The sequence below is a fragment of the Macrotis lagotis genome, chromosome 3, assembly GCF_037893015.1.
Source record: "Macrotis lagotis isolate mMagLag1 chromosome 3, bilby.v1.9.chrom.fasta, whole genome shotgun sequence".
Classification (NCBI taxonomy): domain Eukaryota; kingdom Metazoa; phylum Chordata; class Mammalia; order Peramelemorphia; family Peramelidae; genus Macrotis; species Macrotis lagotis.
This window is the reverse complement of record NC_133660.1, coordinates 126,010,804-126,082,892: the sequence shown is the minus strand read 5'-3', so window position 1 is coordinate 126,082,892 and position 72,089 is coordinate 126,010,804. Positions and strand designations below refer to the sequence as shown.

Sequence of the window (72,089 nt, the reverse complement as noted above, 5' to 3'; positions counted from 1 at the left end):
CCCCCCCAGAGAAGTCTGTTGTGTTGTAGAACCTGGAATAAATTACCTTGTTTCCTTGTTACTAAAATGTTTTCTTTTGGTATCAGAGACTTTTTTTGTTTTAGTGTATATAAGCAAGAAAAATCTTACTCTGAAAAAAAGGTGGAAGATAATGCATACCATGCACACCATTAATAAGGGAAAGTTTATTTATTTATAACATCATATAACTTGCTGCATGTCAAACTGTCTTTCAAATAGAAAGGAAACCTTGACAAAACAATGGTGTCCCTTTCTTCCCTTACTATGTAAACAAGAGTGACCCAAAAGAATTCTATATTAAACAATCAATCTAAGAGGATAGAACATATGAAACTTACTTCAAATAAGAGTAACCTTATTTTTCTCAATGTTGTCTCTCTCATGTTCTGGTAAGTGATCCCTTGGAGTTAGGATAACTTGCTAGAAAACTCCATTGGAAAAAGAGAACTGGCAATAGAAGCAGCTGTTGTCATCCAGTGCCCCCTTGAGGAGAGTCTTCTTTTACATTATATCCCAAAGGCATTATGATTTGTAGTACTTTGATTTAGTCAAATTCTTTAAGGTATGACCTTTGATAGTATTCACTTTAATGAAATGCTGACTCATGGACATCCTGTTAAGGAAGTATAACCTACTGGCCTCTGCAATTAAGCATATTATAATTTCTGAAAAGGAAAGGATAAAATTTTCCTTTGCTTCAGAATGTGAAATCTATGGTTGTGTGGCCACCCGACATTAAAACTTCTTCAACAGATCAAAGATGTTTTTATTTGCAAGGCAATGGGGTTAAATGGCTTGCCCAAGGCCACACAGCTAGGTAATTATTAAGTGTCTGAGACCAGATTTGAACCCAGGTACTCCTGACTCCAGGGCTCGTGCCTTACCCACTACACCACCTAGCCACCCCTCAATGATGTTTTTTATGTAATCTTGCCCCCCCCAAAAAAAAACACATATATGCCTATCATGTGTCTTTTATTGAAAGTTAAAAGTATTCCATGGGGGTCGGCTAGGTGGCGTAGTGGATAAGGCACCAACCTTGGATTCAGGAGTACCTGGGTTCAAATCTGGTCTCAGACATTTAATAATTACCTAGCTGTGTGGCCTTGGGCAAGCCACTTAACCCCATTTGCCTTGCAAAAAACTAAAAAAAAAAGTATTCCATGAACCCTTCACTCTTATCAAGAATCTTGTAGTTTCCATTTGAGAACCACTACAATTTCAAAAGAATAAAATCCATTATACAGAGTAGCTAGGTGGTGCACTAGATAGAACACTACCCCACCTGAGTTCCAATCCAGTCTCAGACATTTGACACTTGCTAATTGTGAGACCTTGGACAAATCACTTACTCTCAATTGCCATGTCAAAAAGTAAAAATAAACAACAAAAAAAAAGATTCCTTAAGACTCTCCCCAAAATGTATGTATAATATTTTATTAGAATGATTATAATGCTAGAAACCAAGCTACCCAAGAGATGAAACAGCAGCCCTGATATGAAGAATAAGCAAGATGATATAAGAGGGAAGGATATTATATTATCTTATTTATTTATTTATTTGTTTAAAAAAAGATGGTTATCTTTTTTCTTCCAAGGTCCATGATCATTTTGTGAGGAGGGATTTTTAATTAGTTGTTTGATTTTCAGTGAGCAATATGAAAATCTAATCATGGTTGAAGCTTTTGTCAGGAAGCTTGGGAAATTAGTGGAAATGGATAAAAGAATGTAGACCTCAATTTGGCTAAACTCTGCTTTACAATGTACAATTTTGATTAATTTTTCTATTACAAGACACAGAATTTGCTTTCTATCTTATAGAGAATTTTTTCAAGGCATTATAACAATGACGCAGAAATGATATTTAATGTGTTACAGGCTTACAGAACCTCAACATCCTCTTAACCCCACATCCTTTCATTCATTACTACCCTTTCTTTTCCATTTCAGGTCACATACATATACATGTAGGTCTCTATGCATATATAAATGCATGTATATATACATATATAGGTATTATCAAGTAATTGTGTATATAGTTATATATATATATATAAATATATATATATATATATATATATATATTACATTCTATGGGAAGAAAAATATGTCCTATATATACATATGTACATGTATTTAGTTGAGGACTGTTTCCTTTTTTGTGTCTTTAGAAAGCACTTAATACTTGATTCACTTCTTCCCACATTTACCATTATAGACTTTCATTAGAAAATATAAATGTAAATATTTTACAAGATTAAAAAATAACAATTCAAAATGTATTTTTGGTTTTATTTTGGAAAAAACATAAATGTATAATATTTTATTGATACCATACAAATAAAACTTAAATCTCAGTACTAGGTAATAAAAAGACTTAAGAGCCATTCATCTGTCTACTCCATTTTATATATATATATATATATATATATATATATATATATATATATATATATATATACATACACACACACACACACACACACACACACACAGAGGTGCCATTCTAGGAATTGAGCTCAAAAATAAAAAAAAAAAAAATTCTGCTTTCAAACACTTGCTATTCCCCTCTCCTTATCCAGCATAGCTTTCATTTTCTTTCTGATAATTTAGTGTCCTTGATAGTCACACTACAAAATTTACCATTTCTTTTGTATTCCTTGAAACAAGAGTTCTTAACCTGAGATCTGTGATCATGAGTCCTAAAAAATAACTGCTTCAAAATAACTTTTTTAAAATAGAATGTAATTACTATCTTTTCCAATTATGCTGACCATAATTTCTTAAAGGAAAGGAACAAGTTTTCTTTTATTTCATCATATGAACTCTATTATCATGTGATCACAAAGCACTATCTTTACAATATCATGTATTTTATACATTTAAAAACTTTATTTGGAGGAATGTATAAGTTTTAGAAAGCCAACCTCTGCCCTCAAGTGATTTACATTGATAAGGAAGATTGAGTGTTTAATTGAGTCAAAAAAAATTTTTAAGTTTTGTATCCCCTTTATATTACTGTTCACTGGAGATATATATCATATATCATCAAATAATGTGGCATAAATGCCATGTCACTAAAAATGTGCATTTGTAAAAGGTGATATTAAAAATTATTCTTCCTTTCATTCCCCTCTTCATATTGTTCCCCAGGTGACTTCCCATTTTTCTAACCTCTAAATTCAACTCTGATACTCATATAATTGTACATTTCCTTAAAATGGGTTAATTTGAGCAATAAATTTCAGTAAAGGGAAAAGAAATTATTTAAAAGTACATTGCAACTGAAATTGATATGCATGTTGAATCTATTTTATAATTTTTTCCTTGAAGGATCAAAAAGTAAATGTTTGCTATTTTTTTTTTAAAAAAGAGTAAAAAATCTAAGTTTCTTAAAGGCCAAGACTATCTCCCTTTATTACCATCTAAACAACCTTGAATTAGAACATCTCACTGTCCTTTTATTGGTTCTGTCATCCCCAAATTCAATTTGAGACATTATTTTAATATTGTCTGAAAAGAAATATCAAGAGTAATTGGTTAGTTGCTTTTTCTACTCCACTATCTTAGCTCCAACCAGGGAAGTCTCATTCATTTTTTTTAAATGTAAGTAATGTAAAAAAATATATATTTTTGAAAAATTTAAATTGTCCTTCTTAAATGTCATTTCCTAATGAAAAAGAAATGGTCCTTATTTACTTACAGCCATTCATTTCTCAGACTAGGTTTATGCTGACACTTTAGGAAATCCATAGAATTGACAATAGCATTTTATGAATAGAATTCCAGTACAATCTAATTTTTATAGGAATATTGATCCATAAAAAAGATGAGATTTTTTCTTTTACATTTTTAGGTCATTGGGAAGGTCATCAGAAAAGTAAAGAAATAATATACAATAGACTCAAGTGAACATAGTATGAATAATGGAAAATGATAAGGAAACAAAACAATTCTAAATGCCTATGTCTTATACCTTAAATTCTTTATTTTTTTCTTTTGTTTTGATTTGCTTTCTATTCCAAATGATTTAAATGTGTTAAGAATATTAAAGACATATTTTAATGGAACCTATTCATTTTAATAAATGAGGAAATTAAGGCTCAAAAAATTAAGTGATAAGAAGTAGAATTTGAATCAAGTTCTTCTGATTTCAGAGCTAGTTTTCTTTCTGATACAGGCCTTATATAACAAGTGAGAAAATTTTGCAACTGATTCATAATATCACACTGTGATTTGAAGTCCTCTAGAAAGAAAAAGAAACTTGGGATTAGTAAAGATCTACTTCCATGGGAGGTACCACAGTATAGCAAATCAGGAGTTCCCCTAATCATCTTGTGTCACTTAAAAAACTGTCACTCAACTCCGATGCTCAAAGTGGGAAACTGATATTGCAAAACCATAGACATACCTAAATTATTCTTTAAAATCTTCAGTGACTTCTTATTGCCTCTAAGACTATATACAATCCTTCATTCATCATGTGCTTATAGTTCCAGTTAAACTAACTTTTGGGCTATTTTTTTTTCATAAACACATTCCATTTCCCATCTCTGTACCTTTGCATAAAGTGGTTCCCCCATGTCTGAACCCCACCATTTACCCACATCTAACGGAATCCTCAGCTTACTTTAAAGCATTGTTCAGTGCCATTTTCCCCCCTCATTTTGCCCCACTCTAGTCCTTTTTATTCCTCTCTCCTTCTTGTATGTTCTTTGTATCTATATTTTTATCTGTTATTTTCCTACCAGTAGAATGTAAACTTGTTGAGGTCAGGGACCTTTATATAGTATCTTTGTATAGTGCTAGGTTTTTAATAAATGGTTTGTTAAATTGAGTCAATCAATTATCAAGTAGTTATTAAGAATTTAGAGGTATCAGGAATTGTACTTCTAAATGTTGATGATGAAAATACTGTACTCGGTGGTGTGTTGGAAAATGGTAGGCATTATAAAACTTTGGAAGTGTACTTACCAAGACAAACCCAGGAACTATAAAAATGCAATTACAAAACATTTTTCACAAAATAAAGTCAATTCTAAACAACTGGAGGAATATTGCTAAGGGACAGGTCAAGCCAATTTAATAAAAATTATAATTCTGCCTAAATTAATTTACTTAGTACCATAATGATCAAGCTATTAAAATAATATTTCAGAGAACTACAAACAAATAATAAAAATCATCTGGAAGAATAAAAAGAGCAAGAATATCAAGAGAATCAATGAAAAAAGAATGTGGAGGAAGGTGACCTAGCAGTACCAGATCTCAAACAGTATTTCAAAGTAGTAATCATCAAAACAATCTGGTATGGGATAAGAAAAAAGTGGTGGATCAATGGAATAAATTAGAAAAGCAATCCACAAGAGTAAATAACCAAAATAATCTAGTGTTTGAGAAATACAAATATCAAGCTTTGGGGACAGGAACTCACTGACAAAATTTTCTGGGAAAAAAAGCAATTTGGTGGAAACTAGATGCAAATAGCTTTTGATTACATTAAACTGAAAAGGGTTTGCCCAAACAAATCAATGCAGACAAGATCAGAAGAAAAGGAAAAAAACTGTAGGAAAAGGGGAATTTTACAGTCTCTTGGGCCTCCTTTCTCAAATATATAGAGAATTGAATCAAAACTATAAGAATATCCAATTGATTAATGGTCAATGGATATAACAGGCAGTTTTCAGAAAAAAACCCTCTATATGATCAAATGAAAATGCTCTAAATCATTATTAAAGAAATGCAAATTAAAACAACCCTGAGGTTGTTTTGTCAGAAAAAGGAAAAAAGACAAAAATTGAAGTGATGTGAAAAATTGGAACACTAATTCACTGTTGATGGATTTGTGAACTGATCCAACCATTCTGGAAAACAATTTGGAACTATGCGCAAAGGGTTATTAAACTGCATACTCTTTGACCCAACAATAGTGTTACTGAACCTATATCCCAAAAAGATTTAAAAAAAAAAGAAAAGGAAAGGAAAAGGACCTATATCTACAAAAATATTTTTAGTAACTTTTCTGTGGTAGCTAGGAATTAGAAATGGAGGGGGATAGCTAAAAAAGTTATGGTAAATAATTACATAGGAATATGTAGATAAGAAATAATGAGCAGGATGAATTCAGAAAATCCTGACAACACATATACAAATTGATACAAAGTGAAGCAAGCAGATCCAGGACTTTGTACAAAGCATCAGCAATATTGTACTGATGATCAGCTGCAAATGACAGCTATTCTCAGCAATACAATTGAAGTAGAGTTGGGCTTCAGGGGAGGGTTCTCTGATTCAGGGGATGAGGAAAGGCTTATATTTTAAATCACAGGTTGCTGCAAAAGTTCACAAGCTAGGTTCTTTGGAGAGGCAGCAAGATCTTGAATTTCAGTGGAATAGTGGAGTTAAGCAAAGAAGAAAGAGCCACAATCTGGGCTGATGAGAATATTAAGGACAGTTAAGAGGGATGAGTGTGAGAGGTTATTATCTAGAGTGGGCTGCCTTCAGTGGAAGACAAACAAGCATGGTGCAGGTGGTAGCTCAAAGACTTAATCCTGTCAAGCTATAGGAGGGATCCATTGTTGGTGCTGTTGTTTTAAATAAGGCTTATTTTTAGCTTGGAGACAGGGATTTACCTGAAGTCCTTGCCAGGGAAGGGCAAGTTACTTGACTAAAAGTTCGTAATGTAAGGGCCATGGCCAAATGCAGAGGAAACCTAAATTATAGAACATATTTCTCTTAATATTTCCCCCTAACTTCACAATGATCCAAGACAATTCCTAAGAAGTTATGATGAAAAATACTATCTACTTCAGCAGAAAGAACTGATAGACTCTGAATTTAGACTGAAACATTTTATTTTATTTGGGTTTTTTGGGACTGTGAAAATGTTATACCTTCTTAAAAAGAGAGTATAAAGAGAATTTGAAACTCAAAATTTAAAAAAAATGTTAAGAATTGTTTTTGCATGTAATTGGGGGAAAAAATGAAATACATTGTTTTAACAAATCTATTGCCAGTTAGATCCAGTCTGGGTTTCAATCTTGCCTAATTGAGTCCAGTTGAGTATTTTTTCCTGAGGAAATGAATCTTAACTTCCATAGTGACTCTTAGTTCCTATGGAAACCCCAAACATCGCACAACCTTCATGAAGATCCCAAATAACTCTCAATCCCTATTGGAAACCCTATGGAGATCCCAAATAACTCTCAATCCCTAGGAAACACCCTGCTTCTTATATCATATACCCCATAAAAAATGTGCTCCACAATTACCCACGGCTGAGTCTGCTCAGATACAACCTGATGTTCTTTCCCTTAATAAACAGCTTTCATACACTTCCATTTATATTGCTGTTCTCGTTATACTGGGGTCCACCTTTTAACTGGGGAGAGGAAAAGCAAGGAATGCTGAAGTCAGTCAAGCAGAGAAGCAGTGAGCTGCAGTATCACTCTCAGGCTAACTCACTGATCGTGCCAGAAGGCACCCTTATAACCCCCTCCTAGTATTTAAGGACAGTGCTACACATCCTGGCTACTTTCTCTCTTTAAACCAAAATTAAATGACTCAGCAGGCAGGCCTCCCCGATTTGTGGGTCTTAGGTATAGCCTATGACTAAGGATCTTTACCTCTCACTGACCTGAACTTGTATCAGAAGTAAGGCAAATGGGGCAGCTAGGTGGCACAGTGGATATAGCACGGACCTTAGAGTCAGGAGTACCTGGGTTCAAATCCGGTCTCAGACACTTAATAATTACCTAGCTATGTGGCCTTGGGCAAACCACTTAACCCCATTGCCTTGCAAAAACTAAAAAAAAACAAAACAAACAAAAAAAGGAACTGGTAAAAATTTGCCACACAGGATTGAAACAAGGCCCACCTTGGCCCAATTTGATTTAGAAAGACAGGAGAAATGAACCTTGAACAGGTCAATAAATCAAAAACATCATCTTTCAATTAGAAAATATTTTCTCTCTCTGAAAAAAACCTCCTCCCTTTGAGAATACCTCTGCTCTGGCTGCCTCCTTTTCACTGCTCTACTTCAAGGGGATAGGAGTCATCCTTGACCAATGTGTTTTGATATCAGCAGGTAAAATTTAACTGGAAATTGCCTACTTGAAAGGGGATAGTCTACTCTCCCATTTCTTGTTCTAGTTTGGACCTCATTCTGGGAATTTTTCTATACTCAATTCTCTCTCTTTCCTTCTTAGGTTTTTTTCCCTCCAGAGGAAAAAAGTGCTAGCAAATCAATTCCCATGTAATCAAAGACTCACCCCATTCTGGGAATTATGCCAATAGAAATCTCTCATGAGTAAAGTCATGTATTATATAATATATATATATATACACAGCCTTTAGGACCAACATGTAAGGTTTAAAGTAAAGTTTTTAACCATTATGATTACAAATATGGACAAATTCTTTCATAAACTAGATCATTGGGAAATTAGGATTGCACTGATGAAAAATAGATGACTTTTGGAATACATAACATTTTTGAGTTAGAAAAGGATTTTTAGAAATATCTAGTCAATAGATCTTCATCAAAAGTTTTCATTTTGGGGTGGCTAGGTGGCGCAGTGGATAAAGCACCGGCCCTGTGGGTTCAAATCTGATCTCAGACACTTAATAATTACCTAGCTGTGTGGCCTTGGGCAAGCCACTTAACCCCATTTGCCTTGCAAAAAACCTCAAAAAAGAAAAAAAATTTTTCATTTTGGAGGTCTAATTTGACATTTTTTCCTAGTGATAAAGGTAAAGGAAAATGGACTTCATTGTTAACTTATCTGTTATATTGTTTAAAGACACTAAAGAAAAAAAAGAAAAATCAGTGGAGAAATGTTTTAAAATCAGCAATGCTATTTATCAGCCTTTTCTGTCTGGATTTTTCATAAGTAATCCCAACCTGGATTTTTTTATACCTTTGCATAAAGTTAAGAGGAAGTTATATCCACAACTCTTTGCTATTACTATTGAAAAAGTAAATTGTTTGAACTCATGATGTTGAAACCTAAAAGTCAAGGAGTATAAAGCCCATCACAGGATAGATAGGTGGGGAGCCACCTCCTTTCTCTGAGGTTTCTGTTAATTCAATATGGGCAAGATCATCTTGCCCTGGGAAATAAACCAACTTAAGTCATGCAGTTTTTAAACAGTAAACCTGACTTGTTGCAGACCTGCAAATTCCTAAAACAGAAATGATTTCTAATGATTGTGTCTTCACACCAGGACAAATCTAAACTTCAAAAAAAAGAAAATAAAAGCAAGTGACAAATTTTGAATGAAATTTCTTATGTGTTTTTGAACTGGTAAACTTTTATTGCCTATAGCAACCCAGAAATAAAAACAACTGAATCTAGCCTCAAGCTATAACTGATGTTTACTATTTGGGGTAAGAGATTTGGGGACTGTGATAAATTTTATTCTAAGAACTGACTTTAAGTAATGTCTGATGAATCATTAAGGCAGAAATCAATCATTTGGAAGAACTTCTTTAGGCTAAGATCACAAGCTACTCAGAGGATATGTGAACCTAAACTGAGATGAGAGTTATTCTACAATTAGAACAAATAGCCAATGAAAGACATTGGTGCATGGCAAAATGTGCCCTGGTACTGTGCAGTGTTCCCTTACATATTGATAAGACCCATACTGCCTGGATTGGGTAACTAACATGTGATATATGTAGATACTTTGATTCAACTACCTGAATCATGGAATACTATTTTGTCATTCCCACTTCTCTGTATTGTTATTGCTGTTTTCCCTTTCTGCTATTGCTGTATGCATATTATCATCTCCCAATAGGTTGGCCTCTGGACTGAGTATATCCTGGAAAAGGCCAAAAATTGAAGACCTTCACTTCAAAAGGAAATGCCAATCTTTGATGACCCCTTCTAAATAAAACCTGGTGCTTCTGTTTTTGTTTTTTGTCATCTATTTAGTTCTGCAAAACCATTGATACATGTGACTCTTGTGGATATCCCTTGGTTATGTATTCCTAATTACTCCTTGTTCTTCTTCCACTACACATACTCTTTTTTCTGGTTGCTAATGATACTGATCATTTTCTTAGCCTGACTTCCAGCTGGCTGTGCCCCAGGACTCTAATTCTGATTGTATAATTCCTATGGTGACAAATTGGGACTTCAAACACCACAGAAACAGGGCATCTCCCTTCTATGAAGGGAGGAACTAACTAAGCAGAAGTCACATTTCATGGTTCATCCTCACCACCATCCCCACCCCCACATCTGCATATTCAATACCCTCTGTTTCCAAACCTCTTCTTCCATGGATACTGATGTTGGAAACTTCACCTCTTCCTTCTTCATTTATCTCTTCCTTCTTAGACCAGAAAAGTCCCGACCTATCACTTGTCAACTCTCTGAGATCACCTGCATCTCTAGACCCATAGTCACCCTGTCCAAAGGTACTCCAGACCCTTTCACACAATAGTATTGCAAAATGACTATCTCAAATAAAAATTCTAACTGATGTTCCATATCCTGTTTCCTTAGTTTAAACTGTAGCCTCCTTCAAATCTCCAAGCTACCACTGACCTTTCTGCATGCTCTATATCATCCTTCTTCAGCAGGAAGCAATCACTGAAGATTGAGCTGTCATCCTGAAGGATACCCCATCCTTTACAACACCCCCATCTCTTTTGCAGTTAGAAACTACTCCCCACCACCATCACCACAGTGTATTGTTAGAAACAGTAATTAGAAACTCTCCAAGCATGATGTATGGTTAGCAACACTGATTTCTCATTGTCCAGAGATGACAATCTAATCAATCTTCCATAATCTTTGCAGGCAAGGGACTTTCCCTTAAGCAGTGCAAGTGTACTGGCTCTCCCACTTAACGGAACCTAATCCCAAAAAAACTGGAACAAAAAGGCTGGAATGTTGGATCCAGATCTAGGTTTCACTCTTGCCCAATTGAATCCAGTTAAGTATCATTTCCTGAGAAAACAAATCTTAATCTCCATAGAAACCCCAAATGACTCTTAGAACCCAAACAATTCACTTCTATGGAACTCTCAAACTCTCAATCCCTATGGAAATTACAATACCCTGCTTCCTATATCATATACCCTATAAAAAGTGAACTCCCTAATTATCCATTACTGAAGTCTGTTCTGACTCAACCTCCTGCCCCCCCTTCCTTCAATAAACTGCTTTACATTCCATTTGCCTCTATTACTGACCTCTTTATACCATGGGTCCACTTTTCTGATCTTTTATTACTTTGGAAGAGAGAAAATTTAGTTGTAAGAGACCTGGTACAACAATATGCTTTTGCATTGTGTTGCATATCCTTCACAACAGGGGCATTCTGGTATAGCAGTAGGGCTCTGTCAGGAGAGAACTGAAATTTTATTGCTGATTTGACACAAATTATGTGACCTCCAGTGAGACAAATTTACTTTTCCAGACTTCAGATTTTCCCAACTTGTAAAATATATGTTTTCCAATTTCATAATTGTGGGGAAAAGTTTTTGTAGATCTATTGAAAGTCAAGCTACTATTAACAAGAATGACTGGAGAGAGGTACAGTTAAAAAAAAAGCAAAATTTTCTGGTGCCATATTATTAGATAGTAAATGATAATAGCTATCATTTACATAATTATTGGAAGAGGGATTTTTTTTTTAGAAACTTTTTTAGAAACTGTGCTTATGGGGGGGCAGCTAGGTGGCTCAGTGGATTGAGCACTGACCTTAGCTGTGTGGCCTTGGGCAAGCCACCTAACCCCATTGCCTTGCAAAAACAAAAAAAAAACCCTGTGCATATATTTTTTACACTTCCCTCTAGATTAGTGGATTTTTTTTCTTTTTGGTTTGTTTGTTTTGGAGGCAATTGGGGTCAAGTGATTTGCCCAGGGTCAAATAGCGAATAAGTGAGATCAAATTTGAACTTAGTTGCCCCTAGATTGTATACTTGAAACATTTTAACACTATTTTGAAAGCAGTATTTCAATATAGTTTCTTTCCTTTGTAACATTGTATATTTTTATTTTTGTGTATATTTAAAAACATTGAGAAAGAATATATATAAATTTCATTGGACTGGCAAAGGTGTTACAGTTACCCCCACACATACACACTAGATGAACAAATCTGCAACTTTAAAGTTTAAGAGAATTTGTGGGGGAAATAGAATTCCTTAAAATGGTATGGGGAAGTTAGGTGGCACAGTGGATAGAGCACCGACCCTGGAGTCAGGAGGACCTGGGTTCAAATCCGACCTCAGACACTTAATAATTACCTAGCTGTGTGGCCTTGGCAAGCCAGTTAACCCCATTTGCCTTGCAAAAAAAACTAAAAATAAAAAAAAAAATTTTAAAGTATGGGCTAGTGAATAGAGCACCGGCCCTGGAGTCAGGAGGACCTGAATTCTAATCCGACCTCAGACACTTAATCGTTATGGGGTCGGAAGCCAGAAAGGGGAAAGGGGGGAGAACTAAAAAAAAAAAATTGGGTAGTAGCGGTTGCGCACGCGCAGAACGAGGGCATGGGGGGAGGAGCGCGTGTGAGCACAAATTGCCTAGAGGCGGCCGGAAGCGGAAGCGCCGAAGCACGTCGCCCGGCGACCGTTCCCACAGGCCGCTTCTTCCCACCACAGTCGCCTATGACTGGACAGCGCCTCCCTAGTGACGACGGAGCCGCGGGCGTCGGCTACGTCGCCTCGTGACTGTGCGCGGGGAGGAGACTAGAAGGGGAGGGGGAGGGGAAGCGAAGGGGGGGAAGCGGCGCGCCTGCGCGTTAGTCGGCGGCGGCGAGGAGGGGCGGGGAGGGGAGGGGTGGGAGGGGAGGGAGGGGAACATCTAAAGAAGGGGCGGGGCCCTCCTCTTCCACCTCCAACTGACCCAGATTTCCCTCACTTCCTGTTTAGAGCTACTTTGTATCCGGGGTCGACGAGGTCGGGTCTCTCCTCCCCGCCGCTTCCCGGCCCGGCTTCTCTTTCTGTCTCCGCGGAGCTCGCCCGGACCTTCTTCCTCCGCCGGGGGCCGGGGGCCGCGGGCGGGAGACGACTGAAGCCCCCCGCTGCCCCGCTGCCCCGCGGCCCCCGCTGCCCCGCGGCCGGCGCCCATGCTGAGGGAGGCCGCCGGCCCGGGACCGCGACGAGCTCCTCCTCGGGCCCCGGCGGGCCTCGGCGGCGGCAGGGCCGCAGCGGCCCCGGTGCGGGCTCCGTCCCGTCCTGGGCGGCCCCCCGCGCGGATGGGCCCGCCCTGCCCGTAGATGCGGCTGCTGAGGCGGCGGCGGCGGCGGCCGGTCCAGCAGCTGCGCCCCCCCTCCCGGCCCCGGTGCTCGCCTCGCGTCCGCTGCCGCCCCTCCTGCCCCGCTAGCCCGCCGCCATGGACAAGATCCTGGAGGGCCTGGTGAGCTCGTCGCACCCGCTGCCGCTCAAGAGGGTGATCGTGCGCAAGGTGGTGGAGTCGGCCGAGAAGTGGCTGGACCAGGCGCAGTGCGAGGCCATGTTCGGGCTGACGACGCGCCTCATCCTGGAGGGCCAGGACCCCTTCCAGAGGCAGGTGGGCCACCAGGTGCTGGAGGCCTACGCCCGCTACCACCGCGCCGAGTTCGAGAGCTTCTTCAACAAGAGCTTCGTGCTGGGCCTCCTGCAGCGCGGCTACCGCACGCTGGACCGGAGAGACGTGGCCATCCTGGACTACATCCACAACGGGCTCAAGCTGATCATGAGCTGCCCGTCCGTGCTGGACCTGTTCAGCCTGCTGCAGGTGGAGGTCCTGCGCGTGGTGTGCGAGAGGCCCGAGCCGGCGCTCTGCGCGCGCCTCAGCGACCTCCTCAGCGACTTCGTGCAGTGCGTCCCCAAGGGCAAGCTGGCGGTGGCCTTCTGCCAGCAGCTGGTCCGCACCATCGGCCACTTCCAGTGCCTCTCCACCCAGGAGAAGGAGCTGCGGGAGTACGTCGCACAGGTGACCAAAGTCAGCAATTTGCTGCAGAATATCTGGAAGGCAGAACCTTCCACGCTGCTGCCTTCCCTTCAAGAAGTGTTTGCGAGTATCTCTTCTACCGGTAAGCTCTTTGGGTTTGGTTTGAACTTTCTAATGCAAGTATGTATCAGCATCTCGGCGGGTCAGATTAACCCCGCCCTCCTCCTGGGAAGCAAAACTGCGCCTCAAAAAGAAAACATCCCCTCAAAAAAACAAAACAGCCCCGCAAAAAAACAAGACATCCCCTCAAAAAAACAAAACAGCCCCCTCAAAAGCAAAACAGCTCCTCAAAAACAAACTTAGTGGTTGGTAACCAAATCCAAAGACTTGAGAAAAGTTTATCGTTTTCTTCAAGTCTCCTCAGACTTCATACAGACACTAAAAGTAATATTTATTCAATTTTCATTTAACAGACACGATGTCTCAACACTGCCGAACCTGGGAGATATGACCTCTTAGAGCTTAGGTTTTAGTTGGAAGTGCCGGACTATGAAAGAAAGTATAAAAAACGCTGTTATCACAATTACAAAGGTACAGTCAAGTGTGTTTTGGCCGTTCCACAGAGAAATCCCTTCTGTGTCGGAAATTCATGATGAGAGGAAGCATCTGAAATGGTCTTAAAGGATAGATAGAATTTATGTTGGTGGAGATGTGATATTCAGAGCACCAGGAAAGAGGTGTTTAAACCAAAGTAAAGAGACTGGAAAAGTTCTTGAGTCCCGTAAGGTTTGGAGAGGACTCTGCTGAGGTACAAGGACGGCTTGTCTCAATCCTAACATTTCACTACCTGGCCCCCATTTCTAGAAAGAATGCCCTTTTGACTTAACCAGCTTCCATTACCCGACCTCCTACTGGAAACCCTTACAAATTCCTCTTAAAGTACTCTAGTGATCTTTTCCTATTTATCCTGTCTGTAACTTATCTGTAGGTTTTTGTGAGTTGTCTCTTCTGTTACCTCTAGGGTAGGAACTGTCTTTTGCCTTTTTTTTTTTATACCCAGTGTTTAAGACAGTGCTGGTAGTAAACACTTAATAAATTCTTTCTAACCTGCTGGTAAGAAAAAGATCAAAAACAAATTTAAGCCTAAGTGATTGAGAGTGTAGTAGAGGTGATGGTGGTATGAACAAAAATTGGGAAATCAAAAGTACAAGTGATTAATAGAAGAAGGTGAGCTTTCTTTTTGAATAAATATAAAACTGCTATTTAGAATAAGTATAAAAACTTAAATTTAGAGTTGTAAGGTACCTTAACCATCATTCAGTCCAATTTGCCTCATTTTACAGTTGAAAAAACTCAAGGCCCAGAGAGATTAATAGATTTGTCCCATTTCAATGACTCTTCATCAGTGGTCTCTCTATTGTTCCATGCTCCCCTTTATGGAAAAAACTAGTCTCACTTGGTCAAGGTTCCTTACTTCTTTGCCTTTGCTCAAGTTATTTATGAATTGCTTTGAAGATGAAGCTCCTTCCTGATCATTAGTGACTCATTATAATCACAGGGTAAACATTTATAGCTAACTCTGTTGCCTTAATGTAAAATGTCTCATAACTTTCCAGAAAGTAATTTACTTTATCAATCATATTTTGTTCTTCCTATACATTGTAATTTTTCTTTTCTGGGATACAGTAGGTGTGAATAAGATTAAGGAGTGTGTAATAATGGACATTTAGAGCTATAAAAAGATGGGTCTTTTTTTTTGGGGGGGGGTGAATTCTAAAGAATACTATGTTAAGGTTTAAGAAGAGATGGGCCAGGGACAGAGAATAGAGAACCGACCCTGAAGTCAGGAGTACCTGAGTTCAAATCCGGCCTCAGACACTTAATAATTACCTAGCTGTGTGGCCTTGGGCAAGCCACTTAACCCCATTGCCTTGCCAAAAAAAAAAATGAAGACATGAGCCTTTTGGAAATCTACCTTTGACTCTTCATCTATAATTCTGACTGCATCTCCTGATGTAGAAGTGTCCTTTGGGGTAGATGCCTGCTCCCAGCACTAATTTACCTTTATCCTCCACACCTAGACTACACAGTCCCATTTGAACTTAACTATAATTATATATCCTAAATATACCAAGCCTTGTCATTTCTTTCTTGTCATTCCCTCTGTTCAAAAACCTGAAATTATTTGCCATGCTTACTCAATAAAATTTAATACTGTAACCAGGTGTTTAAGGCTCTCCTTGCTATGAAGAGCTCATACTAACCTTTTTAGCTTTGATATATCTTTTAGCCCTCAACTAAATTCACTCCCAGATTATTATATCTCAAATTTTTCTAACATTGACATCACTTGTGCTCTTTATTCTTTGGAGTGCCTTCCAGTGAAATCTTAGCTAGTCTTCAGTATTTTTTTCTTAGTTAAAAGAAAGGATTCAGTTTTGAAGTAGGAAAAGCATTAGCAGAACTCAAAAATTCCACTTTTCTTTCCTTCTTTCCCTCCTTGGTATGCCTTAACCTTTCTTATCTGATTATCTCCCAAATGAATGTGATCTCTTCACAGACCTTCCTAAACTCATCATTCATTATCTTCTGTAGCCCTTAATCATTTTGCTTTTAGTAAATTATTACTTGCCTGGGTAAATTAGTTATTCCTATACTCTTATCTTCCTATTAGGATATAAATTCCTTGAAAACAAAGGACCATATGTTATTCATCTTTGTATCCTAAACATAGTAACTCACCTAGTTATTTAATTTATTAATGAATTTATGGGATAGTTTATAAAGATAAAGTTGATAGGTAAGAATATACTCCAGTTGACATCCTAAATCAGCTTTGTGTCTATTAGATTGCTTTTAGACTTGGCTCCCAGCAAATCATACTTCTTGATGTGAACTATTGCTATCTATAGCTACATTATTCTTTATGTGGAATGAAAAAAATGAGATATCATAAATTTTTTGAAAGGGGATAATACATTTCATGATACATGTTGCTGTTATTCAGTTGTTTTTATTCATGCCTGACTCTTCATGGCCCATTTGTTTTCTTGACAAAGATATTTTGCCATTTCCTTCTCACTCATTTTACAGATGATGAAACTGAGGCAATCAGGGTTAAGTGATTTGTGTAGGATCATAACAGCTAGTGTCTGAGGCCAGGACTTCCCAACCTCCCTGACTCCAGAACAGGGCAAATATGGCATGAAACCTATTTAAGATTATTAGGATTTTTCAGAGTATTTTAAAATTGTGATGGTCTATACAAATATTATTGAAACTTTGTTAGTATCTGTTATAAATTTAACAGTTTATTTGATACATGTTTGCCTCTTTATCCTCCCTTAATTGGATGTGATGAAAGTACTTTTTTTGCCACTTAACTGTAACTAATATGAATTTGCAACCTAGTCTTTATAATTATAGTTTTCACTTGATTCTCACTACAAATATCCCATGAAAAACTATCTTAAGTAGTATTTTTCTCATCTTTCTAATAAGAAAACTAATACTGAGAGAATTTGAGACTTTTACCCCCCAGGTTTCATTTAACTACTAGGTGTCAAAGTAGAATTCGGACTTATTGGCAGTGTTGATCAGGTTCATTTAAGGGTTATAAAGGTGCTTTCTCTATTGTAAACTATAGCACACATATATGTGTATGGGAAATAAGCATGTAACTCCTCTGTGTGCCAAGCACTAGGCTAAGAGGGATTTTTTTGTTTATTTTAAACATATCTGTATTTGATCTTCTCAACAACACAAAACTAGTAAAATTATCGTGAGAGCTGGATTTGAAATGGTCTTCCTGACTATATGCCCAGCTCTTATCTATTTTACCACCAATTATTTCTGATTATTGAATGGAGATTATATTTTGTTTGTATTATGTTATGTAAATATAGACTTTAGTACAAAAATAACCACATAATATATGATGATGAATAAAAATATTTTAGGTAATAAGTAAGGTGTTCCAGACATTTGACTCTAGTGCAGGGAAGTACATATTATTGTTAAAGGATGTCTTTGGGATATAATATAACCACATTGTAATTTATATGTTCTTAAATGTTTCTAATAATGTTTCATATTCCTCAATGCTTTATTTGGACTTTCTTGTTGTGATTTTTTTTTAGATGTTTCATTTGAACCCTCTGTTGCCTTGGCAAGTCTTGTGCAGCATATTCCTTTGCAGATGATTACAGTTCTCATCAGGAGCCTTACCACTGATCCAAATGTAAAAGATGCAAGTATGACTCAAGCTCTCTGCAGGTATTTCATGACACTATATTGGCAGTGATGGTATTGATTTGTAAGCATGAAACATTTTTAATTAAAATATAAAGATTACAGAAAGCATTGACATGAATAGTCTTGCTCTTGATAACTGAAGTAAATTTTTTTCTTTTTTCTCTTTATTTTCCCAGCCACAAGAAACAATAGTTTTCATCAATCATTTTTCTCCAGTTTTTTTCCCTTCCTTCCTTCCCTCCCCCCTGACAAAAAGCAATGCAATACAGGCTCTATATCTATAATTATGCTAAACAAAGATCCATGTTAATCACTTAAAAATTGAGGATAGTAAACTTTAGTATGCAGTTCCTTCTCTTGGAATTGGATGGTATTCTCCATTACAAGTCATTTAGTGTTGCCTTTGATTATGCAGAAATGATCAAGTCCATCAGAGTTGATCATCGCCCCATGTGACTGTTGGGTGTATATTTCATACACCTTAACTTGTTCAGTCATTCCCCAATTGATGGGCATCTCTTCAATTTCCAATTCTCTGCACTATGAAAAGGACTGCTATAAATATTTTTATACTTGTGGAATTTTTACCCTTTATGTGTTCTTTTTTGGATACAGACCTAATAGTGATATTGCTGGATCAAAGAGTATGCAAAGTTTTATTGCCCCTTGAACATAATACTGAGGTAGATTTCATTGCCAAACCCATTTTTAATGTTTATAAACAATGTAAGATCATTAAAACAATGATTTTTTCCATACTTTATACTTATGGTAACAATACAATATTGGAAATGATCACAATAATGCAAAATGCTATATACACAAAATGAATGTCTTCATTTTTGACCATCTTTTCTTTTTCCCCCAAAGCCCTGTGGGAAATGAGATTCCCTGACCCTTCTCCTTAAATGTAGTTTATTTCTCTACCTTCTAATAGGAAGGACAGAGGATACTGATGAGGTGTGAATAACAAAGATGATTTGGTTCTTGAAAAATAAGAGATTTCCTAATGATAAGTATACTGCTGGGAAATGAGATGTTTGAGGAAACACTCAATACTTGTTTTGAATGAGTAAATGGACAGTTCAAACAGTTTCTTCTAAGTATGTTGGAAAGGGAATTAACTCTTATTTATGTACCCAGGAACCTACATTTTTTTCTCATCTTATTCCTTTGTATAAAAAAAAATTAGTGCTCTATATTGGAACTCCTGCTGCTTCTAAACAAAATATTTGGAATAGACTTATAGGATCCTTTTTCATTTTCTTTTGTCTTTCAGAATGATTGATTGGCTGTCTTGGCCTTTGGCACAGCATGTGGAGACATGGGTGATTGCACTGCTTAAAGGACTGGCAGCAGTCCAGAAGTTTACTATTTTGATAGATGTTACTTTGCTCAAAATTGAATTGGTAGGTGAAATGAAAACCTTTAAATTTAGGGGATATAATAAACTAATAAATGCTTTTGACCTATTTGGAAGGTGGGAAAAAATGTTCTCACTGAAGTATGTGAATATTAGTTAATTGAGGAAATGTACTTGTTTATTAAATAATTGCATAATGGTAATTTTAAAGACCCTTTTAAAATATGGTGTTACTACTGAATCTTTTTCCATGTCATACTTGGTAACAGCTCATTCCTATAACTCTTTTAAGGTTTGGAAAGTGCTTTACATGCATATCTTATATAAAAACAAATCTAATAAAATTTTATGAAATTGCAGTTTCCTTAACTTACTTATAGTTATCAGTCAGTGATTTTCAAGGGTACTTACTTAAATAAGAATTTTGGGGATATTTTCAAGATTATATTGAAACTGCCTCTCATGTCTCTAAGCTGCCAAATGCAAAAATAAAAAAGGTTATTTTGGAAGTGTAAAGAGAAATTTTAGCAACTTAAAATATCTTAGATGAGGCAACTTTTAACATGGTCATGATTTTTGAAAAAATGAACATGATCAATATTTGGATTTTTTTGAAGGTTTTTAATCGACTTTGGTTTCCTCTTGTGAGACCTGGTGCTCTTGCAGTTCTTTCCCACATGTTGCTTAGTTTTCAGCATTCTCCAGAGGCTTTCCATTTGGTAAGTTACTTCTCCATTTTATTTCTATATGTTAAATTTCTTTTAGTATTAAATCAAGTTTTATATTTTCAGCAGTAATCTGTTTAAGATGCTATATATATAGAAGATAAATAAGATATTAAGCATTTATAGTCTAGGCAATTCAAGTTTCAGTTCTACCTTTCAGTGTCTCTTCTCTAAGCAACTCTCTAGGACATAAAAGTTTCAGATAGATTACTGTTCTGTCTTTCATGGAGGGAATTTCTACCCAGAAATTCTCAGCTTGTGGAATTGTAGGTCTGGATTATAACATTTGAAATAGGGACAGCTAGCTGGTCCAGTGGATACAGCACCAGCCCTAGAATCAGGAGGACCTGAGTTCCGACTCTGGTCTTAGATACATAATAATTACCTAGCTGTGTAACCTCAGGTGGGTCACTTAGCCCCACTACCTTGCAAAAAAAAAAAAAACAAACCCAAAAGAATATGTGAACTACTTGTGTCAGACCTGTTTTAGTGTAAAAAGTTAGTTGTAAATGTTAGAACTCTGTAAATCTGGATTTAAATTAAGGAATATTTTCCAAAAAAAGAAAAGGATAGAATTGTTTGTTGACCTTTTTGGTGTCATTTTAGTGAATGTGTATGGCTCTTTCAAATAAAAAATTTTATAAGCAGAATCTTGAAATAAAGAAGTAGCATAGAGCATACACTATTAAGGATAAGGCTTCCCCAAATTCCAGAATGATATTGTCCTGTCCTACATCCCTTTTCCTCCCCCCTCTCCTGCTCACCATTTGGGTCCTTTGCTCTAACTGTTAATTTCTTGAAAAAGTTGTTTTAATTTGATCCTTCAATTTATTCAGTCACTAGGCCTGTAGAAGGTGACATTTTTCCGAGTCTAGATAGATGGTAAATAAGAGTGCCTGGGACCATAGAGTGAGCAAAGGGAGAAAAGTTGTAAGTAGATTGGGACCAGATTATGAGTAGTGTCAACAGACTAGATTGGTGTTTGTTCCTATAGATACTAAGGAGGCACTGCAAGTTTCAGTGCTGGAGAGATCGTTTGGGAACTATTAGAATCATATTATTACAAGAATAAAAAATAAGGAGTAAAGACATGAACTCAAGGCAAAGGTTATTGGGGGTTTTGTAGAGATACAGTCAGATTTGGCAACTGAGGATATTTAGGCTGTGGAATATCTGAAAGGTTACTGGTACTTGCTTGTAATGAAGATAACTTTATGGAGAATAAATTCTTTCATCCTTCAATTCCTTGAATTGGAAGTTCAGAATGTGATAGTATATACTCTAAAGGCCCAGCTACACTTTGAAATGGAAAGGGCAAAGCAAAATCCTCAAGGGATTTGGAATGATATAGGTGGATAATTATTTTTCTTCTCTTTCCCCTCCAATAAATTTTTCCCCATTGTAATGTTATTTTTAATGTTTCAGAATGTCTGTAGTGCTAATTATTTGTAACACCACCTGTGAAAATTTTAGAAATTTAAATAGACAAATGACTTTCACTTTTAAAAAAATCAACACCTGGATTGTAGGCAAGATTAAAACAATTGAGGATTATTGAACCAAGAAAAATGAACTGCAGTGTGAGAAAAGTCTTGAGGAAACAGTGAATAGATAGCATTGAACAGTCTGTGGCTAAAAGAACTAATTGTATATAGAGTTTTGGTAAGAAAATGAGTTGAAGAGAATGTTTTAGGTGACAGTAGAAGAATAAAGAGCTTTAGATTAGGTTTTATCATGACAAAAATGTAGGCAGAAAGTTGACTTCCCTTAATAATTATGCAATGCCACTGTTTTGAAAGAAGCAGTTATGTTGGATAGTTGTAGATAATTAGTTTTGTCACACTGAACAAAATGTTAACCTTATCTAATAGAAATGATTTCATTAAATAGAATCTCAATCATACTGGTTTTCATTGGAACAGTTCTAACTAATCTTGAGTCTTATGTTGACTTCAGTGATCCTATCCATGCTATAACCCTATTGCCAACAATTTTCCGGCTTTCCTTTCTCCTCCCTGAACTGTATGCATTCATTATTAAAAATTTCAAAATTCTAGTCCATTTCCTTAAATAATGAAATTGGACTGTGATGTAACAGGTTACAAAGGCAAAATTGACTCAGATTACTAAATTATTTTAGTAGAGAGGCTTAGGTGGTGCAGTGCATAGAGCACTGTCCCTGGAGTCAGAAGGACCTGAGTTCAAATTTAGCCTCAGACACTTAATTACCTAGCTGTGTGATTTGGGCAAGTCACTTAACCCCGTTGCCTTGAAAAAAAAAAGAGAGCGACTTCTCTTACTTTTAGAATATCTATTGAATCATGTTATATTTTTCATAGAACTAGACGTCCCAACCTTGTACATAACTACCCCCATATGGTTCTGCCCAAATGTATTTGTAACCTGTGCCATAATGTGACCTGTATGGTCTGTTATTTTTTGAGATTTTTGAATAGTAGTATGGTTTACTATATAATATAAAATTCCCATAAATGGAAAACTTCAATTTACACTAGATGGAGCTCCAAACTAAATTTGGACTTATCTTTTAGAAAAATTATAATATTCATTGAGATGACTGATTAGTATGCAGAAACTAAGATTCCTTCATCTTAAATTTTCAGAATGGTAATGTTGACTTCACTACTTTTATTTTTTTTATCTTTTTTTTTTTTTAGGTTTTTGTAAGGCAAATGGGGTTAAGTGGCTTGCCCAAGGCCACACAAGCTAGGTAATTATTAAGTGTCTGAGGCCAGATTTGAACTCAGGTCCTCCTGACTCCAGGGCTGATGCTCTATCCACTGTGCCACCTAGCCAACCCAACTTCACTACTTTAAAACTTAATTTTTTAATATAATTTATTTCTTAAGAGAATTAGATGAAATTCTCTGTAACTTCCTAAAAGCTAAATTTTTTTAGAGTACTGAAATCAAAATATTGTAATAAAAAATATTTAGACAAGTATCTGATATGTTGCATTAAAATATAGTTTATTAATTGTTATTAGATAGATCATCTTTCTTATAAGTACATTTTAAGTGATTTTTCCTCCTTTTTTTCCCTTTAGATTGTTCCACATGTGGTTAACTTGGTTCACTCTTTTAGAACTGATGGCCTGCCTTCCAGTACTGCCTTCCTAGTTCAGTTAACAGAGCTGATACATTGTATGATGTATCATTATTCAGGATTTCCAGATCTTTATGAGCCTATATTGGAAGCCATCAAGGTACAGTGTGACATGAATGTGCAATAACATTGACATGTAAACAACTGAAATGGTGACAGCTGTGAAGTATGTCTTGAAAGGAAATAGTAAAGGTTAGCATTCTAAATGATCATTAATACAATTTTTGTGAACTCCATAACTTATATCCATAACTTACGGATATGTTAATAATTATAAATAAGTTAAAGAGCAGTAATCTGTAGCATTAATGTAATAAGAGTGGTAACTTTTTTATACCTCCCGTTTTATAGGAATTATTTGCATATGTTTCTTGTAAATTTTCTGAACTGGTTATAGAATTATTAAAAATTAAAAAATTAGTAAAAATTAGTTCTGTCCTAGAAGGTAATCACCTCTGTGACTAAACATTTCAGAGGACCCTTCCCCCCCAAAAAAAGATATACAAAAATTCTTTTTATAGGAATCTTGTCTTTTAATGTAACCTGATTGTTAAATCTGTTTTCATCACAATTTAAGTTTTATAGGCATTTGAATTCAGTCATCTAATCTTTTGTATATCCCTCCCAATTAACCTGAACTTTATTCATAGGTTGCTTAATGTTTTTTCCAGTTGAGTCTTTACTCTATTGGAACTCTGAGTCAAAATAAAATGACTTTTCTAGAGTCATTTTTATTTCTTGCTATATATTTCAAGAATTTCAAAAATTCAGGATATGTCAGTGTCTAGATAGAAACAACTTTAAAATGTGATTGTTTTCATTTTTCATATACTGACTTTATCATAATTAATTAGTATACTGTCTTGTGCTCTGTATTATCCTCTAATTGATGGATTAAAAAGTACATATGACTCAATGAATTTATAGCACATATAATATTACAATTAATAAACAGAAGTGTTGTGATGTCATGGAAAAACACTTCATTTGTATCATTGTGTCATTCAGCTTCTCAGACTCCTTTTCCTCATATTTACTAAAATGAGGATGAACAATACTTGTGTTACCTACCTCATGGAGTTGTTCTTAGGATCAAATGAGGTAATTTAAAGTGCTTTTTAATAAAAGCATTTTTAATATAGAAAGTATTGTCAACAAAAACTCTCTAGGCAGGGCATCTATGCCTCACCACATAGGAGATTGAGTAATACTAACTATTCCTCAGTAAACATTTAACTTGGTAGAATTTGTCCTTTTTTAAAAGATTTATTTATTTTCATTTTGTGCAAATAATGTTTTATTATACATTAATAAAATATTCTTATTTAAGAGTAAACAAAATACCCCTCCCCCAAAAAATATAGACTCACTTGACCAATAAAGTAAAGGGGAGAGAAAAAATTAAAATTAAAATAAAAAAAATAATAGTAATAATTGTAGGTACGGCCAGGTGGCACAATGGACGGAGCACCAGCCCTGGAGCCAGGAGCACCCGAGCCCAAATCCAGCCCCATACACCCAACAATCACCCAGCTGTGTGACCCCATGCAAGCCACCCCAACCCCATTGCCCTGCGAAAACCATAAAAAGGGGGGGAAACCAAAATAAAATAGTAATAATAGTAGGGGGCGGCTGGGTAGCGGACAAAGCACTGGCCCTTGAGCCAGGAGCATCCGGGTCCAAATTCAGCCTCAGCCCCAACGATCACCCTGCTATGCGGCCCCAGGCAGGCCACCCAGCCCCATTTTCCCTGCACCCCCTCCAAAAAAATAATAATAATAATAATAAATGTGCTTCAGTCTGTGTTCCAACACCACCAACTCTGTTGCAGGTAGATCATATTCTTTATGATAAGTCCATTACAAAAGTTACTTCCATATTTTTCCACCATTGCCATTGCTGATTGTAACTCCCTCCTTTTGTATTTCTCTACTACCTTGTACTATATTTTCTCTCTCCTTTCACTCTGACTCTGCTGTAGGGTAGCTGAGTGGTACAGCAGATAGATCCCTGGCCCTGGGGCCAAGAGGCCCCTAGCCCCCATATCACCCACCCCTTAGGCCCAGCATCCACCTGGCCCTATGGTCCCGGACAGGGACAGAATTTGTCCTCTTGAATCTGTACATGAATACCTGTCTATTGGTTCCTTCACCTTTATTGCCATGTTTAATCTCTTTGATTAGTTGCCACAGTAGTACAATTCATTAGCAGTTTTCATTTCTGATTGATGATTAAAAATTTTAACCTAGAAAGATTTTCCTGATGTAGACCGATTTGGTACATGACCATAGTAATGTTTCAGCTTATTAATAGTTTGTAGCACTTATTCAGCAGAATACATAACTCATTATGTATTGCATGTGTTTATAAATTATAATTTGATACATGTTTGCCTCTTTATCCTCCCCTAATTGGATGTGATGAAAGTACTTTTTTGCCACTTAACTGTAACTAATATGAATTTGCTACCTGGTCTTTATAGTTATAAAGTTTTCACTTGATTCTCACTACAAATATCCCATGAAAAACTATCTCAAGTAGTATTTTTCTCATCTTTCTAATAAGGAAACTAATACTGAGAGAATTTGAGGCTTTTACCCCCAGGTTTCATTTAATTACTAGGTGTCAAAGTAGAATTCGGACTTATTGGCAGTGTTGATCAGGTTCATTTAAAGGGTTATAAAGGTACTTTCTCTATTGTAAACTATAGCACACATATATGTGGGAAATAAGCATTTAACTCCTCTGTGTGCCAAGCACTAGGCTAAGAGGGATTTTTTTTGTTTATTTTGAATAAATATCTGTATTTGATATTCTCAACACAAAACTAGTAAAATTTTTATCGACTTAAGAAGATAGAAATTTCCAAAGAGTCCATTTTTGAAATTTTAACCAGCCAATTGGAAAATTTTTTTCCAAATGTCTAGAAAACATTCTGACAGTTTCTTCCCCCACCCCTGTTTTTCCCCCTTTTCTTTCTTTCTATTTTCACATTCAACTATGGCTTCTCAAGATAGAATAACTAGATTGGATCTGTATGTAACCATGCCTTCCTCTTAGTGAGGGTGAGTCAGAGAAGGGAACATTTATTATGAAAAAATAAAACAAGTTTGTTAGATTCCAGCTAATGTTGTGCTTTAGGTTTTATGATCTCTAAAGCTTCCTAGTGAATTTTAGGTTTGTCACCAATAGAAAAAAGTCCTGATCATTGATTGAACAAATTATGAGTGCAGAAATGGATTCAAATGCTACCTCTGACATTTGCTAGCTGTACCCCTGAGCCAAGTACTGTAACTTCTCTGGCAACTCTTTAAAGACTATAACTTATATGAGAACATAGTTACAGATCTGCACTGACAGGTAATTTTCTCAATAGAAGGTCTCTGAATAAATGATAAATAACTTCAGATTTTTTTTTAAATTTCAAGGTACTGTGCCTCCTATTGCAACTTCGCAGTTTATTAAAAAAAATACGTGAGCTATATATAAAGGACTAAATAAAATCAGAAGAAGCCTAGGCTATGTTAAGGACATCCAAAGTTCATAAGAGATCATGTAAATTAAATGAATAACTTTATTACTACTTTGTTGAAGCCAATATCTATATCTTGTGGATTAAAATAAATCCATAAAATAGAAATTTATGGGAATATGTGACTTTTTTGAAGATAATAGTATCCTCTAATTTGAGCATCTGCTCAATTTTTAAAACTTATGCATAGTCTTTATTAACATCTTCTTGCATAACATTTCAGAAGATGAATCTTTTTGTGTCTCTCACAGTAGCCTGTTCCAAAATACAATAATTCTTGGTACTTTTCTTAAATCCAATTTAAGACTTAAACTTAGAAGAAGCCTCATGTGGCCATTGTATTTCAGAGTAAAGTTGATTCTATGTAAATTAAACAGTTTGATATGCAGAAACACAGTTCATAAATGACTTATTGTTTTATTTTATGACAGGTAAAGAATGCTTACCTCTAAAACTCTAAATGCTGCTTTGGCGGTTCTGGTTAATTCAAAAGCAAAATGTAGTACATTAAACTTTCCCCCCCCCCTCCTTGTTTTTTTTTAAATAATCTACAGGATTTTCCTAAACCCAGTGAAGAGAAGATTAAATTGATCCTCAATCAAAGTGCCTGGACTTCGCAGTCTAATTCCTTGGCATCTTGTTTGTCTAGACTTTCTGGAAAATCCGAAACTGGGAAAACTGGTCTGATTAACCTAGGAAATACTTGTTATATGAACAGTGTGATACAGGCACTATTCATGGCCACAGAGTAAGTTTAATCTTCTAATCTTTTTTTTTCAAGCCAAAAAGTTAAGTGATTTAGTCAAGGTCACACAGATAATTATTAGGTGTCTGAGACCACATTTGAACTCTGGTCCTCCTGACCCCAGGGCCAGTGCTCAATCCAGTGCACAGTAAGTTTAATCTTAAGAATGTTTTATATATTGAGCAACCATTTGTTGAACTCCTTTGACATGAAAAACACTCTTATATATTCAGCTCTCAAGGAGTTTAAACTCTAGTTGAGAACCAATGTAGACCAACAGTTAATATCTTTATTAAATTCTTATCTGTTATCTACTATGTTAGTTTATAGGGATGCAAGAGAAAGTTCCCTGTTTCAAGCAATTTACATTCTACATGTATACCACATACTGAGAATAAATGCCATAAAAAACTTCAGAGTATTATTGATCAAGAAAAAGAAAAGTTCACTTATGATTTTGACAGGATTAGAAAAGGGATCATAGAAGTATGGGATTATTATGGGATCATAGAATTATTATGGGATTAGAGCTGGATCTTGAAAGATTGAATAGACCAAGTTTGAGTTATTCTAAGTAGAAACAAAATCTAGGGGTGGCTAGGTGGCGCAGTGGTTAGAGCACCGGCCCTGGAGTCAGGAGTGCCTGAGTTCAAATCTGGCCTCAGACACTTAATAATTACCTAGCTGTGCGTCCTTGGGCAAGCCACTTAACCCCATTGCCTTGCAAAAAACTAAAAAAAAAAAAATCAGGATATTGTTCCATGTTGGAACAATAAGTACCACAGTTTGACATATGGATTAATTGGAGAGAAAGCTGGAAAGTTCTTGATGTTACATCAAAGAGTCTGAACTTAGGGAGCCACTAATACAAATGTGACAGGGTATGAAGAATTGCAACATTAGAAAGATTAATAGCAGCATTAGAATGTGAGAGGTTAAAGGTAGGGGGAGACAAGTTAGGTGACTCTACAATAGTCAGTTTCATGGATCCTTAAGGGTTTGAACTAGATTGATTATACTGTAGTATAAGTGAAAGATAAGAACAGATGGGAAAGAGACTGCAAAGGTATTCTAAAAGGTGAAAGGGAGAAAGTCTTAAAAAATAAAACCTAATAAACATTGATCTTTATTATTTTAACATAGAAGTAAGGAGGGGGTTTGAGGGGAGGAACAATACAAGAATCAGCATTCAACAGTGTTAAATATAGTATGAAAATGCACAGCTAATAATTAAGAGAGTCTTGGTAACTTTAGAGAGTAGAATTTCATTTAACTGATCAGGTCAGAGGCAGAGAGTTCAGAATTGAGGAGTGAAAGGAGAGAAAGAAGAGGTAATGTGTAAATACAGCCTTTTCTAGGGATTTGAAAAAGGGAGGAAAATTAATTACAGAATGACTAATTCAGGGGATAGTTGAATCTAATTGAATTTTTAAGGATGGAAGAACCTTGGGTATGTTTAAGGGCAATAAAGAAGGAACCAGTAGAAGGGTTGGAGAGGATGGAGAGGAAGGGATGAAAAATTAGCAAGAGGATGATTGAGAGAATAATTGGAGAATATAGAAAGGTAAAGTCATCAAGGACACAGTTACAAGGACAGGAAGGGTTGCCTAATTAGAGCCAAAAAAAGGCAATAATAGGGAAGGATGTTGAGAGGGAAATAAAAAGAAGAGGGGGCACAAAGAGCTCTCAGGAAATGACTCTACTGCCTTGAGTAATGTAAAATGTAAATCTAGCAAGAGCAGAGTGGTTTGTAACTGTATGCCTGTGGAGAATGCATGCAAGAATTGTTGGGAAGAAGTGCATGGCTGTCCATGCTGCTGCTAACTTAGACATAAGTCACCTAACTCATCTGAAAATCAGGATTACATATGTTCTTCCTACCTTGCACAGTTAGAAGAAAGTAGATGAATATTTTACGGAAGAAGTTTGTGGGATCTGTTATCCAGTCGTACATTATTTAAGAAGTCATAATTGGGACTATATCCTTAAGATTACTTCCCCTTCAATTTACAGCTAAGGAAATCAAAGTGATGCATGGAAACAAACAAAAAAAAAATTACTTCTCTTTATCTCCAGTCTCTATGATTGTGAATGAGGGGAAAAGGCTTGAGTGGAGAAAATTGATGTAGATTAATTTTGATGGCTGATAGTGATTAAGAAGCATCATTTCCTCAGAAAAGCCTCAAAAGATTGAGGTGAAGCAGGTAGCTCATTTTTAACCACCTTTAAACATTTCTCTTTTCAAAAACACATTAGTAGGAATAAATAGGCAGTTGCCTCAGGTGGCACTACATGAATGCTCCTGGTTCTTATTGGGTTTTATGATTTATGAGCTTTTCACATGGCTTACTTCATTTGATCTTCATAATCCTCTATGATGGATAAACTATAAATAAAATTTCCATTTTTAAATGAGGCCACTAAAATTCAGAAGCTAAGTGATATCACCAATTTGATTCAGGCTAGTAAATTACAAGGCCAGAATTGAAACTCAGCTGGAGCAACTTCTGTGGCTGGACCTTTGCTCCTTGAAGCTTGAGCAATTCTAAAATTCTACAGAATATTCTACAAAAATTCTACAAAATTCTTGTTGGGAAAAAATGTAAAAGAATGCTCATTCTGAGGGAAATATCATGATACTTAGAACTTTTTTAAATTTTAAAATTTTATTTAAGGCAGTGGGATTGTGACTTGCCCAAGGTCACACAGCTAGGCAATTATTAAGTTTCTGTGGTCAGATTTGAACTCAGGTCCTCCTGACTTAAGGGTTGGTTCTCTATCACTCTGCCCCCTAGCTGCCCCTGATACTTGGAACTTCTGTATCTCTTTATTTAAACTGTATGTTATCATAAAATATTTTAAATACAATTTGCCATTCCAGACACTTGGATTTCAGACACTTGGATTTCACACATGCCTAGTAACACTTAATTCAGAATCATAGACTGAGATCTTTACCATAACTTATTTTTCTATGTAATTTCAAGCTTAACTCTTTAAGAATGTAGAACATTTCAACCTTTTTTAAAAATTAGAATAATTATAAAATTATTGCACAAATCTCTGCCTTCTTAACCAGAGGATATAATAAATAATTTAACCTTATTCTTAAGACTTAAAATCATCTGGAAAAGGGTAAAAGCATCACTTGTACAAAAACATTCATAGCATCTCTGTTTATAGTGGCAAAAAATTGGAAATCAAGTAAATGTCCTTCAGTTGGGGAATGGCTTAGCAAACTGTGGTATATGTATGTCATGGAACACTCTTATTCTATTAGAAACTAGGAGGGATGGGAATTCAGGGAAGCCTGGAAGGATTTGCATGAGCTGATGCTGAGCAAGATGAGCAGAACCAGAAAAGCATTGTGTACCCTAACAGCAACATGGGGCAATGATCAACCCTGAAGAACTTGCTTATTCCATCAGTGCAATAATCAGGGACTATATGGGGTTGTCTTCAATGGAGAATATCATCTGTATCCAGAGAAAGAACTGTGGAGTTTGAACAAAGACCAAGAACTATTAATTTAGGGGGAAAAAACTGATATCTTACTGTCTGATCTTGTTATCTCTTTTACTTTGTTTCTTCTTTAAGGATATGATTTCTCTCTTACATTCAGTTTGAATCAATGTATACCATGGAAACAATGTAAAGACTGGCAAATTGCCTTCTGTTGGGGTGGGGGGAGGGAAGTAAGATAAGAGGAAAAATTGTAAAACTCAAATAAAATCTTTTTTTTAAAAAAAGATTTAAAATCATCATGTATTATATATATTATGTAATGTTCATACCTTCCAAGTGATTCAGGTATGTCTTATTGAACCCTATGTTAAAGGTGTATGACTATTTTTATAATCTTGGGACATTCCTTCCCCATATAAATCGATAGTGTATTGTGTGTAAGTTAGTCATAGTTTTATGGTTTTTAAAGGTCATAACATGTAGGAACTTTCCTTTAGAGTCATTTATTTAGATTTAAAGGAATCCTTGTGAAATAATAACGAAATTCAATTTCATTCTCTTTCAGTTTCAGGAGGCATGTATTATCTTTAAATCTAAATGGGTGCAATTCATTAATGAAAAAATTACAGCATCTTTTTGCCTTTTTGGCTCATACACAGGTAAGTATGATTTTTGTCTGTGTTGATTATAACAATAAATTCATTGTGCCAGACCTGAACTGTTCATATTATGAAAGAAGACATTACATAAAAGTAAGACATCAACATAGCTGAAAATGACTTCTTAGATATTCCATAGGCAAATATCTAATGGTATATCTTGCTTTCTCACAAAGAGAGTTCTTTGCCAACTACTTTGGAATGTGATGAACTGTAACATTTAGAATTACTTCTATTCAGCATGTAAGTGAAAATACAAATTTCTTTCACTGAATTTTACTTTTGCTAACATTATGCAGACATGTTCAGGAGAGAATAAAACAATAAAGGAAGAACTTTGATTTCAGAGTAAATGAGTCCATAATTTAGTAAGATTTGCTTTGGAGGGACTTTTTTTTTTAACCCCCATATTTTAAAATACATGCCTTACTTGATGGAAATAATATTCACTGCACTCTCTGTCTCTGTCTCTGCTGCTCAATGGATACCCAGGAATTCAAGTGGCAGTATCTAGTACTTCTCCCCCTTCTGTAATAGAGATAATTTCATTTGTTTTTTGTCTATAACTTTGCTAGCTGGCAATAGCTCTTCTTGTTAGTAAGATTCTGGAACCAAAAACCAATTCCCTCTTGTTGATTTCATGTACTGCTGCAGAATGAAAGTGTGATGATGACCAGCCAAGGATTGACTTTGCTTCTGTTGGGGAATATTCCAACAGTGTTGACATAGTCTCATTGTCACAGTGCTATGATACGTATATGATCTATTCTCCACTCCTCTCTTTCTACTTAGGTGAATCATGGTGGAAATTTTACTATTAGTTTCCTTACATTAGTGAAGATGTACAATGCAACTTAGCCCCTAGATGGTGCAGTGGATAGAGCACTGGCCATAGTTAGAAGAGCTGAATTCAAATGTGACCTCAGACACATAGTCTGAGAAAAGAAAACTTATTTGTACAGAGAGAAGTAATTGGAACCTTAGAAAGAAGTGACTATATCTAGAATTAGTGTTAAAGAAGAAAAGGTTAGTTATAGTCTGATGTACATCATAGATTTAGGAAAACCAGTTTTCAAACTTCATAGAATAATTAGGTAGGAGCCTATGGACTACAAGTTCATAATCAGCCCAGAAGAAGATGGGAAAACTTGAGAGGAATGATTCTGAAAACTTAAGTCAGTTATGTAGAGTGGCAACCAAATAAACCAAAGTATATACAGCTGCCATATGAGGGGCAAATATATCTTGACCAAGAAGAGTAATCATCCTTTTGTGTTTTTACTTAATCTGACCATGTCTGTAGTATTGTGTTCAGTATGCATTTTAGAAAAGAAATTCATAAACTGAAAAGAATCCAGAATATAGTAACCAGGATGGTAAAAGTCTTCAAAAGATCCCATGAAGGAATTGGTTAAAACTGGGGATATTTTAACCTATAAAAGGCAAAGGGAACATGATAACTAATTTAAGAGATGAATTTTGAACTGGTTTCAGAGTAGATGGCCTCAGGTCACTCTGAGGCCAAAATTTTACAATAATTTAAAAATTCAGAGATTGATGACTTGGCCAAAAGTAATTTTGTTCACTAATGGCAAATTATTTACTTCTGTTCTAATTTACCTCTTGTCAATAGAGGGAAGCATATGCCCCACGGATTTTTTTTGAGGCATCCAGGCCTCCTTGGTTTACTCCTAGATCACAACAGGACTGTTCTGAATACCTCAGGTTTCTGCTAGACAGGTAAAGTATTTCTAAACTTTACAAATAGGGAATAGCTTTTTATAGTAGTGATTTTAAAATTTTCAAATGGGAATTTTATTTTGCTATTGTATATTTGATATAATTTTTAAAATTTTATTATATATATGAAGATATCTGTAATAAGGAGAAAAATTCATTATAAGTCTTCCTCTGCATTAAATCTGTTCTTTCAACTTTATTTTTTAAAATACAATTTAGTTCCTCCTGGCTCATCTTGTTTTATTCCTTCTGGATAACTGGTTGCTTTAAGTATATATTATTATCCCTTTTCCACTAAAAACCCTACTATTTTTCTTCTTCTTTAGTCTAAAATAAAAAAACTTTATTAAAGATACAAAATTTAACTAACAAAGTTCTATATCTTGATCCCAGTGGAAAAATTTTAGAAAATTTAGTAAAGTAAATAGACTCTGGGTATAGTTCATCCTTTGTTTCTTTCCCTTCTCTTCTCTTAGTTTTCTGTTGCTCTAAGACCTGTAAGTTTTCAAAATTCTGAGCCTGGATGCATTTAGTCAGCTGCTTGTCATGTACGACTGAGGAAGACCTGGTTTCAGCTTCTTTTCTATTCTTTATTTGGCCTTTCTTATTCTCTGTTTAAAAAAGTGTAATGGCTATAGTTGTTAAGTCCAGCAAGCTTTTGTTTAGCTGGAGCATTGAAGTATGAGTTCAAGAACAGCATATACAGACTATTAGAGGCTATTCATGTATTTAGAAAACCAGTCCAAAAATAGACTTATCCTATTTCACTATTAACTTTCAGATTTACCTCCCAATTTAATTACTAAATGGTGTGTAGATTAATCACTTCTATCGAAGCCTTCTTCCCTACCCCCCAAAAATGAAAACTCTCTTTGATTATAGGGACATTTTATTTTTTTTTATTTTACTTATTTATTTATCTATCTGTCTATTTATTTGGGGTTTTTTTTGCAAGGCAATGATAAGTGACTTGCCCAAGGTCACACAGCTAGGCAATAAGTGTCTGAGGTCGGATTTGAACTCAGGCCCTCCAGGGCCAGTGCTCTATCCACTGCGCCACCTAGCTGCCCTATAGGGTCATTTTAAAATTGAAGCATTTACTGGTAATAAAATACTTTAATCTCATAGCCAAATGACATAAAAAAAATTCTTTTAGGCTTTGGGGAGTATCACTTTTGGTTCAAGGTTATCCATTTTTCTTGCAAAACAAAAATGGTGTAAATAATAGACTGTTCAATTCAAAATATTATAAAATGAGAAGATAATATTTCTTAAATTTGAGGCAAGAAAAAGGACATTCTTCTAAATTAGTGATTTTTCTGAAACTTGTTTACTTGTAACTCTAAAACTGTTTAAGGAAATATGTTGACTGATTAAGAAAATATATGATCATTTCCTTTGTAGACTTCATGAAGAAGAAAGAACCTTGAAAGCCCTTTCTTCACTGAAGCCTTCTGAAAGTATGGGATCCAATGAAGCCACCTTACAAGAAGTATCCAACAAGTCAGCACCATTTTCAGAGATCCCTTACACAAATGATAGTGAGAAAACCTTAATAGAAAAAATGTTTGGGGGAAAACTACAAACTAATATTCACTGTTTGAACTGCAGGAGTACCTCACAGAAAGAGGAAGCCTTTACAGATCTTTCACTTGCATTTTGTCCTTCCTCTTCTATGGAAAACCTGTCTTTTCAAGGTCCATCATGTTCTCCTAAGGTTCAGGATGACTTTGTGGTACAGGCTAGTGTGGTAACTGCTGACTCTCATGAAGAGTCAGCACTTTGTCATCCTGTCCCTTCTGACTTTGGCCTGGAGACAGTCATGGATGAAGCAGCTTTAGACAATCTTCCTTCCGAGCTTCATTGTACAGAAAACACTTTGGTCTCTAATGAACCATGCAAGATTCATATTAACAGAGGAGTATCTCAGAAACCAGGAGGTGAAAGCACACCTTCAGTTACTGACTTGCTAAATTATTTTCTGGCACCAGAGATCCTTAATGGCGATAATCGCTATTATTGTGAAAACTGTGCCTCTCTACAGAATGCAGAGAAAACTATGCAAATCATGGAGGAACCTGAATACCTTATTCTCACTCTCCTGAGATTTTCCTATGATCAGAAGTGTCACATACGACGCAAAATCCTAGACAATGTGTCACTGCCATTGGTTTTGGAGTTACCAGTCAAAAGAACTAATTCCTCTCTAACTTCATTACCTGAAAGTTGGTCAGTAGATGTAGATTTCACAGATACCGGTGAGAACCTAGCTAAAAAGCTTAAGTCCTCAGGGACTGATGAAGCATGCTGCCCCAAATTGGTGCCCTATCTGTTAAGCTCTGTTGTTGTTCACTCGGGCATCTCCTCTGAAAGTGGACATTACTATTCATATGCCAGAAATATCACAAGTTCTGACGCTTCCTTTCAGCTGTGCCATCAGCCTGAAACTCTGGCTCTAGCTTCCCCTCAGGGTCATTTATTGGGGGGGGAAATTCCTACTGGAGTTCTTGAGCAGGATCTGGAAAATAATGAAATGTCAAAGGAGTGGTTTTTATTTAATGACAGCAGAGTGACATTTACCTCATTTCAGTCTGTCCAGAAAATTACCAGTAGGTTTCCAAAGGATACCGCTTATGTTCTACTGTACAAAAAACAAAAGAGTACTAGTGGTTTCAGCGCTAATAATACAGCTAATGGACTCTGGGTGAATGGAGACCCGCCTCTGCAAAAGGAACTTATGGATGCCATAACAAAAGATAATAAACTATACTTGCAGGTAAGTTGGAAATATACCTAATTTATGAACTTTTCCTGTTTGTAATATTCCCTTCAGTAGTTGTCACATGTGGTCAAAGATGGGAATCGTAGCTAATTTTGAAATCCAATTTCTAAACTCTCTTGATTTGTTCTTAAAGTAGGAAATTTTGAATTCTGAAAGAGTTTAGTGTGAGGTATCACATCTATAAAACTGCAAATAAGCTATCTATCTTTGTAAACCATTGTATGTCATATAAATATCAGTTAGCAATATATGCAAATCATTATGAAAGTCATAGATTATAATTATTTTATTTCAGTTATTTGTAAGTTACCTGACACTGTTGAGATTAGTGAATTTATCAAATTCTTGCTTATTGGAAAAGTAATGAGGTCCTTCTTGAACAAATAAATCCCTGTTTGGAAAACCTCTCTATAACAGCTTTCCCAAAAATAGCTGTTGTATGTACTTAAAGTAGTTCACTGCATCTAGTCTAGATGACTTTCTGGCCTTACAGAAAGGCTGTGCTGTGAGGCTTTGTTTCTGACAGATACATAAAGAGCTATTGAAGAGACTGGTAGAGCATGAGAAGAAAAGGGCTGACTACAGGTGCTAACCTTTAAGAAGGGAAGAAATCCCAAGAATGTTTGGTATGAGATTTACAGTTTGGCCAAAAAAAGGGGGTCAAATATTAAGGGAAATGTACATATCAGGGATGAGAATTTAAGAACAGTGTCCTACTAGGTAATTCAATAGGTGTCATAATGGCGAAAGCAAATGCAAACAAAACACTATATTGGTATTTAAGTAAACTTAAACTATGTGACCAGGTACTCTGAAATTTTACTTTTGCAAAATTGACCAACATTCACTGGCATAAAAGTACAATATAATGATAGGGCAACCAAAGTAGAAATTAACTTTCAATCTTTATTTTATCTAAAAGGAACAAATAATGCACTAATTAAATGTGTAAATTATATATAATTGCTGCTTAAAATACAAGTCAATCAGAACAGCAGAAGAATTAGAAAAGTCTAAATTAATGCTTAGACAAAGACATCTGGAAGAAAGCTTCTTAAGCCACAAGTTCCTGTTGAATGGAAGAAAACTAAAAAAAATAGCCCTAAAAGAAACTTAAATAGATTATACGGTAACATTATGATAAAATGTAGAATTGAATCCCAGTGAAGGTGTTCTTCTAATAATCTTCTTAAAAGTAGTCTTTAAATTGGCTTTGTTCATTTCAAAAAGTATTCCCTTTTTCTTTTTCTTTTCTTTCATTTTTTTTGCTAAGGTGATGTAGTTTAAGTGGCTTGCCCAAGGCCACACAGCTAAGTAATTATTAAGTGTCTGAGACCAGATTTGAACTCAGGTACTCCTGACTCCAGGGCCAGTGCTCTATCCACTGCACCACCTAGTTGCCCCTTGCATTGCCTTTTTCCAAAGGAAAAAAAATGGTGGTTACATTCCCCAGGCTAGCCCACAGCAGTCAGAAGGTGCTTGGAAGTATTTGGCCCTTTATTAACCATAGAGAGCTTAATCTGTGTATTACAATCAAGCCTTTTATTCATACTTGTGCTCAGCACTGGAATTACAAAGATAAAACCTGCTATTGCATAACTTACATTCTATACAAGAAAATATACGATAAACTTCATCGACCTCCATTTTGGATCTATTGGTCATTGATTCCAGTGGTAAGGTTAGGAAAGGGAAAACAAGGAGAAGTATTAGCTTTAAAGAGTATAGGAGCTGTGACTGTAGATTCTCCTTTATAACTAAACTTTCAGGGATCATAGCCCAGAATAACTCCTCCATCTTCCTTACTCCCTTTTATTTCTTTGCCCATTCTATAAGTGGGTCCAGTCCTATTCCCCCCCCCCAATTCTTTCACTAGAACCTACCATCTCCTTGAACTGTCTTTTAATTCTCGATGTTTATATTCAAGTTGAATTCTTAGAAAAAGCTATTTTCTTCATGTTACTGCCCTTGTCATTCAGACTTTTGACCTTGTCTTTCAATTAAAACTTCTTCCCAGTTAACAAACATCTTTTTCTTCTTTTCTCACCATCTCTGGTGTATTCAGTCTGAATTCCCCTCTAATTCTCTCTCCTCTGTTTTCATGATGATACGCTCCTGCTTCTTCTTGACTGACTCTTATGTTAACCCTCCTTAGCTATTCCTCAAGGCTCTGTCTTGTACCTGCTTCTCTCTGTATATTCTCTCTTAATGATTGCATTAGTTCCCATGGAGTTAATTATTTAATTATCATCTCTAGGCACCCAACTCCCTGATACATGTCCACTTTGTCTCAGTCAGTTATATCTCCAACAGTTACTTAGGACATTTTGAAATATATGTCCCAGAAAACATTGAATATTCAACATGTCTCAAATAGCTCATTTTCCTGCTCAAACTCACTGTTCTTCTAAACTTCCCTATTTCTATAGAGCTCTATTATCCTACTAGCCTCTGAAGATTACTAATTTGACATCTTCATTGTCTTCTCAGTCCACCCTTCAGATGTAAGCTGTTAACAAACCTTACCTCTATAGAACCTTACCTCTTCTCTCTCCAGAACTCCTGCCTCTCACGTCCACCCTCTTCTTAGTTACACAACTATCACCCAATTCAGTCCTCTCTGTTATGTAGTGATATATGTAGCAAGTCTTAAATTATTTTGTAAATACTATACTTAGCATATTCTGAGTAGGTAAAATTTAATATATCTACAGCAACAAAATATCTAAAATTTTGTGACTTAACCTAGCAAAATTTAAGGTACACTAATATGCCTAACATCCTTTGAGAACATTGGTCTAGGGGGGCAGCTAGGTGGTACAGTGGATAAAGCACCAGCCCTGGAGTCAGGAGTACCTGGGTTCAAATCCGGTCTCAAACAATAATTACCTCACTGTGTATGTAGCCTTGGCAAGCCACTTAGCCCCATTTGCCTTGCAAAAACCTTTAAAAAAAAAAAAAAAAAAGAACATTGGTCTAGCCTTGCTGTTGCTTATATCCTGTATCATATCTGTGCCTGAAATGTTTTCTCTCCTCATCTTTACCTCATATAATGTGTTTCTTCAAGCCTCGGCTTAAGTACTGCCAGAAAACTTTTCCTTGTTCTCCCAACTGCTAGAATTGAAGGACTGCCATGTTTTTTTTATATAGGTACTTATATTTTGTTTCCCCCAATAAAATATGTTGTCCTTGAAAGCAAGGGACTATTTGATATCCCCAAGATGTATCACAGTGCCTGACTGGAAAATAGATTTTTAATGCTTGTTAGTTGATTTTTGCTCCCCTTGATAAATAAACCCTTGAGTGTCACATCAGTAAGAAATAGTGGATCTTTGGGCATACAAAATCTTTTTTACATTTCGAAGAAATTTTAGGCCTTAATTTGTTTCTTGTGTGTTCTAAGAAAATAGGAGAGAGGAGGAGAAGGTGAGGAAGGGAATAGCAAGTGATTCTCAGGAATTTGGTTATATTACTGTAATATCACAACACTTGAGGATCCTAAGAAGCATGAGTATTTATTTTTCTTTAACTTCGCTAATTTCATCCTGGAGATCAGCCCTCAGGATAAGGAGAGAAGGTAGGATTAAGGATGGTCCTAGATAGCAGCCAGTCAGTGTTGGGAATAGAAATCTCAGATTGGAGGCAGAAAGAATTCTCTAAGTGTCCACTGGACTTTTGATTCCCAGGTAGTTCTTTGTCAGGTGTCATGACAACCAAGTTCTTGGTTTCATAGTGCAAGTGAAATATACCTATGTTGATCAGATGATCTATAATGTTTCTATAAGTCTACACACACATAAACACAAAGTAAATTTATAAATATAAGGAAAATTGCATTTTTAATGACTACTTTGTACTTATAGGTGAATTGAGTTTTTAGGGGCACTTGCCCTTTGCCACAAATTGAAGAGTTTAAAAAAGAAAAAAATTTTCACATTTATAGTATATGACATTGCCGTCTTTTTTTTTTTTTTGCAAGGCAATGGAGTTAAATGGCTTGCCCAAGGCCACACAGATGGGTAATAAGTGTCTGAGGCCAGATTTGAACTCAGGTATTCTTGACTCCAGGGCTCTATCCACTGCGCCACCTAAACCACCCCCCATTGGGCTTTTTTTTTTAATGGACAAGATTTTTTTTCTCTTGCCATAATGAAAAAAGCAAATGAATAGGTAATTTAGATACATAAGTTTTCTTCCTTCTAAAAACATACTTCCAATTTTTTAATCCAAGTACCTTCCAATGACTATGATCTTCCACTGATGAAAATGGGGTTTTTTGCTACTTGTCATTATTAAGTACATTTTGCAATTTTCTACTTAATTACTTGAATGCCAATTTTTCATTCATATTACAATAGTTATGTAATCTGATTCAGTCTTTTGTCACAAAATTTTGAAGATAACTTATCCAGTTAAAGCAGTTAGAATAAGATCTAAATTGCTAGTTTTATCAAATCAAATCATTTTTGATCCATGAATTTTCTATCACAAAACTTTTTTCCTTTTAAAAAAAATTAAGCATGTTTTAATAATTGCCAAGCAACTGGAAAATGTTGTGATGGAACTTGTTTTCAGGTGTTTTGTTTAATATTGTTATTTTTAATGATACTTTGGCAGATTTTTTTAAAACTATCCTTGGTATCCTCAGATTTCTACTTAATGCAGTCCTAGTTTTGTGCCTATTTATTCATCAATGTGACTTTTAAAATTTTGTAGTAATTGACTCCATATAGAATATCTTTGGCTTTAATATATAGAACATTAAAACTATAAATCATTTAATGCCAAAAGATTAATCTAAAATTAATTACTAAAAAAGAAAACTTAGAATAAGCATTTTAAAGGTACTTCTGTATACTACGCGTGACTAGATTTTTTTTATAAAAAGTCATCTTTATTAATTAGTGTTTCATGAATTTTAAGTTTTACTTATACAAACTCAGTTTATTGATGATAGGTTCTGGCATTATTAACTCTTGAGTAGCAACAGCAGGACAAAGTTATGTAAGCAGAGTTGATCAGATGAAGCCATTATTGCCTAGACAAATGTTTTCCAAGAAAACAATCTTTTTATACTCATAGCCTGATAAATAGATTCAGCAGATTTAAACTCTAGATACTCAAGTAAAATATGCAAAGCTCTTTCCATTTGTCTTTTCTAGAGAGGGCTAAAGGGTGCAGTTATTAGGAAGAAAAGTTGAGGGGAGAAACAATAGGAGCTAAGGATTCTTAGAGTGGAGATCCAAAAGGAATACTTAGAAAAAATAGATGACATTTATTAGAAAGTTTACCAAACGCAAAGTACTTGTGTGTAAACTGAGGTGCAGTAAACTGACTTGCTCATGTATTTAGTGTGTAGGTCACTAGTGCTGAAGGTTAGTCTTTACCAAGTCATCGATGGAGTTTGATTTTAATCATTTGTCTTAACTCTGATCGAGAAATCTAAAATTCTTAGCCCCCCATAGCAAAGATAACTCTTCTATGTTCATAGTCTATTATTAATCATGAGATTAACAAATATCCTGACAAATTTGCAACGTTAATTAATTGCTATGGGAACCATGACTTTTAGCTGTTTAAAATGTACCCACTTAACCTTTCCTGGAAAAAAAAATCATATGAAAAGGCAGTTTTGCCCTCTTCCAGTTGCTCATTTGGAAACTCTCACAAAGACTTAAGAGTGTGTCATTTGTAGACTTTGTCAGCCTGTATAGTCAAATGACAACTGAAAAAAGAATGAGAGCTTCAGTCTGCTTCTTTCTTGAGAAGTCTAATGAACTAAAGTACAGGTTTTATGATCCCAAAAGCAATGCTTAATTGCTTATTCTGTATCCTTTATTAGGCTTTAGGAGAATACAGGGCCTTCAGAAAGTTGCTTGAATTTGAGACAAAATTCTCTATCTTGGGAAGTATACACAAAAGAAATGTCTTGTACCCATCACAGTAAAAATTTTAATTCATAAGGAACATTTATGAGATTTGCCAGCACACAAGGTATAATTGCAACTAAGAATTAATCATTCCCTTAGTATCGTATCCTATTTCTATTTGAGGGACCTAATAAAAACAATCTGTAGTATGCCAGAGCAGGATTTGACACCTCCAGTCCATTCTAGAGATCAACTTTGTATCTATGGGCAAGATTTAAAAGTCTGAAATTTAAGTTTCTTAATCTGTAAATGAGAGTTATATATATGAAATATGCTTCATAAGGTTGTCCTGAGGTAGGTAACACAGAGATAATTTATTTAAAGCATTTTACAAACCTTGAAGTATATAGTCTATATAAATGTCAGCTGTTAATTAGTAACAGAATTAAGATAGTGGAAATTATGTTCTTTTTTTTCCATCTTAACATATACAGCATGCCTTTTATACCTGTTTAACTTATTTTTCAAATGAAAAAGTAAAAGATTTGTATGTAGTTGTATTTAGTATTAATATTGAATATTTCTGGGAAAAGTTTACTATTCCACTGGAGGGTGTTGTGTTCAGCATTTAAAAAGACTGGACTACTGTCCAGTTCTTTGCCTCCCGCAAGCTAGTCAGTAATATGACAAGTGGCTTGTCCAAAAATACTCCTCAACTTCAGAGATGATATAAAATGTCCCCTTTAGCCTATCAGAGAATCATGACTACTCTACTACTGCATTAAATCATGCTTTACCATGCCACTAGAAGCATTTCATTCTGACAGTCCTACATCAGTCCTGAGCACAGTTTTTAAGGGGATCATCAAAACACAATTATTTTTTTCATAATGGAAAAATTGAGTCTTGAATCTCATTGGACCAAGAGGATTAAAATCAAATTTTATCCTTTCTTGAAAATCTACTGACCAAACCTAATAGATCACCGAGATTCATAGGTTGATAGACCTAGATTTAGCCAATAAAGGAAAAGCTAGTATCAAGAGATTCTTTTTAAAATTAGTATTGTATTTTTAGCTGTTAGTTTATGACCAATTTGTTTACCCATTCATTAAAGGAGTCAGACTGATTCTTATCAATAGTCCATCACATCCAAATCTAAGCTTTCCCTTCAGAAAATAATGGATTTCACTTTCCATGCCTAAGTCAGTCATAGCAAATGTAATATTTCTTTTCCTCTAGTACAATATCAAGATTTCTGCAGCATTGATAGGTGGAAGCGTGTAAAAATTACTTCTCTGACTAGCCAGTAGGTAGCGATTGTTTAGTAGTATCATCTCTCTTCCTTGACAAGTTTTGTAGATAGAAAATATTTTGGTAACTGAAGCTAAATTGTATTATATTTTGACAATATTGTCTTTGGAATTTTAATTAGAACACATACTTCATTTGCTGATTTTTAACTATAACCCAACAGTTATTATGTTTGCTATCCAAGAATAAATTTTGCAGATGTATATTGAATTTAGTATATTCCACATATTGAGAGGCCACAAAAAAGAATTTGCTATGAAACAAAGGACATTAAACTGTTTAACATAACTTCTATTCCTAGCTCAGGGAAGTTTGTAATTAAATCACTTGACTTTTAAACCTATTAAAATTATCAATAAAATAAAGGGTTTTAGAAGAGATGGCCTCAGACATCTGAAGATTCTCTTTATTGATAAAAATATGAAGAATCAGATTCAAAGGAGATTAATTTACAGATAATCCTATCTTAATAGGATTAAAAATATGCCTGAAATTAGAGTCCTCTTAAAAAATGACAGATTGAGGACTTGGTTTTAGTTCATGACACCTTGAACTCTAGAATTGAAAATGAATAAAAGAACCCTTTCTGTTGGACTCGACGGGGTTTTTTAGGTTTTTGCAAGGCAATGGGGTTAAAGTGACTTGCCCAAGGTCACACAGCTAGGTAATGTCTGAGGTCGAATTTGAACTCAGGACCTCCTGACTTCAGGGCCAATGCTCTGTTCACTGCACCACTTAGCTGCCCCTGGACTTTACTTTTAATTCAGGCTCTAATATTTAACTGACTGGGTCACCTTGGGTCATTTTTAAGTGTCTTAGACTACAGTTTTCCCATCTATAAAATGAGAGGATGATCTAGGTGATCTTTAAGGTCTTGTCCAACTTAAAAGATTCTTTAGATGACTAATATCCAGCTGGTTTTTTTTTAGCTTACAAGTATTCATGGCTAGCAAGGGGAGGCTCTTAAGCATTAAATTTAATCCACAAGATTTTAAGCTTTACTAGCCAAACTTGACATTGGTTTCTTTAGTGTGTTACTCAGAGACAAAAGAGATGATACCTCACAATGCCATTGTAGACTTGGAGAAATGTAGAAGAAACTTAACTCTCTTAGTTGATTATTATATTACCATAATTATTGGGTGTGTTAGCTTACTTTTATGTGTACACAAATCTATAACTATAACATACCTCAAGTATTCAAGGAGAGAAATATTTTCCTAAGTGTTGGTGCTTATTAAATAAACTGTAGCGTTTTCTTTTGGGGCAACCTAACAGGCTATCTTTCCAATATAGGATTGTGGTATTTTTCGTTAGAAGGGACCTTAAAAACAATTTAACCCCACCCCACCCCCATTTTACAGATGTCTAAAACTGAGATTTAAAATTAAATGACTTTAGGGCGGCTAGGTGGTGCAGTGGATAAAGCACCGGCCCTGGAGTCAGGAGTACCTGGGTTCAAATCCGGTCTCAGACACTTAATAATTACCTAGCTGTGTGGCCTTGGGCAAGCCACTTAACCCTGTTTGCCTTGCAAAAAAAAAATTAAATTAAATTAAATGACTTCATCTGAGTTCATAAAAGTGTAAACAGTTGAGCTTGTATTTGTACTAAGATCTTCAGATTCAGGACTAATTGTATTGTACCACCCAACTAGCAGCAGGCATTTATTAAATACTTACCATGAATTAGGCCCTGGAAATACAGGAATACAATCCCTACCTGCAAAGAGCTTCTATTCTCCTGGTGACAACTATATACATAAAAAAGAATGTACAAAATGAAAATAAGATTAAGTGGATAACACAGATTGAGGGCTCAAGAGATCTTCATGTTAAAGGAATTGACTGCAGAATTTTAAAGAAGAGGAAAACATTCCAGGCATGAGATGGGAGAAGTGGACCTTGCCACTGACTGGTTTGCTGATTCTGTGAATTTTAATTATCAGGACCTTTATTTTCCCAGTCATAAAATTGAGTTTAAATAGAGAGATATTTTAAAGAATACTGAATTGAGTCTATAAAGTCCATTTGTTCTTGAATGTAGCAAACTGAGATGTTCAAGATATAGATGTAGATCTTTCATTATATCATTTTTGTTTTGATTTCAGGAACAAGAGCTGAATGCTCGAACACGTGCACTACAGGCTGCTTCTGCTTCCTGTTCCTTTCGGCCCAATGGATTTGATGACAATGACCCTCCAGGAAGCTGTGGACCAACGGGGGGAGGGGGAGGGGGAGGATTCAGTACGATTGGCAGGCTAGTTTTTTGATCCTAAAAAGGAAAAATCCAATCCTGAATGCACTGATTATAAAACAGCATCCAATACTTATTATGACTGTTAAAATGTCAGATTGTATCAAACATATCTAGTTTTATTTTTTTCATTTGATCCCTATACTAAGAACCTTCCCATTGTTTTTATTTTCTTGACAATACATTTATTTATTAACAAAGTGCATCATGGAAAAAAAAATCTACCTCTTAAAAGTCCATTTACTTTTATGGTTAGACATGCTTGACCAAAAGAAAACATAAAACTTTCAAAGAAAATATATACATGGTCCCTAATTAAGCTGCATTAAATTTAGTAGAGGCAATTAAACTGTCCTGCTCCTATTCATGCTGAGCAAAAAAAGGACAATTTATTGTCCTTTTGAAAAGAAACCTGCATTGAACCAATAAATATGAGGGTGGGAAGAGGTTCGACACATTTAAACGTATCATACATAGTCATCCCATCATTAAATTTGTATGTCCTTGAAAATATCAGAGGTGATGCAATCTATAATGAAGGCAATAACTTAATATTTATCCTGCTACAGTACTTTCCAGGTTAGTGCTCTTCAGAGACATTTTATTTACATTTCAAGTACAAATGTTTAAGAAAGAACATTTATAGATATTTGCTAAATTGACTTGAGAAAAAAAGTGCATGGTCCTATAGGAGCAACATTTTTAACTAGAAATTGCTAACTTTGTAGTATTTCTAATTCTTTAAGGATTTTTAAATTCTATTTCAGGGAGTATATCTGCTTCGTGTTTTGAAGGAGGTGGGTTCTGTATGTGCCTTGCAGTACTGTAATTTAAAATGTGAGTCTTTGGCTGCAGATAATTTAAAGAACATGAAACCTTAGAAATTAACTTCTTTTGTGTTGATGGTATTTAGAATTATAACTTTTTGAAAGGTATTAGATTTTCCAGAAGTAAAATCTGGTGGTTCTAAAAAAAAAAAGAAAAGAATAAAAAGATGTTTGGTAGTTTATTTTAAACTCCTAAAAAAAGTCACATGAAATTATTCTAGGAAAGCATAATTTTTTTGAATTGCATTAACCAAACAAAATCCTGAGCATTAAACATTGATCCCAAATTTTTGGAGCTGTAAATTTGTTTTATTTTTGGTTCAGATCTCATCTCTTGTGTGTTAATTGTTTATCTGTAGAAATCTAAATGGCAGAATGGACTTCCTATCTGTATCTTTACTTTATCAGGAAACTCAAATCAGTATTTGTGCTTTCTTACTCTATATAAATTCAAAAATGTTTATTTTTTAAAGTAATCTTCTTGCTATGTTCTTATGATTTGAATGTTAAATTTACTTTGGTTTTGATACCAGCTCAAGGTAATAGAGGGAAATTGGCTTTGTCTTTTTTCCTTTATTTTTATAAGTAGAACTTTAAAGTGTCCAGAGAAAGGGAAGGAACCTAAGAAAAATGGTTTGAGTTAAAGGCTAGATATATTTTTTGCAGAATTAATGTTAAGAGTTTGACATGCTAGAGACTGACTTTTGAATCAAGTCTGGGTTCAAAATAAATCCTTTGACACATACTTAGTTGAGTGACCTTAGCCAAGTCAAATTTCTCAGGACTCCCCAGATAACTCTCAAGACTATAGATTAGAGGGAGTTCCTCACTGGGAATTTTTCTGTTAAAACTCTGAATTACTTTTTAAGGTGAATGAGTTGCCTAGGATTTTATTTTTCATCTTGCTGTAGATTTGAGGCTCTAAAAGTAAATACAAGAAAATTATATATGTATTCATATTTGTGACTTTTGACAGTAAAAGAATGAATTGTGAATAGAGGTTTCCTCAGAAAGAATTATTTTTCATGGACCAGGTTTGATAGAAAAGCAGAACATTTGAACAGGAAAGACCATGAACTTTAGGATATTTCTTACTCATTTTATCCTTTCCACTTTGTCTATAGGGTCCTCCTGTTTTGGTGAAGGATATTGTGGTAGTGGGTTGGTTTGTTTTTGGAGAATAAAGGGAAAGCGATATAAATGGCAAGGAATTTTTTTTAGTTCTTTTGTATTCAGCTTTGAATCCTGCTTTTTCAAGTAATTTTTGACATGGAAATAATTTCTATCCAGTGTAATAATGAATGTAAAGGGCATGATAAACCATAAAGGATTATATAAATGTCAGCTGCTATATCAAAGGCTTGGAGTGAAGATTAAGAAAACATTTGCCCATTATAAATCCTACTGGTAAAGAAATTGACTTTAAAGATTTATCAAAATTATAAATATGTTCATTGGGATTTCCAAAGTAGAAATAAGCATATCATCTATGATATAAACTTTGGGTCCTATATTACCAAGATCATTCTTTTTTTTAAGGGTTTTTTTTTTGGTAAGGTGAACGGGGTTAAGTGGCTTGCCCAAGGCCACACAGCTAGGTAATTATTAAGTGTCTGACACTGGATTTGAACCCAGGTACTCCTGACTCCAGGACCAGTGCTTTATCCACTATGCCACCTAGCCGCCCCAGGATCACTCTTAATAAATAATAGAGCATGAACTTAAGCTTTGAAGTTTTACAGAAATTGTCATCAGTTGCTATAAATTCTTGCCTAGAAAAGAATGGTTACAGAATTATTGGAAGTATAATTCGTAAATGAGGAATATGTTAGCAGTGGATAAAAGATATGTATTTTGGCCAATTTGCTGCTGCTTTAATTTATTCCATCAGTTATTTATAAGAAAGGGAATATTGCCACAAAGAGTTATTTCTTCTCCTGACCATTGTACTTTACTTCTCTTTCACAGGCTTCCTTCCCAATAGGCTCATGTAAACTTGACCAGATAAAGATAACAAGTTAATCTCTCTTTAGTTCAGCCAAAAGGTATTCCTTTTGAAAAGATGAAGTTGATTTCTCCCCATGTGGAAATTCATTTTTTTCAGCACTTGCCAAAAAGGGTAGATCTAGTCTGGTTTGGTGTTTTTTTTTCCAGAAGCAGATGAATTTTTATACAATGAGAAGAGCCAACTTTGTTCAGGAAATAATACTTGACACAAAGTATAAGGACTGAAGGCTCTTCACTAAATTGTTGTCCATGCTATGCTACTTCTAAAACCTCTGGAGGACAGTATTCTGGTGTGCCTCTGCCCAGGTCTTCTCCCAAATACATCTCCTCCCCCCTCAGGTGCAACCTACCCTTTTTTTCCCCTCATAAAGCTCAGGATCACTTTAAGTTCCAATATGTGAAATTAATCATCCTCATCTCTTTCAGAATTACCCAGGGCTCACATTACATGATTGTGGACTCCAGTCATAACTAACTTGGTTATAGCAACTTAATATGGGGTCTTAATGTTTTTTCTAGGTTCACAACTGGCACAAAAATTTAAAAACTAAGTCTGTCTTGATCATGGTTTTTATTTCCTCTTTATTTCTGTATCTTTATATTCCTGTGTCACTTTATTTTTCTGACTAGAATTACATAATATCCATAAATCACAATAATAGTGAATTGTGTACTAAGTTGAAATTCAGTATGAAATGCTTTTTGCAGATTTTTTACTTTATGCCAATTAAAGAATCTTTGTATTCCCTAGTAAGGATGCTCTCCTCTCCATTAAGAAAGTTTTTAATCCTGTTTTAAACCACCATCTAGTAACCATCCTGGGTATTTCTTTTAAAAAGAAACAAAAAAAACAGGCTTATTTACTGGAGTGGACAGTTATCTATGAATCTTGCAGAAAATATAATTTTATTTTTGTGTTCTTTTCCTTATTTCTCAATGTCTTACCTTTCTGTGACTTTGCTAACTTTTTAAAGCACAATACAGAAAGATTTTAAAATACATTATGTTGTGAGGTGGGTAGTATTTCATACTATTTCATAGTAAATATTGACACCTTTATATAGCTCTGGAGGGAAAAATAGATCTGGAAAAAAAAATCTGCCACTACCTCACTGTTTCCTGTAAAACTCATTCACCTTACTGAGCCTCAGTTTTGTGATTTGTAAAATGATGAGAATTGAATGAGATTCTCTCAAGTTTGTTGTAAGGATCACATCCCAAGTCATTTGTAGACCTGTTGAGTCCCTTTCAGTTGTATTCCAAGTAAAAGCCATTTGTTCTATCCACAAGTATTTACCAGCTTCTTCTGTGCCAAGGACCAGTGGAGATACAAGTGCTAAAGTGTGCTTACATTCTAATGGGAGGGGACAAGCAAATATGAAAAAGTCTAAATATAAATATGTACACAGCAGTTTGATTAGGAGGGCATTCACAATTTCAGGGGATCTGGAAAAGTTTTATGTGCTGTGCTAAGGCTTATGGATTTAGAAGCTGACTGACTGTGCTCCCAAGGCTGTAAGAGTCTTGCCTTCCCACTATTTGAATCTAGCATTTCCCACATTGCCTTCATTAGTTTTTTGCTTTTCCAAAATGTTCTCCACAGAAAATCTCTTGACCATGAAAGATCAACCACTAAACTTCCAGACTGTTGGGCATCCTTATGAGGATGGTCTAAATATATTCCAGAGCCACTTTGAAGTGTCATTTTGGAGCTAAAAGGTACCAGAGAGATCTAATGCAGGATTCTTCATTTAAAGAAACCTGATGCCTGGAAATTGAAATTCACCAAATAGCTGTAAAGCAAGTTTTTGACCCTGTGATTAAAAAAAAAAGTTAAAGGATCCATTCAATTCTGAGAGTAAGTTACTCAAAAGGGAAACCCAAGAGATGGAAGAGGAAAAAATGAGTATCTTTAGGGATAAATGAAAGGCACCCTTCTTTACATTGGAAAACTCACATCATAGGACTAATATTTGTTAGGTTTCCATTATGGGATGTTGACAAAAAACCATCAGGTCAAGACAGTATTCACACTGTCAGGAGAGGAGTCTAGGATGGTTTTCTAGGTGGTCTTATTGGACCAGTAGTTAATGAGGTTTAAGTGAACAACTGTATGTCATAGAAAGTACCATCTCTGAGACTAAACCACTCTCCTTAAGATTTGTTAGCATGGGAAGAGATGGGATTTGTTTTCTTTTGAGGTTTGGGTCTTCCCCCCCCCCCCATCCTCTCCCCAACCTACATTTCCTTCAAAAATGAACATGTCACTGAAACTGCCTAACCAGCACCCAAAATATATATAATCTGCTGTCATTAGCAGTTTCAGATGGAATCAGAGCTCCCTCATTTGAAATCTGCTTATGATAAGGGATTGTTGGAGGTTCCCTTAGAGCCTAGACAAATAAAATTATAGTTAGGACTGCTGAAGGTATGTGTGAGAGTTGCCAAAGGTCTGAATTAGCTCTTTCAAAGAGAGTAGGTAAATAATATATAATCCTAAAAATTCACCTTTCACTGTTCAGGGGTTGCTATCTAATGTTTTTTCTGATAATCAGGAAGCCACTTAGTATTCAGGTGTGCCACACAGAAGCACTATATTCTTACTTCTTCCTGTAAAATTCCCTACTACAATTCCCCCAGGGAAGGGGGAGTGGGAATGGAGAAGGTCCTTGGGGGAAGTAGGGGAGAACAGAAGTATAAGTTGAGTTATTTAGCACATCAATGAGCAAGTATAGAACTAAGCTGATTTCTAATGTGTGAAAGTGACTTCTCTCTGCGCCCCCCCCCATCAATCCTTAGTCTTCCAACAAGGAAAGTAAAGAATGCTTTTTATTCTACATATAATCTACATAAAAAGGGAATGAGAAATTTCAGCTAGGTTTTTACTCATAAAAACCAGTCCTTTTCATTCTACACACAGTCAACAGGTAGAACTATTAATTGAGGATCAAACCCTATTACCCAACTTACCAAAAGATATACCTGAGGCTTTGAGGATTTTAGGGGGGAAAAAAACCCAGTCCAACAACCCAGTTGGCAATGTAAAGTCAGTCATATCCCAGGCCTCTTTCTGAAATGTTCTTTTTGTTCCCTGGCTTTGAAATAAAAGTAAATGGAGGGAAATCCCTTCAAAGAACTTGGGAACAATAATAAATGACCCAACCTTCATCTTAAATGTGTTTAACTGGGAGTTTGGACAGTAATCCCTTCTGCCAGAACACCAACAATCTACACCTCAGCCAACCTTGAAGTCCTCATCTGGTGACTACTGTTATAAGCAGAAGGTGGGACTCATGGGCTTTGGTCACAAAGGAAAAAGGCTTCTTTTGGACAGTGAGTGGCATTAGAAGCCTCCCTCTACTCTTGAAACTGATCCTTTAATGAACTCAACTCACTCAAGGACACCCTTGGATGGGGAAGGGAATAAGTATAACACCACCCATTTCCCATGTTAGAAGGCTGGACAGATTTGAATAAGTGGATTCAGAATGAAGGGAGCAGAACCAGAACAATTTAGATTCTGATCAATGCAATGACCAATCTTAATTCTAGAGGATTTATAATAAAACATGCCACCCATCTGACAAAAAATTCAAGGTGTAGAGATAGACATGTTTGGATGTGTCCAATGCAGGACTTTGTTTTGCTGTACTAGGTGTAATTGTTAAAGTGTCTACATTTTTGTTTTTTTTTCTCCAGTGGGTGAAAGAATTTTTCCCTTTTAAGATAAGACAATAGAAAAAAGAAAAACAGTAAAAACAGTAAAAAACAGTAGACTTCCCCCTTTCCTAAGGGACAAGACTTTTAGTTCCTATGGTAGAACATAAGAGAGATAATACAGGATTAACCTTTTGGGTAATTGAACACAGAAGATATAGTAAATATAGCTATTGAATTTGGAGTCCAGTACTTGCATTAGTTCTCTCTGGTACCTTTTTTAGTTCTAAAAACTGCAATTCAAAGTTGCTGGATTAGAGTTAGGTCATCCTCATGAGGATGCCAAACAGACTGAAAGTTTAGTAACTAATCTTTCATGGTCAAGAAATTTCCTTTGAAAAAGCATTTCCATCTGGACAGCATTCCTTCTAGAAAATCTGCCCAGTTGTGAGACCCAGACAAGTTATTAATCCTCTCCTGTACCTTAGTTTCTCCAATTGTAAAATGAAGGGGCTGATCTTAAAAACCTCTCAAGCCCTACTCTTAAATCTACAATCTGCCTCAGAAGTAAACAAGATAGCCAAAGGGAAAGGGTACAAAGAGAAGAGGATGAGGAACTAGCAAAGGAGACAGAGCAGGAATGGTTAAAGAGGAGAGAATGAAAGTAGTGGTCAACAGTGTCAAAAGTCACAGAGGTCAAGAAAGATGAAAAAAAAAATTGGGTTTACTGATTGGACCAAAGGTTCCTCCTTTCTTCAAATGGATTCCTTTTTCCCCTAAAAGGAGACAAAACTGTCTGTGGGACTTGATTGGGTCAGTGTTTTTTTTTCAGAAGATGACCCTTAATTATTTTTTGGAGACAGGCTTAAGTGACTTGTCCAGGGTCACACAGCAAATGTCAGGCTACATCTGAACTCAAGTCCTCCTGACTCTAGGATCAATGTTCTACCCTCTGTGCCATCTGGCTGCCCCTTAAGCTGAAACTTGAAGAAAGTCAGAGTAGTTATTTGGGGTTTTTTTAAGGTTTTTGCAAGGCAAATGGGGTTAAGTGGCTTGCCCAAGGCCACATGGCTAGGTAATTATTAGGTGTCTGAGACTGGATTTGAACCCAGGTACTCCTGACTCCAAGGCCGGTGCTTTATCCACTATGAGTAGTTCTGTTCAGAAAGAAAGATTGATTCAGAGAGGCAGACAGAATTCTAGGCATAGAGTATGACCTAGTTAAAATGCAGGAAGACTGGAAAGAAAGTCGGGGGGGGGGGGCAAGTTATGAAGGATTTTCTTTAAAAGCCAAGTAGGGTTTTAAATTTGATCCTGGAGGTGATAAGCCACTGGAGAAGATTAAATAGTCATGCTAGGTGGTGCAATGGATAGAACACTGGCCCTGGAGTCAGGAAGACCTAAGTTCAAATGTGGCCTTGGTTACATAATATTTTCTTAACTGTGTGACCTTGAGCAAGTCACTTAACCCATTACCTTGCAAAAGTAACAACAAAAAAAAAGAGTCAATCAGATGGTCAAACCTGTACCTTGAGAAAATTATTTTGACAGCTGAGTGGAGAATGTACTCAAATGGAGAGAGAAATGAGGAAGGGAAACCAACCAGCCAGCTTTAGCAATAGTCCTAGAGATCCCAGCTTTGAAGCTGGATCGCTTACTATTATTCAGTACAGATTGATAGATCTTGGAATGAAACAATTTATTTGGTTAGTTAAAATTGCCTTTGTAAATCACTCATTGATTAGTTTCCCTGATTAGCAAGAAAAATCAACATAATTAAAACCTTTTCTATTCCTGTTTTTTCCCAGTTTTAAAATTGGTGGACTGGGAAGAGGTACCATTGAAATTTATCAAGTAGAGGTAACAAGACAATTCATGATTTGATTTTACTCAAAAGTTTTAGTTCTAGATTCACTTTAGGTTTAAGTTCCTGGCTCTAATCCAATTGTAAATTTAACACTTCACTGCCTAAGGGACCCTGCAATTTGAAGGAATCTTATGTTAAATCTTTTTTATAAAAGTGAAGAGCACTCCCTAATTTTTTTTTTGTTATTGGATTTGCACGCTCAGATAGGCAGTTATTTTCAAAAAATACACTGGAAGCACCAAAGAAATGCATGTATATATAATATTCACATGGTGAAGAAGAAAAAGGAGTCCATTGGGGAAGTTTTCTTTTTTTTCTCATAGAAATATAACTTTCACAGCAAGTCATCAAACTTTACAACATTTGCATCTTATCAAATCCAGAGAGGCCAGCAATTTAGTGATAACATTCTTATGAAAGAGGTAATTCTTCCAATGATCTTCCCTTCATGGTAACTTGGTTATATTGGTTATAGAGAAGAAAATTTCTATTTTTGAAACATGGAAGGAGAAATCATGTATTGGAATGCTGAGGAAACAAGATATGCATTTGTCCCAAACAAACTATTTAATAGATGGCAGGAGCTTAATTATAGTTTGCACATTTCTGAAAGGAGGGAAGAACCAATGCCAATTGTCGAGCTTTAGACAAGTATCTATTTGACATTTAAACCGGAAAAAAGAAAAGAAAAGATGATTTCCTGTGAGTATCATTACTGCATCATCTAACTTGTCCAATGACTTTTTTTCTTTTTGCAAGGCTTAAGTGACTTGCCCAAGGTCACACAGCTAGATAATAAGTGTCTGAGGTGGGATTTGAACTCAGGTCCTCCTGACTCCAGGGCTGGTACTCTTATCCACCACACCACCTAGCTCCCACTCTTGTCCAATGATTTTCACCAACAATGAAATATAATCAAATTGAAGTGGAACCCTGTAAATAACAGTGATTTCAGGCTTTAGGTTATAGCTCTCCATGTTTTATTGTTCTGTGGTTCCACATTTCAGGCCACAATGACCATTACTGCAAGAAGCAATAGAATGAGCTGGAGGACATGGAAACCAGGATTCCTTCACAGTATTATCAAAAAATTAAACCAGTGTCATCATGTGTGACATCTTAATTAAGAGAAAACGATAGAACTTGTAGAAGGCCCTGCAATTTCCTTGTTCTGAAATGTTCTCCCACTAAAATCTAGAAGATAATGGTGTCTGAAATATAGTAAAGTGATTAAAATTATAGCATCAGCTTTTCAGTAAGAAAAACTAAATGAATTATACAGTTCAAATCAAAAGTAGTGGGAGGAATAAAACAGAAAAAGGAGAAGAGTATTCTTTCCATGGTTTTCCTGGAACAATTAAAAATTTCTGAAGTTGAAAGGCAAAGTTTGATTCAGAGAGAGTTCCTGAAAATTAAAAAAAATAAGAGAAGTGGGAGAAAAAATTAAGTGGAAAACAGCTGTTCCAAACAAATCATCATCTTGACATATCCAGTCTATTCAATTCCTAGAGGAAGCTGGCAAAAGCAAGGAAGTGAATGAATCTTTGTTCCAAGAGAACAGGACAATTAGTCTGATGATAATTCTGTTGATTTAGAGTGACTATACCAAGGAGTCTTAACCTAGGATCGATGAACTTGGTTTTTTAAAAATGTAATACAGAAAACTGAGTCATATTTTAAAAAAGCCATTCCCCAATTGACAAATGGTCAAAGGATATGCAAAGGCAATTTACAGATGAGGAGATCAAAGCAATACATAGCCATATGAAAAATTGCTCTAAATCGTTAATTATTAGAGAAATGCAAATTAAAGCTTCTATGAGGTACCACCTCACACCTCTCAGACTGGCCACTATGACCAGAAAGGGCAATGATCATTGTTGGAAGGGTTGTGGGAAATCTGGGATACTATTACACTGTTGGAGCTGTGAACTCATCCAACCTTTCTGGAGAGCAGTATGGAACTATGCCCAAAGGGCAACAAAAATGAGCATACCCTTTGACCCAACAATACCATTACTGGGTATATACCCTGAAGAGATGATGAAAAAGGGCAAAAACATCACTTGTACAAAAATATTCATAGAGGTCCTGTTTGTGGTGACAAAAAATTGGAAATCAAGTAAATGTCCTTCAACTGGGGAATGGCTGTGGTATTGTATGTCATGGAACACTATCGTTCTATTAGAAACCAGGAGGGACAGAAATTTCAGGGAAGCCTGGAGGGATTTGCATGAGTCAATGATTAGTGAGATGAGCAGAACCAGCAAAACACTGTGCACCCCAACAGCAACATGGGGGGTGATGTTCAACCTTGATGGACTTGCTCATTCCATCAGTGCAATAATCAAGGACAATTTGGGGCTGTCTGCAATGGAGAATACCATCTGTATCCAGATAAGGAGCTGTGGAGTTTGAACAAAGTGCAAGGACTATTCCCCTTAATTTAAGAAAAAAAACAGATAGCTTATTGTCTGATCTTGTTATCTCTTATACTTTTTGTTTCTTCCTTAAGGATATGATTTCTCTCTCATCACATTCAATTTGGATCAATGTATGACATGGAAACAAAGACTGACAGATTGCTTTCTGTGGGAGGGTGGGGGAGGGAAGTAAGATGGGGGAAAATTGTAAAACAAATAAAATCTTTAATAAAAAAATAAAAATCAATTTTATTTATTTATTTTGAATTTTACAATTTTCCCCCAATCTCATTTCCCTCCCTTCACCTTCCACAGAAGGCAGTCTGTTAGTCTTTACATTGTTTCCATGGTATACATTGATCTAAGTTGAATGTGATGAGAGAGAAATCATATCCTTAAAGAAAAAAATAAAGTATAAGAGATAGCAAAATTACAAAATAAGATAATGTTGTTTTTTGGTTTTGGTCTTTGTTTAAACTCCACAATTCTTACCTCAAAATTGTGCCTGATTGTTGCACTGATGGAGTGAGTAAGTCCATTAAAGTTGATCATCACCTCCATGTTGCTGTTAGGGTGTACAGTGTTCTAGTTCTGCTCATCTTACTCAGTATCAGTTCATGCAAATCCTTCCAGGCTTCCCTGAATTCCCATCCCTCCTGATTTCTAATAGAACAATAGTTGAACTTGGTTTTTTAAAAGCATTTTGATAACTATTTCAATTTATAATTTTATCCTTGGAATTCTTTTTATTTTATTTTATGCATTTAAAAACACAATTCTGACAAGGATTTCATAGACATCCTCAGACTTACAAAGGGATCTTTGGAAACTTAGCAACATGGAAATCCTTCTTTGTATCTCTCTGTAGAGAATTTGGAATCTCACAGCATCCTATGTCTATGTTAACTGTATATTGGTTTTCTTTTTTAATTTTTTTTGCACTTAATATTTTTTTCAATTACATGCAAGGGTAATTCTCGACATTCATCCATTTGCAATTTCACAAGTTCTACATTTTCTGCCACTGTTGCTTCCCTCCTCCCTCTCCCCCCATGGCAGGGAACAATCTAGTAAAAGTTGTACAAGAACAACTGTGGGGCGGCTAGGTGGCACAGTGGATAGAGCACCGGCCTTGGAGTCAGGAGTACCTGGGTTCAAATCTGACCTCAGACACTTAATAATTACCTAGCCGTGGGCAAGCCACTTAACCCCATTGCCTTGAAAAATCTAAGAAAAAAAAAAAAGAACAACTGTGTCTAACATATTTCCATATTAGTTGTGTTGTGAAAGAGGAATTAAGAACTAATGGGGGGGGGGACCATAAAAAAGAAAAAAACAGAAAAGAAATTTAAAAAAAATTTTAAAAGCTCTGCATTCAAACTCCATAGTGTTTTGGGTTTTTTTCTGGATATGGATGTCATTTTCCATATCGGATATCTCAAAATTGTCTTTAATCAATGAACTACTAAGAGGAGTTGCAGCCATCATTGTTGGATTCATCTCACAATGTTGCCATTAATGTGAACAATGTTTTCTTGGTTCTGCTCACTTCTCTCAGCATGAGTTCATGCAAATCATTCCAGGTTTTTCTGAAGTCCAGTTGCTCATGATTTCTTTTTTTTTAAATTTTTTTAAAAATTTATTTAAGGCAATGGGGTTAATAACTTGCCCAAGGTCACACAGCTAGGCAATTATTAAGTGCCTGAGGCCGGATTTGTACTCAGGTTCTCTCTCCCGGACCAGTGCTCTATCCACTATGCTACCTAGCTTTCCCTCACTCATGATTTCTTACAGAGCAATAATACTCTATAACATTCATATACTTTTTTTCAGTCATTCCCCAATTGATAGACATTCCCTCAATTTCTAATTCTTTGCCACTACAAAAAGAGCTGTTAAAAAATATTTTTGTACATGTAGATCTTCCCATTCCTTTCTCCTTTTTTAAATCTCTTTTTAGGATATAGACCTAGTAGTAGTTTTGCTGGATCAAAGGGTATTCAGAGTTTATTGCCCTCTGGCAAATTTCTCCCCAGGTTGGATCAATCCACAATTTCTTCAACAGTGGATTAGTGTCCCAGTTTTCCCACATCCTCTCCAATTTTGATCATTTTCCTTTTCTGGTCATTTTTGGCTTTCATTTTTATTTTTTTTAGGGGTTTTTTGGCAAGCCAAATGGGGTTAAGTGGCTTGCCCAAGGCCACACGGCTAGGTATTTATTAAGTGTCTGAGACCAGATTTGAACTCAGGTACTCCTGACTCCAGGGCCACTGAGACACCTAGCTGCCCCCTTGGCTTTCATTTTTAAGAAATTATTTAAAATCTTTAGATAATTTTTTTTGCAAGGTAAACAGGGTTAAGTGGCTTGCCCAAGGCCACATGGCTAGGTAACTATTAAGTGTCTGAGACCAGATTTGAACCCAGGTACTCTTGACTCCAGTGCCGGTGCTTTATCCACTACACCACCTAGCCACCCCAAGAAACTGTTCTTCTAATGACTCATCATTGCTCTTAAAATGGTTTTTAAAATAATTATTTTCAGACAGCTAGGTGGCGCAGTGAATAGGGCACCGGCCTTGGAGTCAGGAGTACCTGGGTTCAAAACTGACCTCAGACACTTAATAGTTACCTAGCCATGTGGCCTTGGGCAAGCCACTTAACCCCATTGCCTTGAAAAAAAAATCTAAAAAAATATAATTACTTTCAAATCCATCCAGGGATACAAAAAAATATATATAAAATTAAGCATGGGTTTATATGAGAAAACTTCTCACTTTGGTTTTGCTTTCTTTTAAGTTTTTATTTGTTTTTTAAAATTTAAGAAACAAATGTTTTAAAATTATTACATCTCTTTTATTACATTTCTCCTTGTTAATCAATAGTCTGATAAAGTCATGTCCAAAAGCATCTCTTTCTACATTTTAAGTTCATCACTTCTTTGTTAGAAGAGTGGTCTTTTATCTTTATTCTTTTGGACTCATGGGTTCATCACTGCATTAATCAGAGATCTGATGTCATTCAAAATTCACTCAATTTCCAATTCTGTGCTACCACAAACAGGGCCACTATGAATATTTTTGTACAAGTGATGTTTTTACCCTTTTGATGATCTCTTCAGGGTATAGACCCAGTAATAATATTGGTGCATCAAAGGGTATGCACATTTTTACTGCCCTTTAGGCATAATTCCAAATTGTTCTTCAGAAAGGTTAGATGGGTTCACAGCTCCACCAACAATGTATTAGTGTTCCAGGTTTCCCACATCCCTTCCAAAATTGATAATTTTCCTTTCTGGTCATATTGGATAATCTGAGAGATGTTTTAATTTGCATTTCTCTAATCAGTAAAGATTTAGAGCAATTTTTCATATGACTGTGAATCACTTTGATTTCCTCATTTGTAAATTGCTGCTGCATATCCTTTGACCATTTGTCAATTGGGGAATGGTTTGATGTTTTATAAACTTGACTCAGTTCTCTCTATATTTTAGAAATGAGTCCTTTGTCAGAAATACTAGTTGTAAAAATTGTTTCCCACTTTACTACATTTCTTTTGATCTTGGTTACAGTGGTTTTGTTTGTGCAAAAGCTTTTTAATTTAATGTAATTAAAATTATCTCACTTATTGTTAATGATGTTCTCCATCTCTTCCTTGATCAAAAACTGCTTCCCTTTCCATAGATCTGACAGGTAAACTATTCCTTCATCTCCTAGTTTGCTTATAATTTTGTCTTTTATGTCTAAATTCTGTACTTATTTTGATCTTATCTTGGTATAGGGTGTGAGGTGTTGCTCTAATCCAAGTTTCTGCCATATTAACTTCCAATTTTCCCAACTTTTTATCAAAGAGAGGGTTTTTATCCTAGAAGCTGGAATCTTTGGTTTTATCAAATAGCAGATTACTACAATCATTTCCTGCTATCTCTTTTACACCTATTCTATTCCACTGATTCCTCACTCTTTCTTAGCCAATACCAGACAGTTTTGATGTCTGATGCTTTATAATATAATTTTAGATCTGGTAGGGCTAAGCCACCTTCTTTTGCACTTTTTCCTCATTAAATCCTTGGAAATTCTTGACTTTTTATTTGTCCATATGAATTTACTTACAATTTTTTCTAACTCATTAAAGTAATTTTTTGGAATTTTAATTGGTAGGACACTAAATATGTAGTTTAATTTAGATAGAATTGTCATTTTTATTATATTAGCTTGATCTATCCATGAGCAGTTGATATTTGCCCAGTTTTTAAAATCTGATTTTATTTGTGAGGGAAGTGTTTTGTAGTTTTTTTATCCAAATTTTATTTTTTTAAGTAAAATAAAGATTTTATTTATTTTGAATTTTTACAATTTTTTCCCCTAATCTTGCTTCCCTCCCCCCCAGCCCCTGCAGAAGGCAGTCTGTTAGTCTTTGCATTGTTTCCATGATATGCATTGATCTAAGCTGAATGTGATGAAAGAGAAATCATATCTTTAAGGAAAGAAAATAAAATATGAGATAGCAAAATTATATAATAACAATTTTACTATTTTTTAAAAAATTAAAGGTAATAGTCTCCAAATTTTATTTTTAAAGATCACAGACTGCAGAGTCTATATTTTTCTGTTTCTTGAAGGATATACCTCACACAGAAGGGAAGAATAACATAAGAGTATGTGACTAGTTGGAGAGAAATGTGCTATTCTGGGGGGGTAGTGAGTTCCCCGTCACTGGAGGTGTTCAAGCTTAGTCTAGGCAAGCCTTTGGCAAAAATGTGATGGAAGACATTCATTTTTCAGGTACAAATTAGTCTAGTTGATATCTGAGTTTTCATATAACTCCAAGATTCTTTGAAATATTTTCTCCCCAATCCCAAAGAAAAGGCAGAAGGAGCAGAATTTTCTCATATGAAATTGAATATAGCTGGCTGGGAGCATGAGATTGAATGTATCTGGCTGGGAGCTATAGTTGTTTTCATAGTTTCTAAATCTGCCTTGAGAGGGCGGCTAGGTGACACAGTGGATAAAGCACTGGCCCTGGAGTCAGAAGTACCTGGGTTCAAATCCAATCTCAGACACTTAATAATTACCTAGCTGTGTGACCTTAGGCAAGCCACTTAACCCCATTTGCCTTGCAAAAACCTAAAGAAAATAAATGAATGAATGAATAAATAAATCTGCCTTGGCAGACAGACTTCCGAGTATTTTATATTGTCTGAAGCTATTTTGAATGGGATTTCTCTTTCTAAGTCTTGCTGCTGTATCTTGCTAGTAATATATAGAAATTCTGGGGATTTATAATGGTTTATTTTATATCCCATGACTTTGCTAAAGTTGCTAATTGTTTCTAGTAGTATTTTAGATGATTTTTTAGGATTCGCTGGGTATACCATCATGTCACCTGCAAAGAGTAAGAGTTTTGCTTCTTCCTTCGCAGTTCTAATTCCTTCAATTTCTTTTTCTTCTCTTGTTGCTGAAGCTAATATTTCTAACACAATATTGAATAGTAGTTGTGATAATGGGCATTCTTGTTTCACCCCTGATCTTATTGGGAATGCCTCTAGCTTATCTCCATTGCATATAATGCTTGATGATAGATTCAGACAGATACTGCTAATCATTCTAAGGAACAATATATTTATTCCTACATTCTCTAGTGTTTTTAGTGGGAATGGGTGCTGTATTTTGTCAAAGTCTTTTTCAGCATCTATTGATATAATCCTATGATTTCTGATAGGTTTGTTATTGATATAGTTAATTATACTAACAGTTTTCCTAATATTGAACCAACCCTTCATTCCTGGGATAAATCCTGCATGGTCATAATAGTGATAACTTGATGTAATCACTTTGCTAAGATTTTATTAAAGATTTTTGCATCTATATTCATTAGGGAGATAGGTCTATAATTTTCCTTCTCTGTTTTGACTCTTCCTAGTTACGTATCAGCACCATATTAGTGTCATAGAAAGAGTTAGGCAGAGTTCTGTCCTCACATATTTAGCTAAAGAGTTTATATAGAATTGGAACCAATTGTTCCTTAAATGTTTGATAGAATTCACTTGTGAATCCATCTGGCTCTGGAGCTTTCTTCTTCAGGAGTTCAAGTTGAATTTCTTTTTCTGAGATAGAGTTATTTAGGTATTTAATTTCCTCTTCATTTGAGCAATGTATATTATTGTAAATATTCATCCATTTCATTTAGATTATCAAATTTATTGGCACACAAGAGCAAAATAATTTCAAATTATTACTTTAATTTCCTCCTCATTGGTGGCAAGTTCACCTTTTTCATTTATGATACTAGCAATTTGCTTTTCTTCTTTCTTTTTTTTTTAAATCAAATTAATCAGAAGTTTATCAATTTTATTTTTTTCATAAAGCAACTCTTGGTTTTATTTATTATTCAGTAGTTTTCTTACTTTTGATTTTATTAATTTCTCCTTTAATTTTTAGAATTTCTAATTTGGTATTTAATTGGGGGTTTTTAATTTGTTCTTTCTCTAATTTTTTTAATTGGATGTTTAGTTCATTGATTTCCTCTTTCTCTAATTTATTCATGTAAGCATTTAAAGATATAATATATTCCCAATGACTGCCTTGGCTGTGACCCATAAATTTTGGTATGTTGTCTTGTTATTGTCATTATCTGGATGAAATCATGAATTCTTTCTATAATTTGTTGTTTGAGCCACTCATTCTTTAAAAATGAGGTTATTTAGTTTCTAATTAGTTCTGGGTCTGTATCTCCCTGGCCCATTATTGCATGTGATTTTTATTGCATTATGATCTGAAAAGGATGTATTCACTATTTCTGCCTTTCTGCATTTGATTATAAGGTTTTTAATGTCCTAGTATATGGTCAATTTTTGTATAAGTGCCATGTACTGCAGGAAAAAAAAAAGTATATTTTTTTCTGTCCCCATTCTGTTTTCTCCAAAGGTCTTCATGTCTAGGTTTTCTAACATTCTATTTACCTCCTTAACTTCGGTCTTGTTTATTTTATGATTAGATTTATCTAAATCTGAGAGTGGGGAGGTTGAGGTCCCCCACCAGTAGAGTTTGCTGTCTATATCTTCCTGTAACTCATTCAACTTCTCCCCTAAGAATTTGGATGCTATACACCTGGTGCATACACATTTAGTATTAAAATTGCTTCACTCTCTATGGTACCTTTTAAGAGGATATAGTTTCCTTCCTTATCTCTTTTAATGAGATCTATTTTTGCAGCTGCTTTGTCTGAGATAAGGATTACTATCCCTGCTTTTTTTCACTTCAATTGAAGCAAAATATATTGTACTCCAACCTTTCACCTTTACTCTATATGTATCTCTCTGCTTCAAATGAGTTTCTTGTAAGTAGTATATTGTTGGATTCTGGTTTTTAATCCACTCTGCTCTTTGCTTATGTTTTATAGGAGAGATCATCCCATTCACATTCAAAGTTATAATTACTAACTCTTTATTGCCCTCCATGGTGGATAGCTTTTTCAATCCAGGTCTTTTAGAGTTGTCTTTGATTACTGTCTTGCTGAAAAGAACTAAGTCTCTTTTAATTGATCATTGCACAATGTTGCTATTAAGTTGTGTAATACTCTCCTGGTTCCGCTCACATCACTCATCATCAATTCATATAAATCCTTCCAGGTTTTTCTGAAATCTGCCTACTCATCATTTTTAAAAGAACAATAATATTCTACATTCATATATCACTACTTGTTCTGTCATTCCCTGATTGACAGGTATCCCCTCAATTGTCAATTCTTTGCCACCATAAGAACTGCTATGAATAATTGTACATCTGGGTCTTTTCCCTTCTTTTTCTTTTTTGTTACAAGGGGTGACTATTTGGCATACAGCCCCAAATTGAAGAGAGCATATTTAATAGGATTCAGGGAAAACATCAGAAGGATGCTATAGCCCAGGGTCCTAAAGGGGAAATCAGCCCTGGCAACCCGGGAAGCTCTAAATGAAAAACTAAAGACATAAAGGTGCTACAAATCTGAAACTTGAAAAGAAAAGCCATGCTAAATACAAATAAACTAGTCTTCCTTTCTCCTTTTTTTCTCAAACCCTTGGAACTATTACTGAATAAATATTAGAAGATCTCTGTTACAATTAACAATGATTTCTGAGTATCTCTTGGTAAGCTTCTGAAAAAATACTTCCCTTTTTGGAATTGCTTTGATTTTTGTCAGTAGATGGTGTTGAAGAGTTATTATGATGGGGGAAACTATGTGCAGTGGATAGGGCACTGGTCCTGGAGACAGGTAGACTGGAGTTCAATCCAGTCTTAGACTCCCCATGTATAAGATTAACCCTTTTTTGAAAAATTTGGGATCTAAAAACTGGGATCATCTTGTATAGTGGTTGTAAATATTTTTGCTTGCATTTCTCACTTTTTCATGCATTCATTGTTTCACATTTGTCACTGGTATATTAGGTAATGTTTTGCCACGTTCTGCTCAGAAATGGTTCAGAAAAGATTTTTGTCCAGTACTGAATTCAAGTTTAAAGTGATCCAGTTTGCAAAAGTGAATGGAAATCATGCTGCTGAACATCAGTTTGGTCCTCCTCCAGCTGAGGAAACAATCCAAAACTGTCTATGGGAAGAAAAAACCTCCTGAAAATGCCCTGGCAGAAGAAGGCCACAGGAGAGACAAGTCAACCAAATGGTTTGAGTTAGAGAGGGAATTAAAGAGATGGATGGAAGAGCAAAGGGCCATTGGAATTCCTGTGTCCACAAAGATGGTTCAGCAGGAGGTCAGAAGAATTGCTGATGAAAAAAAAGTGACTGATTTCCAAGTAGGACACAATTGGTACTTCAGGTTTATGAAACAGAATGGACTAAGCAGGCATCCACATACCAGATTTGCCCAGGGAGTGCTTGTGGTCAACCACAGACCAGAGTCCAGGCAGGAGAGCAGTCAGAGCCTCTCCTAAGACAGTGATTCATCATCAAACACAGGTGAGGATGAGCTAATGAATGGGTGTTTTGACAGTGTGAGGAGTTGTATGAATTTGATGATGAATAAAATTTGAGTTTTATATAATACATTTTCTTTTCAAATTTCGAGTCCCACAATTAAGGTGCATCTTATACATGGGAGCATCTAATACATGGGGAAACATGGTAATACTTACCTGTGTGACCTTGGACAAGTCACTTAACCCCATCATCAAACTGGTGAAGAACCTCTCTGACTCAATTATAGATAGCCTGTTACCAGGAAGATTCCTCAGTAAATTAAATTATTATTGAAAGTGAATGTGTGGAGCGGCTAGGTGGCGTAGTGGATAAAGCACCGGCCTTGGAGTCAGGCGTACCTGGGTTCAAATCTGGTCTCAGACACTTAATGATTACCTAGCTGTGTGGCCTTGGGCAAGCCACTTAACCCCATTTGCCTTGCAAAAACCTAAAAAAAAAAAGTGAATGTGGTAGAAAGTTGGGAATTGGGTAAGCCACATAACCCATCTCTGCCTCAGTTTTCTCATCTATAAAATGGTGTGAATAAAATAGCACCTACCTCATAGAGGATTAAGAGGATCAAGAGATTTTATATATATAATGTTTTACAAATTTTAAAATATATAAAATGTCAGTTATTGTTATCCTATTAGATGATCTCTTTGAAAATGTTTTCTTCAAAAAACTTTTATATATAAGATCATTCAGAACTTTTGCAATGGAATGTTTTCTGTCTGTTTGTGATGGCAGCTTTCCAAGTTTCCTGTTGAAATATATACCCTTATCCCCCTTCTTCCTCATCACCCTACAGCAGAGGGTAAAGTTTAGGATTGCTTTCTTTGAAAATAGGGATAGCATGGGATGTGAACATCCAGAGACACCTGAAACTCAAGGAAATAATGAGTAAATGAGAACACATATCCCCAGACTGGACCTAAGCCATTGTAAACATTATTCTGTGGGATCTATCAACTGTCTTATAAATAAATAACAAAGTCTGTCAAGCCGGTTTCTGGTTTTCGATTCATTTCACATCCAAGTCCAGAATCTGGTTGTAATTATTCAAAGATAACAGACCTCTTCTTTCTCAGCCTTTTGGAAATTTTTGATGAGCAATTACCATGATTCTTCCACAAATATTGTCAATTCTTGTCATTTTCGACCTTTACTCTCTAAAATACATTCTTTTCTGTCTAGTCACACAACACCCTCCCTGGGTTCAGGACATCATCACCTCATACCTGAACTATTGCTGTAACTTTTTAATTGGTCTCCCTGCCTCAAGTCTTTCCCAGCACTAATCCACCCTTTGCTAGTTTAACAAACTCATTTTCCCAAAGGGCTGCTTGATAAATTCCCATAGCTCCCTTTTACCTCTGGGATCAAATAAAAATCCTTTGTCTTTATAGTCCTTCACAACCTGATTCCTTTCTATCCCTAATACTCTGCTCCCCTCTAGTGACCTTGGTCTTGCTGTTCTCTAAACAGAATATTCTCCTGACTTCTCTGAAATGGTGGTCAGTCTCCTATCCCCATGGAATACTTTTCCTCCTCTACTTCCTACTTTCACTGGTTTCCTTCAGATCCTACTTTCTCCCAGACTCCCTTATCAACCTGGACCATGCCCACCTGCTCTTCCCCACTCCAGTCCTGTCCCTCTGAGATTGCTATCTATTTTCAGAATAGGTATATATCTATTTATTTATACAAGTATTTGCATCTATTGTCTCACCCATTAGAATTTGAGTTCCTTGACTATAGGGACTAGTTTTTTTGATTGTTCTTTGTTTTTACTTTGTATCTTAATAAATGTTTGTTGACTGTTAATGAATGGACATATTACTCATAAGAATGTGTTAACTTCTGATTTCCCTATGTGGATTAAGAAGACCTTTCCAATTTTAAGCACTCAAAGCTCTCTTTGACTATTGATGGGGGGAAAGCTATCTGAACACAATTTGAGGAAAATAACTGCTATAGCCTGTTTTTCCTTTCTATATAAGTGCTTAATATGAATGTCCATAATGATTTATCCTCTAAGGAAAATTCTATCCAGGTTCCACTATTTAGTAGGAAATAAGTTGGTTGTCTCTAAAAAAAGCCTCTATTTAATTTTTAAATTTCTTCATAACCTATACTTTCCTTACTCTCTTCCACAAAGCAGTCATTTCTATGGAGAAGGGGTCAGCTATCCTCATCAAATACTACAAAGAGAATGTAGGGGTGGCTAGGTGGTGCAGTGGATAGAGCACCGGCCCTAGAGTCAGGAGTACCTGAGTTCAAATCCTGCCTCAGACACTTAATAATTACCTAGCTGTGTGGCCTTGGGCAAGTCACTTAACCCTATTTGCCTTACAAAAAAAAAAAACCTTAAAAAAAAAAGAGAATGCAAGCCAACTCAAATGAAGGGACAAGCAGGGCTCCCTGAGGGAAAGACAGGAGAAGATACATGTCTGGCAAGCCAAAGCCCCACCAACTTTGACCATTATCTTCCAGGAGACTGTGATGGAGATAGCCCAGGATCTTGAACCCCAGAGCCTTAGGAATAGCAATGCTTTCATCCCAGTGCTCTCAGCTGTCACCCTTTGGAGAGAGTCTGGCATCTACTCCCTAAAGACCCAGGAAAGAAAGTTCTTAGCACCAATACCTTTGGTTCCATCAAATGGCATTTCAAAATATTTTAGAGATAACCTGTTTCCCAGAGCTAAAGCCCAGCAAGCAAGCTGAGTTTGTCACAACAATAATTCCTTGCTCTTTGTATGACCTCACCCTCTGGCAAAGTCTATTGCTTGACCAGGCACCAGGTATTCACGGAGGGATTTGGTTCCCATTCTTTGCCAGGGCCATCCACTACATGTCCACAATCATTACTCCCTGTGCTATACCCTATTCCCATCATAGAACTCTGGTTCTGTGCCCCACAGAATCATCAAAATCCCTCCTCCACCCATACACACACAAAATGAGGTAGAAAGGGTCCTGAAAAGAGAGGTATAGTCCAATGCCTTCATGAGGATGAGAAAGGTGAACATCACACAGGGACAGAATGGAGGAATTAGGAGGTTTGAACGAAGGTCCTTTGACTGGGAATCCCTTAGCCTCCTTTATCACTGTATCATCCTACCTCAACACCCTTTAAGTTTGGCAAGGCACTTTCCATATCTTATTCCCATCACCTTTTTAAATTTGCCTTTTTTTTCCCCTGGGGAAAGGCTGGTGATCCTCTCTTTGCCACTTCAGAGTGCAGCACCAACCTGGACCCCCAGTTTCTGCAGTAAATAAGAAGGTGACTATTTTCCAGACTGTAAACAATGTGGTTCATGTGGCTTTGATCTCATCCCCCAGCATTGCTGGCAAAGCAGCATCTCCATAATGATCTTCCCTTTGGTTGGCTTCCAAGCCACATATTGACAAATATCATCCCTCAGTCCTGGAACCCTAATGGCTTATATTTCCAGAGAATTTTATTATTCTCAGGTAGAAGAGACACTATTAGCCCTCAACTTGTTCTGACACAACCTGTTCTGAACTAGTTTACAATGGTTCGCCTTAATTGAATATGGAAAAACTAGAAATTCATTTTCTAGAACACGGAGAGTCCATTAATATTATGAAAGATGGTCAACTGATGTGTCATGCCTTCTTTACAGAGATCTTCCCCAAAATAAAGACAATTATATTAGAAGAACTCTGGAGCAAGAATGGGGGAGGCAGGGGCAGCTAGGTGGCAGAGTGGATAAAGCACCAGCCTTGGAGTCAGGAGTACCTGGGTTCAAATCTGGTCTCAGACACTTAATAATTACCTAGCTGTGTGGCCTTGGGCAAGCCACTTAACCCCATTTGCCTTGCAAAAACCTAAAACAAAAAAAAAAAGAATGGGGGAGGCGTTTGCTTCTTTCCTCCTGGACTCAAAGAAGATGAAATTCTAGAGAATTTGGAGGGGGAAAAAAGAAAACATTGAAGCAATGAATCTCACTAGCCAAACAATAATAGAAAACATTCCCAAGTAAACTCAGTGCTTTGGGGAAGTAATTGTCCAAAATGTTCAACAAAAATAATTCAAAGAGGACCTGGATTCTGAAGAGGAAGTTGTGGGAACCTCAGAGAAAATAACCACTCCATCTTATTTTCTGAGAGAAAATACTAGGCATAGACTAGCATACACCCTAGGTTTGGGGAAACAAATTTCAAATTTCAACTGGAAAAAAGAGGTTACATAGCCTTCATGTAAATTCTATGGTCCAGAAGGAATAGGAAGTTGTCAAGAATAAAATTCTGAAGAGCAAATGAGAAAGGATTCTCATGAGAAGAGAAAGAGGTAATTATGTAAAGAGATAAAAGTCATCAGCAAAGTAAGATTTTTTAAAGGATGTATCACTCATAAATATGATGTAAGTTATGAGAGGATGAAGCTGACAAATGTCTAGACAAGTATAGTATGATTCTGTAAGAAAGTAGAAGGATATACCTAGCTGTGTGGCCTTGGGCAAGTCACTTAACCCCATTTGCCTTGGAAAAAAAACCTAAAAAAAAAAGAAAAAAGAAAGTAGGATTGCTAGACCTGAAGTGCTACTGAATCATATTAAAATGTAATTGGGGGGGGGGGGCAGCTAGGTGGTACAGTAGATAGAGCACCAGCCCTGGAATCAGGAGGATCTGAGATCAAATAGACCTCACACACTTAATAATTGCCTAGCTTGTGACCTTGGGCAAGTCATTTAACCCCATTGCCTTAAATTTAAATTTAAAAAAAAAATTGGGAAATGTGTAAAAATAAAATAAAAATAATATAATATCCACAAGTTTTCTAAATAGGTTTACTACAAGGCTCCTGCAGGAATCTATTGTTCTTTGAATTTGACATCACTGGCAATGACAGTAAAATTAGGCATATTCAAATCTGATTGCAAAACCATTATGGTATAGTGGTGGGGGAGCCTTTTTTTCTGCAAAGGGCCATTTAAATCTTTACATCATTCTCAGACAAAATGATCAACTTAAAAATTAGCCTGCTATCTTTGGCAAAACATTTCATTAATTCACCCCAAAAAACTCCTAGATTGACTAACTTTTGAGTTCCACCTACAGTTGATTTCACAGGCCTTATACATTCCCTGCCCCTGGTGCAATGAATAGAGGTTCTTCTGAGTTAGGAAAAACTCAGGTTCTAATCCTGCTTCTGACATGGCTTTTGTATCAGTATTCTGAGCCAGAATAACCATTGCTCTTAGAACATTGAGTGTGCATCTATGCCCCAGGCAAATGAACCATCAGGGCACACAACTCAACCATTGCTCTTCACAAAAGCAGATATATGCCCAGATAAATGAAATGAAACAGTCACTCTTACAATAGGATCCTACATTTAGACTTTAAGGAACCTTAGAAACCAACAAGTCAAACCCCTCTTTAAACATGGAAAAACATGTAAAGGAGTCAGCAAACTCTATGGGTCTTCTTTCTCTCCCTTTAGGGACTTGAAGAGTCTGATATTCTATCTTCTTTCTCAACACTGGAAAAAAGCCAGAAAAGGAAACTCTTCCCTCTCTCACAAACTGCTTCTCTCATAGACAAGCAAGCAAGCAATTTTCACCAAAAAGGACAGCCTCATGTAAATGATCATTTCAGCCAAGAATTATAAGGCACTGTTGACCTGGCCCTGTATCCAAGAACCTCAGGGCCTTTAGATCCAGTTCACATTCAGAAGCTCATTCGCAGGGGCCAAGAAGCTAAGAAGTTTGCCTATTGTCCCTACAGTAATTTCCCAGTGGGGGTGGCTCTCCTGACCCTGGATGAGAAGATTTTTTCAAGATGCAACATAGAAAATGCTGCCTGTCCACTAGGCATCTGTGCAGAACGTACTGCCATTCAGAAGGCCATCTCAGAAGGGTACAAAGAGTTCCAGGCCATTGCTATTACCAGTCACTTGAAGAATGACTTTATCTCACCTTGTGGAGCCTGTAGACAAGTAATGAGAGAGTTTGGAAAATATTGGCATGTCTACATGACAAAAGCAGATGGTACATATGAAGTCAAGACAGTCCATGAACTACTGCCTAGATCATTTGGACCAGATGACCTGCAGAAGCCCCAGCGAACCCTGAAGATGGAATTGTCCAATTGAGAGCCTTTTCAAGTATCTTGTCCAATAGTGCCATCCCCAGAGCAATATTGATATGAATCAACCCCAGGGCTAACTAGGCCCAAAGTGCTGGTTGCTTCTCAATCTCCTGTTCAACCTATGAAACCTCTAAGTCATTTATATTTGAAGTGCCTTGAATCTGCTACATGGTAATAGAAGAAAGAAAGCCAGTCTGGGAGTCAAGAGATCTGTGTTCTATTCTCAGCTCTGCCTCTAACTTCCTACGTGACTTTACAGTAATTATTTATCCTCTCCAGGCCTCACTTTCCTTTTCTGTCAAATCATAATGTTGGCCTAAAACAAATGTTCTTAAACTTGTTTGTATCCTAGACTCTCCTGGGACACTCTGAAGCCTCTGAAGCCCTTCTCAGAAGAATGTTTTTAAATCTACAAAATAAAATACATACCATTACAAAGTAAAAAAAAAGAATTATAAGGCGACTTGTCTAGGGTCACAAAGCTAGTAGA

The 72,089-nt window shown here is 36.0% G+C and overlaps 1 protein-coding gene and 1 pseudogene across 2 annotated transcripts; both read left to right on the top strand.

The window, feature by feature from the left end:
* The first annotated feature begins 12,844 nt into the window (after positions 1-12,844).
* USP38 (ubiquitin specific peptidase 38) lies at positions 12,845-45,858 on the top strand. 2 transcript variants are annotated; one of them, XM_074229236.1, is made up of 10 exons: positions 12,845-14,061; positions 18,059-18,194; positions 19,453-19,582; positions 20,154-20,255; positions 23,329-23,487; positions 27,474-27,667; positions 31,695-31,788; positions 33,422-33,528; positions 34,933-36,304; positions 45,605-45,858. In XM_074229236.1, the coding sequence occupies exons 1-10, from the start codon at positions 13,380-13,382 to the stop codon at positions 45,764-45,766; spliced, it is 3,138 nt and encodes a 1,045-aa protein (XP_074085337.1). In that variant the 5' UTR covers positions 12,845-13,379; the 3' UTR covers positions 45,767-45,858. The 2 variants fall into 2 exon arrangements, with proteins under 2 accessions (XP_074085337.1, XP_074085338.1); XM_074229237.1 differs by lacking the exons at positions 12,845-14,061; positions 18,059-18,194; positions 19,453-19,582; positions 20,154-20,255; positions 23,329-23,487 and adding an exon at positions 23,495-23,579.
* A 24,007-nt stretch (positions 45,859-69,865) lies between these two features.
* Positions 69,866-71,603, top strand: LOC141519199 (cytidine deaminase pseudogene; annotated as a pseudogene).
* Positions 71,604-72,089: the final 486 nt, after the last annotated feature.

Coding starts and splice junctions, on each gene's coding strand:
- USP38 (XM_074229236.1), top strand. CDS start 13,380: ATGGACAAGATCCTGGAGGGCCTGGTGAGCTCGTCGCACCCGCTGCCG. Junction 23,488..27,473: donor CTATATTGGAAGCCATCAAG/GTACAGTGTGAC, acceptor AATAATCTACAG/GATTTTCCTAAACCCAGTGA. Junction 36,305..45,604: donor ATAATAAACTATACTTGCAG/GTAAGTTGGAAA, acceptor TTTTGATTTCAG/GAACAAGAGCTGAATGCTCG.